The sequence below is a fragment of the Struthio camelus genome, chromosome 3 (genome assembly GCF_040807025.1).
Source record: "Struthio camelus isolate bStrCam1 chromosome 3, bStrCam1.hap1, whole genome shotgun sequence".
NCBI lineage: Eukaryota > Metazoa > Chordata > Aves > Struthioniformes > Struthionidae > Struthio > Struthio camelus.
In genome coordinates, this window is record NC_090944.1 from 127,307,226 (window position 1) to 127,379,314 (window position 72,089).

Sequence of the window (72,089 nt, forward strand, 5' to 3'; positions counted from 1 at the left end):
ATTAACATCAGTGCTGTTCACAGCTGATTAACTTTCCTTTCTGAAGTTTCCCACAATCACAATGGTGGCTTGGAAAGCGAGAGGGTTTGAAAGCGAGAGGCTGATCCACTGCTGATTTCATCAACATTGGAGGAAAGAAATACCCAAATAGCAACTGCTTGGAGAAGCCCTGAATGCAGAGTCTGAAGAGGATGACATCGCCTCTCAGTTGGAAGATTAACATCAGTGCTGTTTACAGCTGATTAGCTTTCCTTTCTGAAGTTTCCCACAATCACATTTGTGGCTTGGAAATCTATAGTTTTAGAAAGCGAGAGGCTGATCCACTGCTGATTTCGTCAACATTGGAGGAAAGAAATACCCAAGTAGCAACTCCTTGGAGAATCCCCGAATGCAGAGTCTGAAGAGGATGACATCGCCTCTCAGTTGGAAGATGAAAATCAGTGCTCTTCATAGCTGATTAACTTTCCTTTCTGAAGTTTCCCACAATCACCTTTGTGGCTTGGATAGTGAGAGGCTTAGCAAGCAAGAGGCTGATCCACTGCTGATTTCGTCAACATTTGAGAAAAAAATATAGCACAGTACCGCTCCTTGGAGACGCCCTGAATGCAGAGTCTGAAGAGGATGACATCGCCTCTCAGTTGGAAGATTAACATCAGTGCTGTTCATAGCTGATTAACTTCACTTTCTAATATTTCCCACAATCACATTTGTGGCTTGGAAATCTATAGTTTTAGAAAGCGAGAGGCTGATCCACTGCTGGTTTTCTAAACACTGGAGGAAAGAAATACCCAATTAGTAACTCCTTGGAGAAGCCCTGAATGCAGAGTCTGAAGAGGAAGATATCGGCTCTCAGTTGGAAGATGAAAATCAGTGCTGTTCCCAGCTGATTAACTTTCCTTTCTGAAGTTTCCCAAAATCACATTTGTGGCTTGGAAATCTATAGTTTTACAAAGCGAGAGCCTGATCCTCTGCTGATTTCATGAACATTGGAGGAAAGAGATACCCAAGTAGCAACTCCTTGGAGAATCCCCGAATGCAGAGTCTGAAGAGGATGACATCGTCTCTCAGTTGGAAAATTAACATCAGTGCTGTTCCCAGCTGATGAACTTCCCTTTCTACAGATTTCCCACAATCACATTTGTGGCTTGGATAGTGAGAGGCTTTGAAAGCGAGAGGCTGTTCCACTGCTGATTTCATCAACATTGGAGGACAAAACTAGGAAAGTAGCATCTCCTTGGAGAAGCCCGAAATGCAGAGTCTGAAGAGGATGATATTGCCTCTCAGTTGGAAGATTAACATCAATGCTCTTCACAGCTGATTAACTTTCCTTTCTGAAGTTTCCCACAATCACAATTGTGGCTTGGAAATCTATAGTTTTAGAAAGTGAGATGCTGATCCTCTGCTGATTTCATCAACATTGGAGGAAAGAAATACCCCAGTAGCAACTCCTTGGAGAAGCCGTGAATGCAGAGTCTGAAGAGGATGACATCGCCTCTCAGTTGGAAGATTAACACCAGTGCTGTTCCCAGCTGATTAACTTTCCTTTCTGAAGTTTGCCACAATCACAATGGTGGCTTGGAAATCTATAGTTTTAGAAAGTGAGATGCTGATCCACTGCTGATTTCCTCAACATTGGAGGAAAGAAATACCCAAATAGGAACTGCTTGGAGAAGCCCCGAATGCAGAGTCTTAAGAGGATGACATGGTCTCTGAGTTGGAAAATTAACATCAGTGCTGTTTACAGCTGATTAACTTTCCTTTTTACAAATTTCCCACAATCACCTTTGTGGCTTGGATAGTGAGAGGCTTTGAAAGCGAGAGGCTGTTCCACTGCTGATTTCATCAACATTGGAGGACAAAAATAGCAAAGTAGCATCTCCTTGGAGAAGCCCCAAATGCAGAGTCTTAAGAGGATGATATCGCGTCTCAGTTGGAAGATGAAAATCAGTGCTGTTCACAGCTGATTAACTTTCCTTTCTGAAGTTTCCCCGAATCACATTTGTGGCTCGGATAGCGAGAGGCTTTGAAAGCGAGAGGCTGATCCACTGCTGATTTCCTCAACATTGGAGGAAAGAAATACCCAAGTAGCAACTCCTTGGAGAAGCCGTGAATGCAGAGTCTGAAGAGGATGATCTCGCCTCTCAGTTGGAAGATTAACATCAGTGCTGTTGACAGCTGATTAACTTTCCTTTCTGAAGTTTCCCACTATCACATTTGTGGCTTGGAAAGCGAGAGTTTTAGAAAGTGAGATGCTGATCCACTGCTGATTTCGTCAACATTGGAGGAAAGAAATACCCAAGTAGCAACTCCTTGGAGAAGCCGCGAATGCAGAGTGTGATGAGAATGACATTTCCTCTCGGTTGGAAGATGAAAAGCAATGCTGTTCACAGCTGATTAACTTTCCTTTCTGAAGTTTCCCACAATCACAATTGTGGCTTGGAAATCTATAGTTTTAGAAAGCGAGAGGCTGATCCACTTCTGATTTCATGAACATTGGAGGAAAGAAATACCCAAGTAGCAACTGCTTGGAGAAGCCCCGAATGCAGAGTCTGAAGAGGATGACATTGCTTCTCAGTTGGAAGATTAACATCAGTGCTGTTCACAGCTGATTAACTTTCCTTTCTGAAGTTTCCCACAATCACAATGGTGGCTTGGAAAGCGAGAGGGTTTGAAAGCGAGAGGCTGATCCACTGCTGATTTCATGAACATTGGAGGAAAGAAATACCCAAGTAGCAACTCCTTGGAGAAGCCCCGAATGCAGAGTCTGAAGAGGATGACATCGCCTCTCAGTTGGAAGATTAACATCAGTGCTGTTTACAGCTGATTAGCTTTCCTTTCTGAAGTTTCCCACAATCACATTTGTGGCTTGGAAATCTATAGTTTTAGAAAGCGAGAGGCTGATCCACTGCTGATTTCGTCAACATTGGAGGAAAGAAATACCCAAGTAGCAACTCCTTGGAGAATCCCCGAATGCAGAGTCTGAAGAGGATGACATCGCCTCTCAGTTGGAAGATGAAAATCAGTGCTCTTCATAGCTGATTAACTTTCCTTTCTGAAGTTTCCCACAATCACATTTGTGGCTTGGATAGTGAGAGGCTTAGCAAGCAAGAGGCTGATCCACTGCTGATTTCGTCAACATTTGAGAAAAAAATATAGCACAGTACCGCTCCTTGGAGACGCCCTGAATGCAGAGTCTGAAGAGGATGACATCGCCTCTCAGTTGGAAGATTAACATCAGTGCTGTTCATAGCTGATTAACTTCACTTTCTAATATTTCCCACAATCACATTTGTGGCTTGGAAATCTATAGTTTTAGAAAGCGAGAGGCTGATCCACTGCTGATTTTCTAAACACTGGAGGAAAGAAATACCCAATTAGTAACTCCTTGGAGAAGCCCTGAATGCAGAGTCTGAAGAGGAAGATATCGGCTCTCAGTTGGAAGATGAAAATCAGTGCTGTTCCCAGCTGATTAACTTTCCTTTCTGAAGTTTCCCACAATCACATTTGTGGCTTGGAAATCTATAGTTTTACAAAGCGAGAGCCTGATCCTCTGCTGATTTCATGAACATTGGAGGAAAGAGATACCCAAGTAGCAACTCCTTGGAGAATCCCCGAATGCAGAGTCTGAAGAGGATGACATCGTCTCTCAGTTGGAAAATTAACATCAGTGCTGTTCCCAGCTGATGAACTTCCCTTTCTACAGATTTCCCACAATCACATTTGTGGCTTGGATAGTGAGAGGCTTTGAAAGCGAGAGGCTGTTCCACTGCTGATTTCATCAACATTGGAGGACAAAACTAGGAAAGTAGCATCTCCTTGGAGAAGCCCGAAATGCAGAGTCTGAAGAGGATGACATCGCCTCTCAGTTGGAAGATTAACATCAATGCTCTTCACAGCTGATTAACTTTCCTTTCTGAAGTTTCCCACAATCACAATTGTGGCTTGGAAATCTATAGTTTTAGAAAGTGAGATGCTGATCCACTGCTGATTTCATCAACATTGGAGGAAAGAAATACCCCAGTAGCAACTCCTTGGAGAAGCCGTGAATGCAGAGTCTGAAGAGGATGACATCGCCTCTCAGTTGGAAGATTAACATCAGTGCTGTTCCCAGCTGATTAACTTTCCTTTCTGAAGTTTCCCACAATCACAATGGTGGCTTGGAAATCTATAGTTTTAGAAAGTGAGATGCTGATCCACTGCTGATTTCCTCAACATTGGAGGAAAGAGATACCCAAATAGGAACTGCTTGGAGAAGCCCTGAATGCAGAGTCTGAAGAGGATGACATGGTCTCTGAGTTGGAAAATTAACATCAGTGCTGTTTACAGCTGATTAACTTTCCTTTTTACAAATTTCCCACAATCACCTTTGTGGCTTGGATAGTGAGAGGCTTTGAAAGCGAGAGGCTGTTCCACTGCTGATTTCATCAACATTGGAGGACAAAAATAGCAAAGTAGCATCTCCTTGGAGAAGCCCCAAATGCAGAGTCTTAAGAGGATGATATCGCGTCTCAGTTGGAAGATGAAAATCAGTGCTGTTCACAGCTGATTAACTTTCCTTTCTGAAGTTTCCCCGAATCACATTTGTGGCTCGGATAGCGAGAGGCTTTGAAAGCGGAAGGCTGATCCACTGCTGATTTCATCAACATTGGAGGAAAGAAATACCCAAGTAGCAACTCCTTGGAGAAGCCCTGAATGCAGAGTCTGAAGAGGATGACATCGCCTCTCAGTTGGAAGATTAACATCAGTGCTGTTCACTGCTGATTAGCTTTCCTTTCTGAAGTTTCCCACTATCACATTTGTGGCTTGGATAGCGAGAGGCTTTGAAAGTGAGAGGCTGATCCACTGCTGATTTCGTCAACATTGGAGAAAAAAATATACCATAGTAGCGCTCCTTGGAGAAGACCCGAATGCAGAGTCTTAAGAGGATGACATCGCCTCTTAGTTGGAAGGTTAACATCAACGCTGTTCACAGCTGATTAACTTTCCTTTCTGAAGTTTCCCACAATCACAATTGTGGCTTGGAAAGCGAGAGTTTTAGAAAGTGAGATGCTGATCCACTGCTGATTTCGTCAACATTGGAGGAAAGAAATACCCAAGTAGCAACTCTTTGGAGAATCCCCGAATGCAGAGTCTGAAGAGGATGATATCGTCCCTCAGTTGGAAGATTAACATCAGTGCTGTTCCCAGCTGATTAACTTTCCTTTCTGAAGTTTCCCACAATCACAATGGTGGCTTGGATAGTGAGAGGCTTAGCAAGCAAGAGGCTGATCCACTGCTGATTTCGTCAACATTTGAGAAAAAAATATAGCACAGTACCGCTCCTTGGAGAAGCCCCAAATGCAGAGTCTTAAGAGGATGATATCGCGTCTCAGTTGGAAGATTAACATCAGTGCTGTTCACAGCTGATTAACTTTCCTTTCTGAAGTTTCCCCGAATCACATTTGTGGCTCGGATAGCGAGAGGCTTTGAAAGCGAGAGGCTGATCCACTGCTGATTTCCTCAACATTGGAGGAAAGAAATACCCAAGTAGCAACTCCTTGGAGAAGCCGTGAATGCAGAGTCTGAAGAGGATGATCTCGCCTCTCAGTTGGAAGATTAACATCAGTGCTGTTGACAGCTGATTAACTTTCCTTTCTGAAGTTTCCCACTATCACATTTGTGGCTTGGAAAGCGAGAGTTTTAGAAAGTGAGATGCTGATCCACTGCTGATTTCGTCAACATTGGAGGAAAGAAATACCCAAGTAGCAACTCCTTGGAGAAGCCGCGAATGCAGAGTGTGATGAGAATGACATTTCCTCTCGGTTGGAAGATGAAAAGCAATGCTGTTCACAGCTGATTAACTTTCCTTTCTGAAGTTTCCCACAATCACAATTGTGGCTTGGAAATCTATAGTTTTAGAAAGCGAGAGGCTGATCCACTTCTGATTTCATGAACATTGGAGGAAAGAAATACCCAAGTAGCAACTGCTTGGAGAAGCCCCGAATGCAGAGTCTGAAGAGGATGACATTGCTTCTCAGTTGGAAGATTAACATCAACGCTGTTCACAGCTGATTAACTTTCCTTTCTGAAGTTTCCCACAATCACATTTGTGGCTTGGAAATCTATAGTTTTAGAAAGCGAGAGGCTGATCCACTGCTGATTTCCTCAACATTGGAGGAAAGAAATACCCAAATAGCAACTCCTTGGAGAAGCCCCGAATGCAGAGTCTGAAGAGGATGACATCGCCTCTCAGTTGGAAGATGAAAATCAGTGCTGTTTACAGCTGATTAGCTTTCCTTTCTGAAGTTTCCCACAATCACATTTGTGGCTTGGAAATCTATAGTTTTAGAAAGCGAGAGGCTGATCCACTGCTGATTTCGTCAACATTGGAGGAAAGAAATACCCAAGTAGCAACTCCTTGGAGAATCCCCGAATGCAGAGTCTGAAGAGGATGACATCGCCTCTCAGTTGGAAGATGAAAATCAGTGCTCTTCATAGCTGATTAACTTTCCTTTCTGAAGTTTCCCACAATCACATTTGTGGCTTGGATAGTGAGAGGCTTAGCAAGCAAGAGGCTGATCCACTGCTGATTTCGTCAACATTTGAGAAAAAAATATAGCACAGTACCGCTCCTTGGAGACGCCCTGAATGCAGAGTCTGAAGAGGATGACATCGCCTCTCAGTTGGAAGATTAACATCAGTGCTGTTCATAGCTGATTAACTTCACTTTCTAATATTTCCCACAATCACATTTGTGGCTTGGAAATCTATAGTTTTAGAAAGCGAGAGGCTGATCCACTGCTGATTTTCTAAACACTGGAGGAAAGAAATACCCAATTAGTAACTCCTTGGAGAAGCCCTGAATGCAGAGTCTGAAGAGGAAGATATCGCCTCTCAGTTGGAAGATGAAAATCAGTGCTGTTCCCAGCTGATTAACTTTCCTTTCTGAAGTTTCCCACAATCACATTTGTGGCTTGGAAATCTATAGTTTTACAAAGCGAGAGCCTGATCCTCTGCTGATTTCATGAACATTGGAGGAAAGAGATACCCAAATAGGAACTGCTTGGAGAAGCCCCGAATGCAGAGTCTGAAGAGGATGACATCGTCTCTCAGTTGGAAAATTAACATCAGTGCTGTTCACAGCTGATGAACTTCCCTTTCTACAGATTTCCCACAATCACATTTGTGGCTTGGATAGCGAGAGGCTTTGAAAGCGAGAGGCTGTTCCACTGCTGATTTCATCAACATTGGAGGACAAAACTAGGAAAGTAGCATCTCCTTGGAGAAGCCCGAAATGCAGAGTCTGAAGAGGATGATATTGCCTCTCAGTTGGAAGATTAACATCAGTGCTGTTCACAGCTGATTAACTTTCCTTTCTGAAGTTTCCCACTATCACATTTGTGGCTTGGAAAGCGAGAGTTTTAGAAAGTGAGATGCTGATCCACTGCTGATTTCGTCAACATTGGAGGAAAGAAATACCCAAGTAGCAACTCCTTGGAGAAGCCGCGAATGCAGAGTGTGATGAGAATGACATTTCCTCTCGGTTGGAAGATGAAAAGCAATGCTGTTCACAGCTGATTAACTTTCCTTTCTGAAGTTTCCCACAATCACATTTGTGGCTTGGAAATCTATAGTTTTAGAAAGCGAGAGGCTGATCCACTGCTGATTTCGTCAACATTGGAGGAAAGAAATACCCAAGTAGCAACTCCTTGGAGAATCTCCGAATGCAGAGTCTGAAGAGGATGACATCGCCTCTCAGTTGGAAGATGAAAATCAGTGCTCTTCATAGCTGATTAACTTTCCTTTCTGAAGTTTCCCACAATCACATTTGTGGCTTGGATAGTGAGAGGCTTAGCAAGCAAGAGGCTGATCCACTGCTGATTTCGTCAACATTTGAGAAAAAAATATAGCACAGTACCGCTCCTTGGAGACGCCCTGAATGCAGAGTCTGAAGAGGATGACATCGCCTCTCAGTTGGAAGATTAACATCAGTGCTGTTCATAGCTGATTAACTTCACTTTCTAATATTTCCCACAATCACATTTGTGGCTTGGAAATCTATAGTTTTAGAAAGCGAGAGGCTGATCCACTGCTGATTTTCTAAACACTGGAGGAAAGAAATACCCAATTAGTAACTCCTTGGAGAAGCCCTGAATGCAGAGTCTGAAGAGGATGACATCGCCTCTCAGTTGGAAGATTAACATCAGTGCTGTTCCCAGCTGATTAACTTTCCTTTCTGAAGTTTCCCACAATCACAGTGGTGGCTTGGAAATCTATAGTTTTACAAAGCGAGAGCCTGATCCTCTGCTGATTTCATCAACATTGGAGGAAAGAGATACCCAAATAGGAACTGCTTGGAGAAGCCCTGAATGCAGAGTCTGAAGAGGATGACATGGTCTCTGAGTTGGAAAATTAACATCAGTGCTGTTTACAGCTGATTAACTTTCCTTTTTACAAATTTCCCACAATCACCTTTGTGGCTTGGATAGTGAGAGGCTTTGAAAGCGAGAGGCTGTTCCACTGCTGATTTCATCAACATTGGAGGACAAAAATAGCAAAGTAGCATCTCCTTGGAGAAGCCCCAAATGCAGAGTCTTAAGAGGATGACATCGCCTCTCAGTTGGAAGATTAACATCAGTGCTGTTCACTGCTGATTAGCTTTCCTTTCTGAAGTTTCCCACAACCACATTTGTGGCTCGGATAGCGAGAGGCTTTGAAAGCGGAAGGCTGATCCACTGCTGATTTCATCAACATTGGAGGAAAGAAATACCCAAGTAGCAACTGCTTGGTGAAGCCCTGAATGCAGAGTCTGAAGAGGATGACATCGCCTCTCAGTTGGAAGATTAACATCAGTGCTGTTCACTGCTGATTAGCTTTCCTTTCTGAAGTTTCCCACTATCACATTTGTGGCTTGGATAGCGAGAGGCTTTGAAAGTGAGAGGCTGATCCACTGCTGATTTCGTCAACATTGGAGAAAAAAATATACCATAGTAGCGCTCCTTGGAGAAGACCCGAATGCAGAGTCTTAAAAGGATGACATCGCCTCTTAGATGGAAGGTTAACATCAACACTGTTCACAGCTGATTAACTTTCCTTTCTGAAGTTTCCCACAATCACAATTGTGGCTTGGAAAGCGAGAGTTTTAGAAAGTGAGATGCTGATCCACTGCTGATTTCGTCAACATTGGAGGAAAGAAATACCCAAGTAGCAAATCTTTGGAGAATCCCCGAATGCAGAGTCTGAAGAGGATGATATCGTCCCTCAGTTGGAAGATTAACATCAGTGCTGTTCACAGCTGATTAACTTTCCTTTCTGAAGTTTCCCACAATCACATTTGTGGCTTGGATAGTGAGAGGCTTAGCAAGCAAGAGGCTGATCCACTGCTGATTTCGTCAACATTTGAGAAAAAAATATAGCACAGTACCGCTCCTTGGAGAAGCCCCGAATGCAGAGTCTGAAGAGGATGACATCGCCTCTCAGTTGGAAGATGAAAATCAGTGCTGTTCCCAGCTGGTTCACTTTCCTTTCTAATATTTCCCACAATCACATTTGTGGCTTGGAAAGAGATAGGCTTTGAAAGCGAGAGGCTGATCCACTGCTGATTTCCTCAACATTGGAGGAAAGAAATACCCAAGTAGCAACTCCTTGGAGAAGCCGTGAATGCAGAGTCTGAAGAGGATGATATCGCCTCTCAGTTGGAAGATTAACATCAGTGCTGTTCACAGCTGATTAACTTTCCTTTCTGAAGTTTCCCACTATCACATTTGTGGCTTGGAAAGCGAGAGTTTTAGAAAGTGAGATGCTGATCCACTGCTGATTTCGTCAACATTGGAGGAAAGAAATACCCAAGTAGCAACTCCTTGGAGAAGCCCCGAATGCAGAGTCTGAAGAGGATGACATCGCCTCTCAGTTGGAAGATTAACATCAGTGCTGTTTACAGCTGATTAGCTTTCCTTTCTGAAGTTTCCCACAATCACATTTGTGGCTTGGAAATCTATAGTTTTAGAAAGCGAGAGGCTGATCCACTGCTGATTTCGTCAACATTGGAGGAAAGAAATACCCAAGTAGCAACTCCTTGGAGAATCCCCGAATGCAGAGTCTGAAGAGGATGACATCGCCTCTCAGTTGGAAGATGAAAATCAGTGCTCTTCATAGCTGATTAACTTTCCTTTCTGAAGTTTCCCACAATCACAATTGTGGCTTGGAAATCTATAGTTTTAGAAAGTGAGATGCTGATCCTCTGCTGATTTCATCAACATTGGAGGAAAGAAATGCCCCAGTAGCAACTCCTTGGAGAAGCCCTGAATGCAGAGTCTGAAGAGGATGACATCGCCTCTCAGTTGGAAGATTAACATCAGTGCTGTTCCCAGCTGATTAACTTTCCTTTCTGAAGTTTCCCACAATCACAATGGTGGCTTGGAAATCTATAGTTTTAGAAAGTGAGATGCTGATCCACTGCTGATTTCCTCAACATTGGAGGAAAGAGATACCCAAATAGGAACTGCTTGGAGAAGCCCTGAATGCAGAGTCTGAAGAGGATGACATGGTCTCTGAGTTGGAAAATTAACATCAGTGCTGTTTACAGCTGATTAACTTTCCTTTTTACAAATTTCCCACAATCACCTTTGTGGCTTGGATAGTGAGAGGCTTTGAAAGCGAGAGGCTGTTCCACTGCTGATTTCATCAACATTGGAGGACAAAAATAGCAAAGTAGCATCTCCTTGGAGAAGCCCCAAATGCAGAGTCTTAAGAGGATGATATCGCGTCTCAGTTGGAAGATGAAAATCAGTGCTGTTCACAGCTGATTAACTTTCCTTTCTGAAGTTTCCCCGAATCACATTTGTGGCTCGGATAGCGAGAGGCTTTGAAAGCGGAAGGCTGATCCACTGCTGATTTCATCAACATTGGAGGAAAGAAATACCCAAGTAGCAACTCCTTGGAGAAGCCCTGAATGCAGAGTCTGAAGAGGATGACATCGCCTCTCAGTTGGAAGATTAACATCAGTGCTGTTCACTGCTGATTAGCTTTCCTTTCTGAAGTTTCCCACTATCACATTTGTGGCTTGGATAGCGAGAGGCTTTGAAAGTGAGAGGCTGATCCACTGCTGATTTCGTCAACATTGGAGAAAAAAATATACCATAGTAGCGCTCCTTGGAGAAGACCCGAATGCAGAGTCTTAAGAGGATGACATCGCCTCTTAGTTGGAAGGTTAACATCAACGCTGTTCACAGCTGATTAACTTTCCTTTCTGAAGTTTCCCACAATCACAATTGTGGCTTGGAAAGCGAGAGTTTTAGAAAGTGAGATGCTGATCCACTGCTGATTTCGTCAACATTGGAGGAAAGAAATACCCAAGTAGCAACTCTTTGGAGAATCCCCGAATGCAGAGTCTGAAGAGGATGATATCGTCCCTCAGTTGGAAGATTAACATCAGTGCTGTTCCCAGCTGATTAACTTTCCTTTCTGAAGTTTCCCACAATCACAATGGTGGCTTGGATAGTGAGAGGCTTAGCAAGCAAGAGGCTGATCCACTGCTGATTTCGTCAACATTTGAGAAAAAAATATAGCACAGTACCGCTCCTTGGAGAAGCCCCGAATGCAGAGTCTGAAGAGGATGACATCGCCTCTCAGTTGGAAGATTAACATCAGTGCTGTTCCCAGCTGATTAACTTTCCTTTCTGAAGTTTCCCACTATCACATTTGTGGCTTGGAAAGAGATAGGCTTTGAAAGCGAGAGGCTGATCCACTGCTGATTTCGTCAACATTGGAGGAAAGAAATACCCAAGTAGCAACTCCTTGGAGAAGCCGCGAATGCAGAGTGTGATGAGAATGACATTTCCTCTCGGTTGGAAGATGAAAAGCAATGCTGTTCACAGCTGATTAACTTTCCTTTCTGAAGTTTCCCACAATCACAATTGTGGCTTGGAAATCTATAGTTTTAGAAAGCGAGAGGCTGATCCTCTGCTGATTTCATCAACATTGGAGGAAAGAAATACCCAAGTAGCAACTGCTTGGAGAAGCCCCGAATGCAGAGTCTGAAGAGGATGACATTGCTTCTCAGTTGGAAGGTTAACATCAACGCTGTTCACAGCTGATTAACTTTCCTTTCTGAAGTTTCCCACAATCACATTTGTGGCTTGGAAATCTATAGTTTTAGAAAGCGAGAGGCTGATCCACTGCTGATTTCATCAACATTGGAGGAAAGAAATACCCAAATAGCAACTGCTTGGAGAAGCCCTGAATGCAGAGTCTGAAGAGGATGACATCGCCTCTCAGTTGGAAGATTAACATCAGTGCTGTTTACAGCTGATTAGCTTTCCTTTCTGAAGTTTCCCACAATCACATTTGTGGCTTGGAAATCTATACTTTTAGAAAGCGAGAGGCTGATCCACTGCTGATTTCGTCAACATTGGAGGAAAGAAATACCCAAGTAGCAACTGCTTGGAGAATCCCCGAATGCAGAGTCTGAAGAGGATGACATCGCCTCTCAGTTGGAAGATGAAAATCAGTGCTCTTCATAGCTGATTAACTTTCCTTTCTGAAGTTTCCCACAATCACATTTGTGGCTTGGATAGTGAGAGGCTTAGCAAGCAAGAGGCTGATCCACTGCTGATTTCGTCAACATTTGAGAAAAAAATATAGCACAGTACCGCTCCTTGGAGACGCCCTGAATGCAGAGTCTGAAGAGGATGACATCGCCTCTCAGTTGGAAGATTAACATCAGTGCTGTTCATAGCTGATTAACTTCACTTTCTAATATTTCCCACAATCACATTTGTGGCTTGGAAATCTATAGTTTTAGAAAGCGAGAGGCTGATCCACTGCTGATTTTCTAAACACTGGAGGAAAGAAATACCCAATTAGTAACTCCTTGGAGAAGCCCTGAATGCAGAGTCTGAAGAGGAAGATATCGCCTCTCAGTTGGAAGATTAACATCAGTGCTGTTCCCAGCTGATTAACTTTCCTTTCTGAAGTTTCCCACAATCACATTTGTGGCTTGGAAATCTATAGTTTTACAAAGCGAGAGCCTGATCCTCTGCTGATTTCATGAACATTGGAGGAAAGAGATACCCAAATAGGAACTGCTTGGAGAAGCCCCGAATGCAGAGTCTGAAGAGGATGACATCGTCTCTCAGTTGGAAAATTAACATCAGTGCTGTTCACAGCTGATGAACTTCCCTTTCTACAGATTTCCCACAATCACATTTGTGGCTTGGATAGCGAGAGGCTTTGAAAGCGAGAGGCTGTTCCACTGCTGATTTCATCAACATTGGAGGACAAAACTAGGAAAGTAGCATCTCCTTGGAGAAGCCCGAAATGCAGAGTCTGAAGAGGATGATATTGCCTCTCAGTTGGAAGATTAACATCAATGCTCTTCACAGCTGATTAACTTTCCTTTCTGAAGTTTCCCACAATCACAATGGTGGCATGGAAATCTATAGTTTTAGAAAGTGAGATGCTGATCCTCTGCTGATTTCATCAACATTGGAGGAAAGAAATACCCCAGTAGCAACTCCTTGGAGAAGCCGTGAATGCAGAGTCTGAAGAGGATGACATCGCCTCTCAGTTGGAAGATTAACATCAGTGCTGTTCCCAGCTGATTAACTTTCCTTTCTGAAGTTTCCCACAATCACAATGGTGGCTTGGAAATCTATAGTTTTACAAAGCGAGAGCCTGATCCTCTGCTGATTTCATGAACATTGGAGGAAAGAGATACCCAAATAGGAACTGCTTGGAGAAGCCCTGAATGCAGAGTCTTAAGAGGATGACATGGTCTCTGAGTTGGAAAATTAACATCAGTGCTGTTTACAGCTGATTAACTTTCCTTTTTACAAATTTCCCACAATCACCTTTGTGGCTTGGATAGTGAGAGGCTTTGAAAGCGGAAGGCTGATCCACTGCTGATTTCATCAACATTGGAGGAAAGAAATACCCAAGTAGCAACTCCTTGGAGAAGCCCTGAATGCAGAGTCTGAAGAGGATGACATCGCCTCTCAGTTGGAAGATTAACATCAGTGCTGTTCACTGCTGATTAGCTTTCCTTTCTGAAGTTTCCCACAACCACATTTGTGGCTTGGATAGCGAGAGGCTTTGAAAGTGAGAGGCTGATCCACTGCTGATTTCGTCAACATGGGAGAAAAAAATATACCATAGTAGCGCTCCTTGGAGAAGACCCGAATGCAGAGTCTTAAGAGGATGACATCGCCTCTTAGTTGGAAGGTTAACATCAACGCTGTTCACAGCTGATTAACTTTCCTTTCTGAAGTTTCCCACAATCACAATTGTGGCTTGGAAAGCGAGAGTTTTAGAAAGTGAGATGCTGATCCACTGCTGATTTCGTCAACATTGGAGGAAAGAAATACCCAAGTAGCAACTCTTTGGAGAATCCCCGAATGCAGAGTCTGAAGAGGATGATATCGTCCCTCAGTTGGAAGATTAACATCAGTGCTGTTCCCAGCTGATTAACTTTCCTTTCTGAAGTTTCCCACAATCACAATGGTGGCTTGGATAGTGAGAGGCTTAGCAAGCAAGAGGCTGATCCACTGCTGATTTCGTCAACATTTGAGAAAAAAATATAGCACAGTACCGCTCCTTGGAGAAGCCCCGAATGCAGAGTCTGAAGAGGATGACATCGCCTCTCAGTTGGAAGATTAACATCAGTGCTGTTCACAGCTGATTAACTTTCCTTTCTGAAGTTTCCCACTATCACATTTGTGGCTTGGAAAGCGAGAGTTTTAGAAAGTGAGATGCTGATCCACTGCTGATTTCGTCAACATTGGAGGAAAGAAATACCCAAGTAGCAACTGCTTGGAGAAGCCGCGAATGCAGAGTGTGATGAGAATGACATTGCCTCTCAGTTGGAAGATGAAAAGCAATGCTGTTCACAGCTGATTAACTTTCCTTTCTGAAGTTTCCCACAATCACAATTGTGGCTTGGAAATCTATAGTTTTAGAAAGCGAGAGGCTGATCCACTGCTGATTTCATGAACATTGGAGGAAAGAAATACCCAAGTAGCAACTGCTTGGAGAATCCCCGAATGCAGAGTCTGAAGAGGATGACATCGCCTCTCAGTTGGAAGATGAAAATCAGTGCTCTTCATAGCTGATTAACTTTCCTTTCTGAAGTTTCCCACAATCACATTTGTGGCTTGGATAGTGAGAGGCTTAGCAAGCAAGAGGCTGATCCACTGCTGATTTCGTCAACATTTGAGAAAAAAATATAGCACAGTACCGCTCCTTGGAGACGCCCTGAATGCAGAGTCTGAAGAGGATGACATCGCCTCTCAGTTGGAAGATTAACATCAGTGCTGTTCATAGCTGATTAACTTCACTTTCTAATATTTCCCACAATCACATTTGTGGCTTGGAAATCTATAGTTTTAGAAAGCGAGAGGCTGATCCACTGCTGATTTCATGAACATTGGAGGAAAGAGATACCCAAATAGGAACTGCTTGGAGAAGCCCCGAATGCAGAGTCTGAAGAGGATGACATCGTCTCTCAGTTGGAAAATTAACATCAGTGCTGTTCCCAGCTGATGAACTTCCCTTTCTACAGATTTCCCACAATCACATTTGTGGCTTGGATAGTGAGAGGCTTTGAAAGCGAGAGGCTGTTCCACTGCTGATTTCATCAACATTGGAGGACAAAACTAGGAAAGTAACATCTCCTTGGAGAAGCCCGAAATGCAGAGTCTGAAGAGGATGATATTGCCTCTCAGTTGGAAGATTAACATCAATGCTCTTCACAGCTGATTAACTTTCCTTTCTGAAGTTTCCCACAATCACAATTGTGGCTTGGAAATCTATAGTTTTAGAAAGTGAGATGCTGATCCTCTGCTGATTTCATCAACATTGGAGGAAAGAAATACCCAAGTAGCAACTCCTTGGAGAAGCCCTGAATGCAGAGTCTGAAGAGGATGACATCGCCTCTCAGTTGGAAGATTAACATCAGTGCTGTTCACAGCTGATTAACTTTCCTTTCTGAAGTTTCCCACTATCACATTTGTGGCTTGGATAGTGAGAGGCTTTGAAAGCGAGAGGCTGTTCCACTGCTGATTTCGTCAACATTGGAGAAAAAAATATACCATAGTAGCGCTCCTTGGAGAAGCCCCGAATGCAGAGTCTTAAGAGGATGACATTGCTTCTCAGTTGGAAGGTTAACATCAGTGCTGTTCACAGCTGATTAACTTTCCTTTCTGAAGTTTCCCACAATCACAATTGTGGCTTGGAAAGCGAGAGTTTTAGAAAGTGAGATGCTGATCCACTGCTGATTTCGTCAACATTGGAGGAAAGAAATACCCAAGTAGAAACTCCTTGGAGAAGCCGCGAAAGCAGAGTCTGAAGAGGATGATATCGTCCCTCAGTTGGAAGATTAACATCAGTGCTGTTCACAGCTTATTAACTTTCCTTTCTGAAGTTTCCCCGAATCACATTTGTGGCTTGGAAAGCGATAGGCTTTGAAAGCAAGAGGCTGATCCACTGCTGATTTCGTCAACATTGGAGGAAAGAAATACCCCAGTAGCAACTCCTTGGAGAAGCCCTGAATGCAGAGTCTGAAGAGGATGATCTCGCCTCTCAGTTGGAAGATTAACATCAGTGCTGTTCCCAGCTGGTTCACTTTGCTTTCTGAAGTTTCCCCGAAATACATTTGTGGCTTGGATAGTGAGAGGCTTTGAGAGGGAGAGGCTGATCCACTGCTGATTTCATCAACATTGGAGGAAAGAGGTACTGAAGTAGCAACTGCTTGGAGAAGCCCCGAATGCAGAGTGTGATGAGAATGACATTGCCTCTCGGTTGGAAGATGAAAAGCAATGCTGTTCACAGCTGATTAACTTTCCTTTCTGAAGTTTCCCACAATCACAATGGTGGCTTGGAAATCTATAGTTTTAGAAAGCGAGAGGCTGATCCACTGCTGATTTCATGAACATTGGAGGAAAGAAATACCCAAGTAGCAACTCCTTGGAGAAGCCCTGAATGCAGAGTCTGAAGAGGATGACATCGCCTCTCTGTTGGAAGATTAACATCAGTGCTGTTCCCAGCTGATTCACTTTCCTTTCTGAAGTTTCCCCGAATCACCTTTGTGGCTTGGATAGCAAGAGTTTTAGAAAGGCAGAGGCTGATCCACCGCTGATTTCCTCAACATTGGAGGAAAGAAATAGTAAAGTAGCAACTGCTTGGAGAATCCCTGAATGCAGAGTCTTTGAGGATGACATCGTCCCTCAGTTGGAAGATGAAAATCAGTGCTGTTCCCAGCTGATTAACTTTCCTTTCTGAAGTTTCCCACAATCACATTTGTGGCTTGGATAGCGAGAGGCTTTGAAAGCGAGAGGCTGATCCACTGCTGATTTCGTCAACATTGGAGGAAAGAAATACCCAAATAGCAACTGCTTGGAGAAGCCCTGAATGCAGAGTCTGAAGAGGATGACATCGCCTCTCAGTTGGAAGATTAACATCAGTGCTGTTCACAGGTGATGAACTTTCCTTTCTGAAGTTTCCCACAATCACAATGGTGGCTTGGAAATCTATAGTTTTAGAAAGTGAGATGCTGATCCACTGCTGATTTCATGAACATTGGAGGAAAGAGATACCCAAGTAGCAACTCCTTGGAGAAGCCCCGAATGCAGAGTCTGAAGAGGATGACATCGCCTCTCAGTTGGAAAATTAACATCAGTGCTGTTCCCAGCTGATGAACTTCCCTTTCTACAAATTTCCCACAATCACATTTGTGGCTTGGATAGTGAGAGGCTTTGAAAGCGAGAGGCTGTTCCACTGCTGATTTCATCAACATTGGAGGACAAAACTAGCAAAGTAGCATCTCCTTGGAGAAGCCCGAAATGCAGAGTCTGAAGAGGATGATATTGCCTCTCAGTTGGAAGATTAACATCAATGCTGTTCACAGCTGATTAACTTTCCTTTCTGAAGTTTCCCACAATCACAATTGTGGCTTGGAAATCTATAGTTTTAGAAAGTGAGATGCTGATCCTCTGCTGATTTCATCAACATTGGAGGAAAGAAATACCCCAGTAGCAACTCCTTGGAGAAGCCCTGAATGCAGAGTCTGAATAGGATGACATCGCCTCTCAGTTGGAAGATTAACATCAGTGCTCTTCACAGCTGATTCACTTTCCTTTCTGAAGTTTCCCACTATCACATTTGTGGCTTGGATAGCGAGAGGCTTAGAAAGCGAGAGGCTGATCCACTGCTGATTTCGTCAACATTGGAGAAAAAAATATACCATAGTAGCGCTCCTTGGAGAAGCCCCGAATGCAGAGTCTTAAGAGGATGACATTGCTTCTCAGTTGGAAGGTTAACATCAGTGCTGTTCACAGCTGATTAACTTTCCTTTCTGAAGTTTCCCACAATCACAATTGTGGCTTGGAAAGCGAGAGTTTTAGAAAGTGAGATGCTGATCCACTGCTGATTTCGTCAACATTGGAGGAAAGAAATACCCAAGTAGAAACTCCTTGGAGAAGCCGCGAAAGCAGAGTCTGAAGAGGATGATATTGTCCCTCAGTTGGAAGATTAACATCAGTGCTGTTCACAGCTGATTAACTTTCCTTTCTGAAGTTTCCCACAATCATATTTGTGGCTTGGAAAGCAATAGGCTTTGAGAGCGAGAGGCTGATCCACTGCTGATTTCGTCAACATTGGAGGAAAAAATATACCATAGTAGCGCTCCTTGGAGAAGCCCCGAATGCAGAGTCTTAAGAGGATGACATTGCTTCTCAGTTGGAAGGTTAACATCAGTGCTGTTCACAGCTGATTAACTTTCCTTTCTGAAGTTTCCCACAATCACAATTGTGGCTTGGAAAGCGAGAGTTTTAGAAAGTGAGATGCTGATCCACTGCTGATTTCGTCAAAATTGGAGGAAAGAAATACCCAAGTAGAAACTCCTTGGAGAATCCGCGAAAGCAGAGTCTGAAGAGGATGATATTGTCCCTCAGTTGGAAGATTAACATCAGTGCTGTTCACAGCTGATGAACTTTCCTTTCTGAAGTTTCCCACAATCATATTTGTGGCTTGGAAAGCGATAGGCTTTGAAAGCGAGAGGCTGATCCACTGCTGATTTCGTCAACATTGGAGGAAAGAAATACCCCAGTAGCAACTCCTTGGAGAAGCCCTGAATGCAGAGTCTGAAGAGGATGATCTCGCCTCTCAGTTGGAAGATTAACATCAGTGCTGTTCCCAGCTGGTTCACTTTGCTTTCTGAAGTTTCCCCGAAATACATTTGTGGCTTGGATAGTGAGAGGCTTTGAGAGGGAGAGGCTGATCCACTGCTGATTTCATCAACATTGGAGGAAAGAGGTACTGAAGTAGCAACTGCTTGGAGAAGCCCCGAATGCAGAGTGTGATGAGAATGACATTGCCTCTCGGTTGGAAGATGAAAAGCAATGCTGTTCACAGCTGATTAACTTTCCTTTCTGAAGTTTCCCACAATCACAATGGTGGCTTGGAAATCTATAGTTTTAGAAAGCGAGAGGCTGATCCACTGCTGATTTCATGAACATTGGAGGAAAGAAATACCCAAGTAGCAACTCCTTGGAGAAGCCCTGAATGCAGAGTCTGAAGAGGATGACATCGCCTCTCTGTTGGAAGATTAACATCAGTGCTGTTCCCAGCTGATTCACTTTCCTTTCTGAAGTTTCCCCGAATCACCTTTGTGGCTTGGATAGCGAGAGTTTTAGAAAGGCAGAGGCTGATCCACCGCTGATTTCCTCAACATTGGAGGAAAGAAATAGTAAAGTAGCAACTGCTTGGAGAATCCCTGAATGCAGAGTCTTTGAGGATGACATCGTCCCTCAGTTGGAAGATGAAAATCAGTGCTGTTCCCAGCTGATTAACTTTCCTTTCTGAAGTTTCCCACAATCACAATGGTGGCTTGGATAGCGAGAGGCTTTGAAAGCGAGAGGCTGATCCACTGCTGATTTCGTCAACATTGGAGGAAAGAAATACCCAAATAGCAACTGCTTGGAGAAGCCCTGAATGCAGAGTCTGAAGAGGATGACATCGCCTCTCAGTTGGAAGATTAACATCAGTGCTGTTCACAGGTGATGAACTTTCCTTTCTGAAGTTTCCCACAATCACAATGGTGGCTTGGAAATCTATAGTTTTAGAAAGTGAGATGCTGATCCACTGCTGATTTCATGAACATTGGAGGAAAGAGATACCCAAGTAGCAACTCCTTGGAGAAGCCCCGAATGCAGAGTCTGAAGAGGATGACATCGCCTCTCAGTTGGAAAATTAACATCAGTGCTGTTCCCAGCTGATGAACTTCCCTTTCTACAAATTTCCCACAATCACATTTGTGGCTTGGATAGTGAGAGGCTTTGAAAGCGAGAGGCTGTTCCACTGCTGATTTCATCAACATTGGAGGACAAAACTAGCAAAGTAGCATCTCCTTGGAGAAGCCCGAAATGCAGAGTCTGAAGAGGATGATATTGCCTCTCAGTTGGAAGATTAACATCAATGCTCTTCACAGCTGATTAACTTTCCTTTCTGAAGTTTCCCACAATCACAATTGTGGCTTGGAAATCTATAGTTTTAGAAAGTGAGATGCTGATCCTCTGCTGATTTCATCAACATTGGAGGAAAGAAATACCCCAGTAGCAACTCCTTGGAGAAGCCCTGAATGCAGAGTCTGAATAGGATGACATCGCCTCTCAGTTGGAAGATTAACATCAGTGCTCTTCACAGCTGATTCACTTTCCTTTCTGAAGTTTCCCACTATCACATTTGTGGCTTGGATAGCGAGAGGCTTAGAAAGCGAGAGGCTGATCCACTGCTGATTTCGTCAACATTGGAGAAAAAAATATACCATAGTAGCGCTCCTTGGAGAAGCCCCGAATGCAGAGTCTTAAGAGGATGACATTGCTTCTCAGTTGGAAGGTTAACATCAGTGCTGTTCACAGCTGATTAACTTTCCTTTCTGAAGTTTCCCACAATCACAATTGTGGCTTGGAAAGCGAGAGTTTTAGAAAGTGAGATGCTGATCCACTGCTGATTTCGTCAACATTGGAGGAAAGAAATACCCAAGTAGAAACTCCTTGGAGAAGCCGCGAAAGCAGAGTCTGAAGAGGATGATATTGTCCCTCAGTTGGAAGATTAACATCAGTGCTGTTCACAGCTGATTAACTTTCCTTTCTGAAGTTTCCCACAATCATATTTGTGGCTTGGAAAGCAATAGGCTTTGAGAGCGAGAGGCTGATCCACTGCTGATTTCGTCAACATTGGAGGAAAAAATATACCATAGTAGCGCTCCTTGGAGAAGCCCCGAATGCAGAGTCTTAAGAGGATGACATTGCTTCTCAGTTGGAAGGTTAACATCAGTGCTGTTCACAGCTGATTAACTTTCCTTTCTGAAGTTTCCCACAATCACAATTGTGGCTTGGAAAGCGAGAGTTTTAGAAAGTGAGATGCTGATCCACTGCTGATTTCGTCAACATTGGAGGAAAGAAATACCCAAGTAGAAACTCCTTGGAGAATCCGCGAAAGCAGAGTCTGAAGAGGATGATATTGTCCCTCAGTTGGAAGATTAACATCAGTGCTGTTCACAGCTGATTAACTTTCCTTTCTGAAGTTTCCCACAATCATATTTGTGGCTTGGAAAGCGATAGGCTTTGAAAGCGAGAGGCTGATCCACTGCTGATTTCGTCAACATTGGAGGAAAGAAATACCCCAGTAGCAACTCCTTGGAGAAGCCCTGAATGCAGAGTCTGAAGAGGATGATCTCGCCTCTCAGTTGGAAGATTAACATCAGTGCTGTTCCCAGCTGGTTCACTTTGCTTTCTGAAGTTTCCCCGAAATACATTTGTGGCTTGGATAGTGAGAGGCTTTGAGAGGGAGAGGCTGATCCACTGCTGATTTCATCAACATTGGAGGAAAGAGGTACTGAAGTAGCAACTGCTTGGAGAAGCCCCGAATTCAGAGTGTGATGAGAATGACATTGCCTCTCGGTTGGAAGATGAAAAGCAATGCTGTTCACAGCTGATTAACTTTCCTTTCTGAAGTTTCCCACAATCACAATGGTGGCTTGGAAATCTATAGTTTTACAAAGCGAGAGGCTGATCCACCGCTGATTTCATGAACATTGGAGGAAAGAAATACCCAAGTAGCAACTCCTTGGAGAATCCCTGAATGCAGAGTCTGAAGAGATGACATCGTCCCTCATTTGGAATATGAAAATCAGTGCTTTCCATAGCTGATTAACTTTCCTTTCTGAAGTTTCCCACAATCACATTTGTGGCTTGGATAGTGAGAGGCTTAGCAAGCAAGAGGCTGATCCACTGCTGATTTCGTCAACATTTGAGAAAAAAATATAGCACAGTACCGCTCCTTGGAGACGCCCTGAATGCAGAGTCTGAAGAGGATGACATCGCCTCTCAGTTGGACGATTAACATCAGTGCTGTTCACAGCTGATTAACTTTCCTTTCTGAAGTTTCCCACTATCACATTTGTGGCTTGGAAAGCGATAGGCTTTGAAAGCGAGAGGCTGATCCACTGCTGATTTCGTCAACACTGGAGGAAAGAAATACCCAAGTAGAAACTCCTTGGAGAAGCCGCGAAAGCAGAGTCTGAAGAGGATGATATTGTCCCTCAGTTGGAAGATTAACATCAGTGCTGTTCACAGCTGATTAACTTTCCTTTCTGAAGTTTCCCACAATCATATTTGTGGCTTGGAAAGCAATAGGCTTTGAGAGCGAGAGGCTGATCCACTGCTGATTTCGTCAACATTGGAGGAAAAAATATACCATAGTAGCGCTCCTTGGAGAAGCCCCGAATGCAGAGTCTTAAGAGGATGACATCGCTTCTCAGTTGGAAGGTTAACATCAGTGCTGTTCACAGCTGATGAACTTTCCTTTCTGAAGTTTCCCCGAATCACCTTTGTGGCTTGGATAGCGAGAGTTTTAGAAAGGCAGAGGCTGATCCACCGCTGATTTCCTCAACATTGGAGGAAAGAAATAGTAAAGTAGCAACTGCTTGGAGAATCCCTGAATGCAGAGTCTTTGAGGATGACATCGTCCCTCAGTTGGAAGATGAAAATCAGTGCTGTTCCCAGCTGATTAACTTTCCTTTCTGAAGTTTCCCACAATCACAATGGTGGCTTGGATAGCGAGAGGCTTTGAAAGCGAGAGGCTGATCCACTGCTGATTTCGTCAACATTGGAGGAAAGAAATACCCAAATAGCAACTGCTTGGAGAAGCCCTGAATGCAGAGTCTGAAGAGGATGACATCGCCTCTCAGTTGGAAGATTAACATCAGTGCTGTTCACAGGTGATGAACTTTCCTTTCTGAAGTTTCCCACAATCACAATGGTGGCTTGGAAATCTATAGTTTTAGAAAGTGAGATGCTGATCCACTGCTGATTTCATGAACATTGGAGGAAAGAGATACCCAAGTAGCAACTCCTTGGAGAAGCCCCGAATGCAGAGTCTGAAGAGGATGACATCGCCTCTCAGTTGGAAAATTAACATCAGTGCTGTTCCCAGCTGATGAACTTCCCTTTCTACAAATTTCCCACAATCACATTTGTGGCTTGGATAGTGAGAGGCTTTGAAAGCGAGAGGCTGTTCCACTGCTGATTTCATCAACATTGGAGGACAAAACTAGCAAAGTAGCATCTCCTTGGAGAAGCCCGAAATGCAGAGTCTGAAGAGGATGATATTGCCTCTCAGTTGGAAGATTAACATCAATGCTCTTCACAGCTGATTAACTTTCCTTTCTGAAGTTTCCCACAATCACAATTGTGGCTTGGAAATCTATAGTTTTAGAAAGTGAGATGCTGATCCTCTGCTGATTTCATCAACATTGGAGGAAAGAAATACCCCAGTAGCAACTCCTTGGAGAAGCCCTGAATGCAGAGTCTGAATAGGATGACATCGCCTCTCAGTTGGAAGATTAACATCAGTGCTCTTCACAGCTGATTAACTTTCCTTTCTGAAGTTTCCCACTATCACATTTGTGGCTTGGATAGCGAGAGGCTTAGAAAGCGAGAGGCTGATCCACTGCTGATTTCGTCAACATTGGAGAAAAAAATATACCATAGTAGCGCTCCTTGGAGAAGCCCCGAATGCAGAGTCTTAAGAGGATGACATTGCTTCTCAGTTGGAAGGTTAACATCAGTGCTGTTCACAGCTGATTAACTTTCCTTTCTGAAGTTTCCCACAATCACAATTGTGGCTTGGAAAGCGAGAGTTTTAGAAAGTGAGATGCTGATCCACTGCTGATTTCGTCAACATTGGAGGAAAGAAATACCCAAGTAGAAACTCCTTGGAGAAGCCGCGAAAGCAGAGTCTGAAGAGGATGATATTGTCCCTCAGTTGGAAGATTAACATCAGTGCTGTTCACAGCTGATTAACTTTCCTTTCTGAAGTTTCCCACAATCATATTTGTGGCTTGGAAAGCAATAGGCTTTGAGAGCGAGAGGCTGATCCACTGCTGATTTCGTCAACATTGGAGGAAAAAATATACCATAGTAGCGCTCCTTGGAGAAGCCCCGAATGCAGAGTCTTAAGAGGATGACATTGCTTCTCAGTTGGAAGGTTAACATCAGTGCTGTTCACAGCTGATTAACTTTCCTTTCTGAAGTTTCCCACAATCACAATTGTGGCTTGGAAAGCGAGAGTTTTAGAAAGTGAGATGCTGATCCACTGCTGATTTCGTCAAAATTGGAGGAAAGAAATACCCAAGTAGAAACTCCTTGGAGAAGCCGCGAAAGCAGAGTCTGAAGAGGATGATATCGTCCCTCAGTTGGAAGATTAACATCAGTGCTGTTCACAGCTGATTAACTTTCCTTTCTGAAGTTTCCCACAATCATATTTGTGGCTTGGAAAGCAATAGGCTTTGAAAGCGAGAGGCTGATCCACTGCTGATTTCGTCAACATTGGAGGAAAGAAATACCCCAGTAGCAACTCCTTGGAGAAGCCCTGAATGCAGAGTCTTAAGAGGATGATCTCGCCTCTCAGTTGGAAGATTAACATCAGTGCTGTTCCCAGCTGGTTCACTTTGCTTTCTGAAGTTTCCCCGAAATACATTTGTGGCTTGGATAGTGAGAGGCTTTGAGAGGGAGAGGCTGATCCACTGCTGATTTCATCAACATTGGAGGAAAGAGGTACTGAAGTAGCAACTGCTTGGAGAAGCCCCGAATGCAGAGTGTGATGAGAATGACATTGCCTCTCGGTTGGAAGATGAAAAGCAATGCTGTTCACAGCTGATTAACTTTCCTTTCTGAAGTTTCCCACAATCACAATGGTGGCTTGGAAATCTATAGTTTTAGAAAGCGAGAGGCTGATCCACTGCTGATTTCATGAACATTGGAGGAAAGAAATACCCAAGTAGCAACTCCTTGGAGAAGCCCTGAATGCAGAGTCTGAAGAGGATGACATCGCCTCTCTGTTGGAAGATTAACATCAGTGCTGTTCCCAGCTGATTCACTTTCCTTTCTGAAGTTTCCCCGAATCACATTTGTGGCTTGGATAGCGAGAGTTTTAGAAAGGCAGAGGCTGATCCACCGCTGATTTCCTCAACACTGGAGGAAAGAAATAGTAAAGTAGCAACTGCTTGGAGAATCCCTGAATGCAGAGTCTTTGAGGATGACATCGTCCCTCAGTTGGAAGATGAAAATCAGTGCTGTTCCCAGCTGATTAACTTTCCTTTCTGAAGTTTCCCACAATCACAATGGTGGCTTGGATAGCGAGAGGCTTTGAAAGCGAGAGGCTGATCCACTGCTGATTTCGTCAACATTGGAGGAAAGAAATACCCAAATAGCAACTGCTTGGAGAAGCCCTGAATGCAGAGTCTGAAGAGGATGACATCGCCTCTCAGTTGGAAGATTAACATCAGTGCTGTTCACAGGTGATGAACTTTCCTTTCTGAAGTTTCCCACAATTACAATGGTGGCTTGGAAATCTATAGTTTTAGAAAGTGAGATGCTGATCCACTGCTGATTTCATGAACATTGGAGGAAAGAGATACCCAAGTAGCAACTCCTTGGAGAAGCCCCGAATGCAGAGTCTGAAGAGGATGACATCGCCTCTCAGTTGGAAAATTAACATCAGTGCTGTTCCCAGCTGATGAACTTCCCTTTCTACAAATTTCCCACAATCACATTTGTGGCTTGGATAGTGAGAGGCTTTGAAAGCGAGAGGCTGTTCCACTGCTGATTTCATCAACATTGGAGGACAAAACTAGCAAAGTAGCATCTCCTTGGAGAAGCCCGAAATGCAGAGTCTGAAGAGGATGATATTGCCTCTCAGTTGGAAGATTAACATCAATGCTGTTCACAGCTGATTAACTTTCCTTTCTGAAGTTTCCCACAATCACAATTGTGGCTTGGAAATCTATAGTTTTAGAAAGTGAGATGCTGATCCTCTGCTGATTTCATCAACATTGGAGGAAAGAAATACCCCAGTAGCAACTCCTTGGAGAAGCCCTGAATGCAGAGTCTGAAGAGGATGACATCGCCTCTCAGTTGGAAGATTAACATCAGTGCTCTTCACAGCTGATTAACTTTCCTTTCTGAAGTTTCCCACTATCACATTTGTGGCTTGGATAGCGAGAGGCTTAGAAAGCGAGAGGCTGATCCACTGCTGATTTCGTCAACATTGGAGAAAAAAATATACCATAGTAGCGCTCCTTGGAGAAGCCCCGAATGCAGAGTCTTAAGAGGATGACATTGCTTCTCAGTTGGAAGGTTAACATCAGTGCTGTTCACAGCTGATTAACTTTCCTTTCTGAAGTTTCCCACAATCACAATTGTGGCTTGGAAAGCGAGAGTTTTAGAAAGTGAGATGCTGATCCACTGCTGATTTCGTCAACATTGGAGGAAAGAAATACCCAAGTAGAAACTCCTTGGAGAAGCCGCGAAAGCAGAGTCTGAAGAGGATGATATTGTCCCTCAGTTGGAAGATTAACATCAGTGCTGTTCACAGCTGATTAACTTTCCTTTCTGAAGTTTCCCACAATCATATTTGTGGCTTGGAAAGCAATAGGCTTTGAGAGCGAGAGGCTGATCCACTGCTGATTTCGTCAACATTGGAGGAAAAAATATACCATAGTAGCGCTCCTTGGAGAAGCCCCGAATGCAGAGTCTTAAGAGGATGACATTGCTTCTCAGTTGGAAGGTTAACATCAGTGCTGTTCACAGCTGATTAACTTTCCTTTCTGAAGTTTCCCACAATCACAATTGTGGCTTGGAAAGCGAGAGTTTTAGAAAGTGAGATGCTGATCCACTGCTGATTTCGTCAACATTGGAGGAAAGAAATACCCAAGTAGAAACTCCTTGGAGAAGCCGCGAAAGCAGAGTCTGAAGAGGATGATATTGTCCCTCAGTTGGAAGATTAACATCAGTGCTGTTCACAGCTGATTAACTTTCCTTTCTGAAGTTTCCCACAATCATATTTGTGGCTTGGAAAGCAATAGGCTTTGAGAGCGAGAGGCTGATCCACTGCTGATTTCGTCAACATTGGAGGAAAAAATATACCATAGTAGCGCTCCTTGGAGAAGCCCCGAATGCAGAGTCTTAAGAGGATGACATTGCTTCTCAGTTGGAAGGTTAACATCAGTGCTGTTCACAGCTGATTAACTTTCCTTTCTGAAGTTTCCCACAATCACAATTGTGGCTTGGAAAGCGAGAGTTTTAGAAAGTGAGATGCTGATCCACTGCTGATTTCGTCAAAATTGGAGGAAAGAAATACCCAAGTAGAAACTCCTTGGAGAATCCGCGAAAGCAGAGTCTGAAGAGGATGATATTGTCCCTCAGTTGGAAGATTAACATCAGTGCTGTTCACAGCTGATGAACTTTCCTTTCTGAAGTTTCCCACAATCATATTTGTGGCTTGGAAAGCGATAGGCTTTGAAAGCGAGAGGCTGATCCACTGCTGATTTCGTCAACATTGGAGGAAAGAAATACCCCAGTAGCAACTCCTTGGAGAAGCCCTGAATGCAGAGTCTTAAGAGGATGATCTCGCCTCTCAGTTGGAAGATTAACATCAGTGCTGTTCCCAGCTGGTTCACTTTGCTTTCTGAAGTTTCCCCGAAATACATTTGTGGCTTGGATAGTGAGAGGCTTTGAGAGGGAGAGGCTGATCCACTGCTGATTTCATCAACATTGGAGGAAAGAGGTACTGAAGTAGCAACTGCTTGGAGAAGCCCCGAATGCAGAGTGTGATGAGAATGACATTGCCTCTCGGTTGGAAGATGAAAAGCAATGCTGTTCACAGCTGATTAACTTTCCTTTCTGAAGTTTCCCACAATCACAATGGTGGCTTGGAAATCTATAGTTTTAGAAAGCGAGAGGCTGATCCACTGCTGATTTCATGAACATTGGAGGAAAGAAATACCCAAGTAGCAACTCCTTGGAGAAGCCCTGAATGCAGAGTCTGAAGAGGATGACATCGCCTCTCTGTTGGAAGATTAACATCAGTGCTGTTCCCAGCTGATTCACTTTCCTTTCTGAAGTTTCCCCGAATCACATTTGTGGCTTGGATAGCGAGAGTTTTAGAAAGGCAGAGGCTGATCCACCGCTGATTTCCTCAACATTGGAGGAAAGAAATAGTAAAGTAGCAACTGCTTGGAGAATCCCTGAATGCAGAGTCTTTGAGGATGACATCGTCCCTCAGTTGGAAGATGAAAATCAGTGCTGTTCCCAGCTGATTAACTTTCCTTTCTGAAGTTTCCCACAATCACAATGGTGGCTTGGATAGCGAGAGGCTTTGAAAGCGAGAGGCTGATCCACTGCTGATTTCATCAACATTGGAGGAAAGAAATACCCAAATAGCAACTGCTTGGAGAAGCCCTGAATGCAGAGTCTGAAGAGGATGACATCGCCTCTCAGTTGGAAGATTAACATCAGTGCTGTTCACAGGTGATGAACTTTCCTTTCTGAAGTTTCCCACAATCACAATGGTGGCTTGGAAATCTATAGTTTTAGAAAGTGAGATGCTGATCCACTGCTGATTTCATGAACATTGGAGGAAAGAGATACCCAAGTAGCAACTCCTTGGAGAAGCCCCGAATGCAGAGTCTGAAGAGGATGACATCGCCTCTCAGTTGGAAAATTAACATCAGTGCTGTTCCCAGCTGATGAACTTCCCTTTCTACAAATTTCCCACAATCACATTTGTGGCTTGGATAGTGAGAGGCTTTGAAAGCGAGAGGCTGTTCCACTGCTGATTTCATCAACATTGGAGGACAAAACTAGCAAAGTAGCATCTCCTTGGAGAAGCCCGAAATGCAGAGTCTGAAGAGGATGATATTGCCTCTCAGTTGGAAGATTAACATCAATGCTGTTCACAGCTGATTAACTTTCCTTTCTGAAGTTTCCCACAATCACAATTGTGGCTTGGAAATCTATAGTTTTAGAAAGTGAGATGCTGATCCTCTGCTGATTTCATCAACATTGGAGGAAAGAAATACCCCAGTAGCAACTCCTTGGAGAAGCCCTGAATGCAGAGTCTGAAGAGGATGACATCGCCTCTCAGTTGGAAGATTAACATCAGTGCTCTTCACAGCTGATTAACTTTCCTTTCTGAAGTTTCCCACTATCACATTTGTGGCTTGGATAGCGAGAGGCTTAGAAAGCGAGAGGCTGATCCACTGCTGATTTCGTCAACATTGGAGAAAAAAATATACCATAGTAGCGCTCCTTGGAGAAGCCCCGAATGCAGAGTCTTAAGAGGATGACATTGCTTCTCAGTTGGAAGGTTAACATCAGTGCTGTTCACAGCTGATTAACTTTCCTTTCTGAAGTTTCCCACAATCACAATGGTGGCTTGGAAAGCGAGAGTTTTAGAAAGTGAGATGCTGATCCACTGCTGATTTCGTCAACATTGGAGGAAAGAAATACCCAAGTAGAAACTCCTTGGAGAAGCCGCGAAAGCAGAGTCTGAAGAGGATGATATTGTCCCTCAGTTGGAAGATTAACATCAGTGCTGTTCACAGCTGATTAACTTTCCTTTCTGAAGTTTCCCACAATCATATTTGTGGCTTGGAAAGCAATAGGCTTTGAGAGCGAGAGGCTGATCCACTGCTGATTTCGTCAACATTGGAGGAAAAAATATACCATAGTAGCGCTCCTTGGAGAAGCCCCGAATGCAGAGTCTTAAGAGGATGACATTGCTTCTCAGTTGGAAGGTTAACATCAGTGCTGTTCACAGCTGATTAACTTTCCTTTCTGAAGTTTCCCACAATCACAATTGTGGCTTGGAAAGCGAGAGTTTTAGAAAGTGAGATGCTGATCCACTGCTGATTTCGTCAACATTGGAGGAAAGAAATACCCAAGTAGAAACTCCTTGGAGAATCCGCGAAAGCAGAGTCTGAAGAGGATGATATTGTCCCTCAGTTGGAAGATTAACATCAGTGCTGTTCACAGCTGATGAACTTTCCTTTCTGAAGTTTCCCACAATCATATTTGTGGCTTGGAAAGCGATAGGCTTTGAAAGCGAGAGGCTGATCCACTGCTGATTTCGTCAACATTGGAGGAAAGAAATACCCCAGTAGCAACTCCTTGGAGAAGCCCTGAATGCAGAGTCTGAAGAGGATGATCTCGCCTCTCAGTTGGAAGATTAACATCAGTGCTGTTCCCAGCTGGTTCACTTTGCTTTCTGAAGTTTCCCCGAAATACATTTGTGGCTTGGATAGTGAGAGGCTTTGAGAGGGAGAGGCTGATCCACTGCTGATTTCATCAACATTGGAGGAAAGAGGTACTGAAGTAGCAACTGCTTGGAGAAGCCCCGAATGCAGAGTGTGATGAGAATGACATTGCCTCTCGGTTGGAAGATGAAAAGCAATGCTGTTCACAGCTGATTAACTTTCCTTTCTGAAGTTTCCCACAATCACAATGGTGGCTTGGAAATCTATAGTTTTAGAAAGCGAGAGGCTGATCCACTGCTGATTTCATGAACATTGGAGGAAAGAAATACCCAAGTAGCAACTCCTTGGAGAAGCCCTGAATGCAGAGTCTGAAGAGGATGACATCGCCTCTCTGTTGGAAGATTAACATCAGTGCTGTTCACAGCTGATTCACTTTCCTTTCTGAAGTTTCCCCGAATCACATTTGTGGCTTGGATAGTGAGAGGCTTAGCAAGCAAGAGGCTGATCCACTGCTGATTTCGTCAACATTTGAGAAAAAAATATAGCACAGTACCGCTCCTTGGAGAAGCCGTGAATGCAGAGTCTGAAGAGGATGACATCGCCTCTCAGTTGGACGATTAACATCAGTGCTGTTCACAGCTGATTAACTTTCCTTTCTGAAGTTTCCCACTATCACATTTGTGGCTTGGAAAGCGATAGGCTTTGAAAGCGAGAGGCTGATCCACTGCTGATTTCATCAACACTGGAGGAAAGAAATACCCAAGTAGAAACTCCTTGGAGAAGCCGCGAAAGCAGAGTCTGAAGAGGATGATATTGTCCCTCAGTTGGAAGATTAACATCAGTGCTGTTCACAGCTGATTAACTTTCCTTTCTGAAGTTTCCCACAATCATATTTGTGGCTTGGAAAGCAATAGGCTTTGAGAGCGAGAGGCTGATCCACTGCTGATTTCGTCAACATTGGAGGAAAAAATATACCATAGTAGCGCTCCTTGGAGAAGCCCCGAATGCAGAGTCTTAAGAGGATGACATTGCTTCTCAGTTGGAAGGTTAACATCAGTGCTGTTCACAGCTGATTAACTTTCCTTTCTGAAGTTTCCCACAATCACAATTGTGGCTTGGAAAGCGAGAGTTTTAGAAAGTGAGATGCTGATCCACTGCTGATTTCGTCAACATTGGAGGAAAGAAATACCCAAGTAGAAACTCCTTGGAGAATCCGCGAAAGCAGAGTCTGAAGAGGATGATATTGTCCCTCAGTTGGAAGATTAACATCAGTGCTGTTCACAGCTGATGAACTTTCCTTTCTGAAGTTTCCCACAATCATATTTGTGGCTTGGAAAGCGATAGGCTTAGAAAGCGAGAGGCTGATCCACTGCTGATTTCGTCAACATTGGAGGAAAGAAATACCCCAGTAGCAACTCCTTGGAGAAGCCCTGAATGCAGAGTCTTAAGAGGATGATCTCGCCTCTCAGTTGGAAGATTAACATCAGTGCTGTTCCCAGCTGGTTCACTTTGCTTTCTGAAGTTTCCCCGAAATACATTTGTGGCTTGGATAGTGAGAGGCTTTGAGAGGGAGAGGCTGATCCACTGCTGATTTCATCAACATTGGAGGAAAGAGGTACTGAAGTAGCAACTGCTTGGAGAAGCCCCGAATGCAGAGTGTGATGAGAATGACATTGCCTCTCGGTTGGAAGATGAAAAGCAATGCTGTTCACAGCTGATTAACTTTCCTTTCTGAAGTTTCCCACAATCACAATGGTGGCTTGGAAATCTATAGTTTTAGAAAGCGAGAGGCTGATCCACTGCTGATTTCATGAACATTGGAGGAAAGAAATACCCAAGTAGCAACTCCTTGGAGAAGCCCTGAATGCAGAGTCTGAAGAGGATGACATCGCCTCTCTGTTGGAAGATTAACATCAGTGCTGTTCCCAGCTGATTCACTTTCCTTTCTGAAGTTTCCCACTATCACATTTGTGGCTTGGATAGCGAGAGTTTTAGAAAGGCAGAGGCTGATCCACCGCTGATTTCCTCAACATTGGAGGAAAGAAATAGTAAAGTAGCAACTGCTTGGAGAATCCCTGAATGCAGAGTCTTTGAGGATGACATCGTCCCTCAGTTGGAAGATGAAAATCAGTGCTGTTCCCAGCTGATTAACTTTCCTTTCTGAAGTTTCCCACAATCACAATGGTGGCTTGGATAGCGAGAGGCTTTGAAAGCGAGAGGCTGATCCACTGCTGATTTCGTCAACATTGGAGGAAAGAAATACCCAAATAGCAACTGCTTGGAGAAGCCCTGAATGCAGAGTCTGAAGAGGATGACATCGCCTCTCAGTTGGAAGATTAACATCAGTGCTGTTCACAGCTGATTAACTTTCCTTTCTGAAGTTTCCCACAATCACAATGGTGGCTTGGAAATCTATAGTTTTAGAAAGTGAGATGCTGATCCACTGCTGATTTCATGAACATTGGAGGAAAGAGATACCCAAGTAGCAACTCCTTGGAGAAGCCCCGAATGCAGAGTCTGAAGAGGATGACATCGCCTCTCAGTTGGAAAATTAACATCAGTGCTGTTCCCAGCTGATGAACTTCCCTTTCTACAAATTTCCCACAATCACCTTTGTGGCTTGGATAGTGAGAGGCTTTGAAAGCGAGAGGCTGTTCCACTGCTGATTTCATCAACATTGGAGGACAAAACTAGCAAAGTAGCATCTCCTTGGAGAAGCCCGAAATGCAGAGTCTGAAGAGGATGATATTGCCTCTCAGTTGGAAGATTAACATGAATGCTCTTCACAGCTGATTAACTTTCCTTTCTGAAGTTTCCCACAATCACAATTGTGGCTTGGAAATCTATAGTTTTAGAAAGTGAGATGCTGATCCTCTGCTGATTTCATCAACATTGGAGGAAAGAAATACCCCAGTAGCAACTCCTTGGAGAAGCCCTGAATGCAGAGTCTGAATAGGATGACATCGCCTCTCAGTTGGAAGATTAACATCAGTGCTGTTCACAGCTGATTCACTTTCCTTTCTGAAGTTTCCCACTATCACATTTGTGGCTTGGATAGCGAGAGGCTTAGAAAGCGAGAGGCTGATCCACTGCTGATTTCGTCAACATTGGAGAAAAAAATATACCATAGTAGCGCTCCTTGGAGAAGCCCCGAATGCAGAGTCTTAAGAGGATGACATTGCTTCTCAGTTGGAAGGTTAACATCAGTGCTGTTCACAGCTGATTAACTTTCCTTTCTGAAGTTTCCCACAATCACAATTGTGGCTTGGAAAGCGAGAGTTTTAGAAAGTGAGATGCTGATCCACTGCTGATTTCGTCAACATTGGAGGAAAGAAATACCCAAGTAGAAACTCCTTGGAGAAGCCGCGAAAGCAGAGTCTGAAGAGGATGATATTGTCCCTCAGTTGGAAGATTAACATCAGTGCTGTTCACAGCTGATTAACTTTCCTTTCTGAAGTTTCCCACAATCATATTTGTGGCTTGGAAAGCAATAGGCTTTGAGAGCGAGAGGCTGATCCACTGCTGATTTCGTCAACATTGGAGGAAAAAATATACCATAGTAGCGCTCCTTGGAGAAGCCCCGAATGCAGAGTCTTAAGAGGATGACATTGCTTCTCAGTTGGAAGGTTAACATCAGTGCTGTTCACAGCTGATTAACTTTCCTTTCTGAAGTTTCCCACAATCACAATTGTGGCTTGGAAAGCGAGAGTTTTAGAAAGTGAGATGCTGATCCACTGCTGATTTCGTCAACATTGGAGGAAAGAAATACCCAAGTAGAAACTCCTTGGAGAATCCGCGAAAGCAGAGTCTGAAGAGGATGATATTGTCCCTCAGTTGGAAGATTAACATCAGTGCTGTTCCCAGCTGATGAACTTTCCTTTCTGAAGTTTCCCACAATCATATTTGTGGCTTGGAAAGCGATAGGCTTTGAAAGCGAGAGGCTGATCCACTGCTGATTTCGTCAACATTGGAGGAAAGAAATACCCCAGTAGCAACTCCTTGGAGAAGCCCTGAATGCAGAGTCTGAAGAGGATGATCTCGCCTCTCAGTTGGAAGATTAACATCAGTGCTGTTCCCAGCTGGTTCACTTTGCTTTCTGAAGTTTCCCCGAAATACATTTGTGGCTTGGATAGTGAGAGGCTTTGAGAGGGAGAGGCTGATCCACTGCTGATTTCATCAACATTGGAGGAAAGAGGTACTGAAGTAGCAACTGCTTGGAGAAGCCCCGAATGCAGAGTGTGATGAGAATGACATTGCCTCTCGGTTGGAAGATGAAAAGCAATGCTGTTCACAGCTGATTAACTTTCCTTTCTGAAGTTTCCCACAATCACAATGGTGGCTTGGAAATCTATAGTTTTACAAAGCGAGAGGCTGATCCACCGCTGATTTCCTCAACATTGGAGGAAAGAAATACCCAAGTAGCAACTCCTTGGAGAATCCCTGAATGCAGAGTCTGAAGAGATGACATCGTCCCTCATTTGGAATATGAAAATCAGTGCTCTTCATAGCTGATTAACTTTCCTTTCTGAAGTTTCCCACAATCACATTTGTGGCTTGGATAGTGAGAGGCTTAGCAAGCAAGAGGCTGATCCACTGCTGATTTCGTCAACATTTGAGAAAAAAATATAGCACAGTACCGCTCCTTGGAGACGCCCTGAATGCAGAGTCTGAAGAGGATGACATCGCCTCTCAGTTGGACGATTAACATCAGTGCTGTTCACAGCTGATTAACTTTCCTTTCTGAAGTTTCCCACTATCACATTTGTGGCTTGGAAAGCGATAGGCTTTGAAAGCGAGAGGCTGATCCACTGCTGATTTCATCAACACTGGAGGAAAGAAATACCCAAGTAGCAACTCCTTGGAGAAGCCCTGAATGCAGAGTCTGAAGAGGATGATATCGCCTCTCAGTTGGAAGATGAAAATCAGTGCTGTTCACTGCTGATTAACTTTCCTTTCCAATATTTCCCACAATCACATTGGCGGCTTAGATAGTGAGAGGCTTAGGAAGCGAGAGGCTGATCCACTGCTGATTTCATCAGCATTGGAGGAAAGAAATACCCCAGTAGCAACTCCTTGGAGAAGCCCTGAATGCAGAGTCTGAAGAGGATGATCTCGCCTCTCAGTTGGAAGATTAACATCAGTGCTGTTCCCAGCTGGTTCACTTTGCTTTCTGAAGTTTCCCCGAAATACATTTGTGGCTTGGATAGTGAGAGGCTTTGAGAGGGAGAGGCTGATCCACTGCTGATTTCATCAACATTGGAGGAAAGAGGTACTGAAGTAGCAACTGCTTGGAGAAGCCCCGAATGCAGAGTGTGATGAGAATGACATTGCTTCTCAGTTGGAAGATGAAAAGCAATGCTGTTCACAGCTGATTAACTTTCCTTTCTGAAGTTTCCCACAATCACAATGGTGGCTTGGAAATCTATAGTTTTAGAAAGCGAGAGGCTGATCCACTGCTGATTTCATGAACATTGGAGGAAAGAAATACCCAAGTAGCAACTCCTTGGAGAAGCCCTGAATGCAGAGTCTGAAGAGGATGACATCGCCTCTCAGTTGGAAGATTAACATCAGTGCTCTTCACAGCTGATTCACTTTCCTTTCTGAAGTTTCCCCGAATCACATTTGTGGCTTGGATAGCGAGAGTTTTAGAAAGGCAGAGGCTGATCCACCGCTGATTTCCTCAACATTGGAGGAAAGAAATAGTAAAGTAGCAACTGCTTGGAGAATCCCTGAATGCAGAGTCTTTGAGGATGACATCGTCCCTCAGTTGGAAGATGAAAATCAGTGCTGTTCCCAGCTGATTAACTTTCCTTTCTGAAGTTTCCCACAATCACAATGGTGGCTTGGATAGCGAGAGGCTTTGAAAGCGAGAGGCTGATCCACTGCTGATTTCGTCAACATTGGAGGAAAGAAATACCCAAATAGCAACTGCTTGGAGAAGCCGTGAATGCAGAGTCTGAAGAGGATGACATCGCCTCTCAGTTGGAAGATTAACATCAGTGCTGTTCACAGGTGATGAACTTTCCTTTCTGAAGTTTCCCACAATCACAATGGTGGCTTGGAAATCTATAGTTTTAGAAAGTGAGATGCTGATCCACTGCTGATTTCATGAACATTGGAGGAAAGAGATACCCAAGTAGCAACTCCTTGGAGAAGCCCCGAATGCAGAGTCTGAAGAGGATGACATCGCCTCTCAGTTGGAAAATTAACATCAGTGCTGTTCCCAGCTGATGAACTTCCCTTTCTACAAATTTCCCACAATCACATTTGTGGCTTGGATAGTGAGAGGCTTTGAAAGCGAGAGGCTGTTCCACTGCTGATTTCATCAACATTGGAGGACAAAACTAGCAAAGTAGCATCTCCTTGGAGAAGCCCGAAATGCAGAGTCTGAAGAGGATGATATTGCCTCTCAGTTGGAAGATTAACATCAATGCTCTTCACAGCTGATTAACTTTCCTTTCTGAAGTTTCCCACAATCACAATTGTGGCTTGGAAATCTATAGTTTTAGAAAGTGAGATGCTGATCCTCTGCTGATTTCATCAACATTGGAGGAAAGAAATACCCAAGTAGCAACTCCTTGGAGAAGCCCTGAATGCAGAGTCTGAAGAGGATGACATCGCCTCTCTGTTGGAAGATTAACATCAGTGCTGTTCACTGCTGATTAGCTTTCCTTTCTGAAGTTTCCCACTATCACATTTGTGGCTTGGATAGCGAGAGGCTTAGAAAGCGAGAGGCTGATCCACTGCTGATTTCGTCAACATGGGAGAAAAAAATATACCATAGTAGCGCTCCTTGGAGAAGCCCCGAATGCAGAGTCTTAAGAGGATGACATTGCTTCTCAGTTGGAAGGTTAACATCAGTGCTGTTCAGAGCTGATTAACTTTCCTTTCTGAAGTTTCCCACAATCACAATTGTGGCTTGGAAATCTATAGTTTTAGAAAGTGAGATGCTGATCCACTGCTGATTTTGTCAACATTGGAGGAAAGAAATACCCAAGTAGAAACTCCTTGGAGAAGCCGCGAAAGCAGAGTCTGAAGAGGATGATATTGTCCCTCAGTTGGAAGATTAACATCAGTGCTGTTCACAGCTGATTAACTTTCCTTTCTGAAGTTTCCCACAATCATATTTGTGGCTTGGAAAGCAATAGGCTTTGAGAGCGAGAGGCTGATCCACTGCTGATTTCGTCAACATTGGAGGAAAGAAATACCCCAGTAGCAACTCCTTGGAGAAGCCCTGAATGCAGAGTCTGAAGAGGATGATCTCGCCTCTCAGTTGGAAGATTAACATCAGTGCTCTTCCCAGCTGGTTCACTTTGCTTTCTGAAGTTTCCCCGAAATACATTTGTGGCTTGGATAGTGAGAGGCTTTGAGAGGGAGAGGCTGATCCACTGCTGATTTCATCAACATTGGAGGAAAGAGGTACTGAAGTAGCAACTGCTTGGAGAAGCCCCGAATGCAGAGTGTGATGAGAATGACATTGCCTCTCGGTTGGAAGATGAAAAGCAATGCTGTTCACAGCTGATTAACTTTCCTTTCTGAAGTTTCCCACAATCACAATGGTGGCTTGGAAATCTATAGTTTTAGAAAGCGAGAGGCTGATCCACTGCTGATTTCATGAACATTGGAGGAAAGAAATACCCAAGTAGCAACTCCTTGGAGAAGCCCTGAATGCAGAGTCTGAAGAGGATGACATCGCCTCTCTGTTGGAAGATTAACATCAGTGCTGTTCCCAGCTGATTCACTTTCCTTTCTGAAGTTTCCCCGAATCACATTTGTGGCTTGGATAGCGAGAGTTTTAGAAAGGCAGAGGCTGATCCACCGCTGATTTCCTCAACATTGGAGGAAAGAAATAGTAAAGTAGCAACTGCTTGGAGAATCCCTGAATGCAGAGTCTTTGAGGATGACATCGTCCCTCAGTTGGAAGATGAAAATCAGTGCTGTTCCCAGCTGATTAACTTTCCTTTCTGAAGTTTCCCACAATCACAATGGTGGCTTGGATAGCGAGAGGCTTTGAAAGCGAGAGGCTGATCCACTGCTGATTTCGTCAACATTGGAGGAAAGAAATACCCAAATAGCAACTGCTTGGAGAAGCCCTGAATGCAGAGTCTGAAGAGGATGACATCGCCTCTCAGTTGGAAGATTAACATCAGTGCTGTTCACAGGTGATGAACTTTCCTTTCTGAAGTTTCCCACAATCACAATGGTGGCTTGGAAATCTATAGTTTTAGAAAGTGAGATGCTGATCCACTTCTGATTTCATGAACATTGGAGGAAAGAGATACCCAAGTAGCAACTCCTTGGAGAAGCCCCGAATGCAGAGTCTGAAGAGGATGACATCGCCTCTCAGTTGGAAAATTAACATCAGTGCTGTTCCCAGCTGATGAACTTCCCTTTCTACAAATTTCCCACAATCACATTTGTGGCTTGGATAGTGAGAGGCTTTGAAAGCGAGAGGCTGTTCCACTGCTGATTTCATCAACATTGGAGGACAAAACTAGCAAAGTAGCATCTCCTTGGAGAAGCCCGAAATGCAGAGTCTGAAGAGGATGACATCGCCTCTCTGTTGGAAGATTAACATCAATGCTCTTCACAGCTGATTAACTTTCCTTTCTGAAGTTTCCCACAATCACAATTGTGGCTTGGAAATCTATAGTTTTAGAAAGTGAGATGCTGATCCTCTGCTGATTTCATCAACATTGGAGGAAAGAAATACCCAAGTAGCAACTCCTTGGAGAAGCCCTGAATGCAGAGTCTGAAGAGGATGACATCGCCTCTCTGTTGGAAGATTAACATCAGTGCTGTTCACAGCTGATTAACTTTCCTTTCTGAAGTTTCCCACTATCACATTTGTGGCTTGGATAGCGAGAGGCTTAGAAAGCGAGAGGCTGATCCACTGCTGATTTCGTCAACATTGGAGAAAAAAATATACCATAGTAGCGCTCCTTGGAGAAGCCCCGAATGCAGAGTCTTAAGAGGATGACATTGCTTCTCAGTTGGAAGGTTAACATCAGTGCTGTTCACAGCTGATTAACTTTCCTTTCTGAAGTTTCCCACAATCACAATTGTGGCTTGGAAAGCGAGAGTTTTAGAAAGTGAGATGCTGATCCACTGCTGATTTCGTCAACATTGGAGGAAAGAAATACCCAAGTAGAAACTCCTTGGAGAAGCCGCGAAAGCAGAGTCTGAAGAGGATGATATTGTCCCTCAGTTGGAAGATTAACATCAGTGCTGTTCACAGCTGATTAACTTTCCTTTCTGAAGTTTCCCACAATCATATTTGTGGCTTGGAAAGCAATAGGCTTTGAGAGCGAGAGGCTGATCCACTGCTGATTTCGTCAACATTGGAGGAAAAAATATACCATAGTAGCGCTCCTTGGAGAAGCCCCGAATGCAGAGTCTTAAGAGGATGACATTGCTTCTCAGTTGGAAGGTTAACATCAGTGCTGTTCACAGCTGATTAACTTTCCTTTCTGAAGTTTCCCACAATCACAATTGTGGCTTGGAAAGCGAGAGTTTTAGAAAGTGAGATGCTGATCCACTGCTGATTTCATCAACATTGGAGGAAAGAGGTACTGAAGTAGCAACTGCTTGGAGAAGCCCCGAATGCAGAGTCTGAAGAGGATGACATCGCCTCTCAGTTGGAAGATGAAAAGCAATGCTGTTCACAGCTGATTAACTTTCCTTTCTGAAGTTTCCCACAATCACAATGGTGGCTTGGAAATCTATAGTTTTACAAAGCGAGAGGCTGATCCACTGCTGATTTCATGAACATTGGAGGAAAGAAATACCCAAGTAGCAACTCCTTGGAGAAGCCCTGAATGCAGAGTCTGAAGAGGATGACATCGCCTCTCTGTTGGAAGATTAACATCAGTGCTGTTCACAGCTGATTAACTTTCCTTTCTGAAGTTTCCCCGAATCACATTTGTGGCTTGGATAGCGAGAGTTTTAGAAAGGCAGAGGCTGATCCACCGCTGATTTCCTCAACATTGGAGGAAAGAAATAGTAAAGTAGCAACTGCTTGGAGAATCCCTGAATGCAGAGTCTTAAGAGGATGACATCGTCCCTCAGTTGGAAGATGAAAATCAGTGCTGTTCACAGCTGATTAACTTTCCTTTCTGAAGTTTCCCACAATCACAATGGTGGCTTGGATAGCGAGAGGCTTTGAAAGCGAGAGGCTGATCCACTGCTGATTTCGTCAACATTGGAGGAAAGAAATACCCAAATAGCAACTGCTTGGAGAAGCCCTGAATGCAGAGTCTGAAGAGGATGACATCGCCTCTCAGTTGGAAGATTAACATCAGTGCTGTTCACAGGTGATGAACTTTCCTTTCTGAAGTTTCCCACAATCACAATGGTGGCTTGGAAATCTATAGTTTTAGAAAGTGAGATGCTGATCCACTGCTGATTTCATGAACATTGGAGGAAAGAGATACCCAAGTAGCAACTCCTTGGAGAAGCCCCGAATGCAGAGTCTGAAGAGGATGACATCGCCTCTCAGTTGGAAAATTAACATCAGTGCTGTTCCCAGCTGATGAACTTCCCTTTCTACAAATTTCCCACAATCACATTTGTGGCTTGGATAGTGAGAGGCTTTGAAAGCGAGAGGCTGTTCCACTGCTGATTTCATCAACATTGGAGGACAAAACTAGCAAAGTAGCATCTCCTTGGAGAAGCCCGAAATGCAGAGTCTGAAGAGGATGATATTGCCTCTCAGTTGGAAGATTAACATCAATGCTCTTCACAGCTGATTAACTTTCCTTTCTGAAGTTTCCCACAATCACAATTGTGGCTTGGAAATCTATAGTTTTAGAAAGTGAGATGCTGATCCTCTGCTGATTTCATCAACATTGGAGGAAAGAAATACCCAAGTAGCAACTCCTTGGAGAAGCCCTGAATGCAGAGTCTGAAGAGGATGATATCGTCCCTCAGTTGGAAGATTAACATCAGTGCTGTTCACAGCTGATTCACTTTCCTTTCTGAAGTTTCCCACTATCACATTTGTGGCTTGGATAGCGAGAGGCTTAGAAAGCGAGAGGCTGATCCACTGCTGATTTCGTCAACATTGGAGAAAAAAATATACCATAGTAGCGCTCCTTGGAGAAGCCCCGAATGCAGAGTCTTAAGAGGATGACATTGCTTCTCAGTTGGAAGGTTAACATCAGTGCTGTTCACAGCTGATTAACTTTCCTTTCTGAAGTTTCCCACAATCACAATTGTGGCTTGGAAATCTATAGTTTTAGAAAGTGAGATGCTGATCCACTGCTGATTTTGTCAACATTGGAGGAAAGAAATACCCAAGTAGAAACTCCTTGGAGAAGCCGCGAAAGCAGAGTCTGAAGAGGATGACATCGCCTCTCAGTTGGAAGATTAACATCAGTGCTGTTCACAGCTGATTAACTTTCCTTTCTGAAGTTTCCCACAATCATATTTGTGGCTTGGAAAGCAATAGGCTTTGAGAGCGAGAGGCTGATCCACTGCTGATTTCGTCAACATTGGAGGAAAGAAATACCCCAGTAGCAACTCCTTGGAGAAGCCCTGAATGCAGAGTCTGAAGAGGATGATCTCGCCTCTCAGTTGGAAGATTAACATCAGTGCTGTTCCCAGCTGGTTCACTTTGCTTTCTGAAGTTTCCCCGAAATACATTTGTGGCTTGGATAGTGAGAGGCTTTGAGAGGGAGAGGCTGATCCACTGCTGATTTCATCAACATTGGAGGAAAGAGGTACTGAAGTAGCAACTGCTTGGAGAAGCCCCGAATGCAGAGTGTGATGAGAATGACATTGCCTCTCGGTTGGAAGATGAAAAGCAATGCTGTTCACAGCTGATTAACTTTCCTTTCTGAAGTTTCCCACAATCACAATGGTGGCTTGGAAATCTATAGTTTTAGAAAGCGAGAGGCTGATCCACTGCTGATTTCATGAACATTGGAGGAAAGAAATACCCAAGTAGCAACTCCTTGGAGAAGCCCTGAATGCAGAGTCTGAAGAGGATGACATCGCCTCTCTGTTGGAAGATTAACATCAGTGCTGTTCACAGCTGATTCACTTTCCTTTCTGAAGTTTCCCCGAATCACATTTGTGGCTTGGATAGCGAGAGTTTTAGAAAGGCAGAGGCTGATCCACCGCTGATTTCCTCAACATTGGAGGAAAGAAATAGTAAAGTAGCAACTGCTTGGAGAATCCCTGAATGCAGAGTCTTTGAGGATGACATCGTCCCTCAGTTGGAAGATGAAAATCAGTGCTGTTCCCAGCTGATTAACTTTCCTTTCTGAAGTTTCCCACAATCACAATGGTGGCTTGGATAGCGAGAGGCTTTGAAAGCGAGAGGCTGATCCACTGCTGATTTCGTCAACATTGGAGGAAAGAAATACCCAAATAGCAACTGCTTGGAGAAGCCCTGAATGCAGAGTCTGAAGAGGATGACATCGCCTCTCAGTTGGAAGATTAACATCAGTGCTGTTCACAGGTGATGAACTTTCCTTTCTGAAGTTTCCCACAATCACAATGGTGGCTTGGAAATCTATAGTTTTAGAAAGTGAGATGCTGATCCACTGCTGATTTCATGAACATTGGAGGAAAGAGATACCCAAGTAGCAACTCCTTGGAGAAGCCCCGAATGCAGAGTCTGAAGAGGATGACATCGCCTCTCAGTTGGAAAATTAACATCAGTGCTGTTCCCAGCTGATGAACTTCCCTTTCTACAAATTTCCCACAATCACATTTGTGGCTTGGATAGTGAGAGGCTTTGAAAGCGAGAGGCTGTTCCACTGCTGATTTCATCAACATTGGAGGACAAAACTAGGAAAGTAGCATCTCCTTGGAGAAGCCCGAAATGCAGAGTCTGAAGAGGATGACATCGCCTCTCAGTTGGAAGATTAACATCAATGCTCTTCACAGCTGATTAACTTTCCTTTCTGAAGTTTCCCAGAATCACAATTGTGGCTTGGAAATCTATAGTTTTAGAAAGTGAGATGCTGATCCTCTGCTGATTTCATCAACATTGGAGGAAAGAAATACCCAAGTAGCAACTCCTTGGAGAAGCCCTGAATGCAGAGTCTGAAGAGGATGACATCGCCTCTCAGTTGGAAGATTAACATCAGTGCTGTTCACAGCTGATTAACTTTCCTTTCTGAAGTTTCCCACAATCACATTTGTGGCTTGGATAGCGAGAGGCTTAGAAAGCGAGAGGCTGATCCACTGCTGATTTCGTCAACATTGGAGAAAAAAATATACCATAGTAGCGCTCCTTGGAGAAGCCCTGAATGCAGAGTCTTAAGAGGATGACATTGCTTCTCAGTTGGAAGGTTAACATCAACGCTGTTCACAGCTGATTAACTTTCCTTTCTGAAGTTTCCCACAATCACAATTGTGGCTTGGAAAGCGAGAGTTTTAGAAAGTGAGATGCTGATCCACTGCTGATTTCGTCAACATTGGAGGAAAGAAATACCCAAGTAGAAACTCCTTGGAGAAGCCGCGAAAGCAGAGTCTGAAGAGGATGATATTGTCCCTCAGTTGGAAGATTAACATCAGTGCTGTTCACAGCTGATTAACTTTCCTTTCTGAAGTTTCCCACAATCATATTTGTGGCTTGGAAAGCAATAGGCTTTGAGAGCGAGAGGCTGATCCACTGCTGATTTCGTCAACATTGGAGGAAAAAATATACCATAGTAGCGCTCCTTGGAGAAGCCCCGAATGCAGAGTCTTAAGAGGATGACATTGCTTCTCAGTTGGAAGGTTAACATCAGTGCTGTTCACAGCTGATTAACTTTCCTTTCTGAAGTTTCCCACAATCACAATTGTGGCTTGGAAAGCGAGAGTTTTAGAAAGTGAGATGCTGATCCACCGCTGATTTCGTCAACATTGGAGGAAAGAAATAGTAAAGTAGCAACTGCTTGGAGAATCCCTGAATGCAGAGTCTGAAGAGGATGACATCGTCCCTCAGTTGGAAGATGAAAATCAGTGCTGTTCCCAGCTGATTAACTTTCCTTTCTGAAGTTTCCCACAATCACAATGGTGGCTTGGATAGCGAGAGGCTTTGAAAGCGAGAGGCTGATCCACTGCTGATTTCGTCAACATTTTAGGAAAGAAATACCCAAATAGCAACTGCTTGGAGAAGCCCTGAATGCAGAGTCTGAAGAGGATGACATCGCCTCTCAGTTGGAAGATTAACATCAGTGCTGTTCCCAGCTGATTAACTTTCCTTTCTGAAGTTTCCCACAATCACAATGGTGGCTTGGAAATCTATAGTTTTAGAAAGTGAGATGCTGATCCACTGCTGATTTCATGAACATTGGAGGAAAGAGATACCCAAGTAGCAACTCCTTGGAGAAGCCCCGAATGCAGAGTCTGAAGAGGATGACATCGCCTCTCAGTTGGAAAATTAACATCAGTGCTGTTCCCAGCTGATGAACTTCCCTTTCTACAAATTTCCCACAATCACATTTGTGGCTTGGATAGTGAGAGGCTTTGAAAGCGAGAGGCTGTTCCACTGCTGATTTCATCAACATTGGAGGACAAAACTAGCAAAGTAGCATCTCCTTGGAGAAGCCCCAAATGCAGAGTCTGAAGAGGATGATATTGCCTCTCAGTTGGAAGATTAACATCAATGCTCTTCACAGCTGATTAACTTTCCTTTCTGAAGTTTCCCACAATCACAATTGTGGCTTGGAAATCTATAGTTTTAGAAAGTGAGATGCTGATCCTCTGCTGATTTCATCAACATTGGAGGAAAGAAATACCCAAGTAGCAACTCCTTGGAGAAGCCCTGAATGCAGAGTCTGAAGAGGATGACATCGCCTCTCTGTTGGAAGAATAACATCAGTGCTGTTCCCAGCTGATTAACTTTCCTTTCTGAAGTTTCCCACTATCACATTTGTGGCTTGGATAGCGAGAGGCTTAGAAAGCGAGAGGCTGATCCACTGCTGATTTCGTCAACATGGGAGAAAAAAATATACCATAGTAGCGCTCCTTGGAGAAGCCCCGAATGCAGAGTCTTAAGAGGATGACATTGCTTCTCAGTTGGAAGGTTAACATCAGTGCTGTTCACAGCTGATTAACTTTCCTTTCTGAAGTTTCCCACAATCACAATTGTGGCTTGGAAAGCGAGAGTTTTAGAAAGTGAGATGCTGATCCACTGCTGATTTCGTCAACATTGGAGGAAAGAAATACCCAAGTAGAAACTCCTTGGAGAAGCCGCGAAAGCAGAGTCTGAAGAGGATGACATCGCCTCTCAGTTGGAAGATTAACATCAGTGCTGTTCACAGCTGATTAACTTTCCTTTCTGAAGTTTCCCACAATCATATTTGTGGCTTGGAAAGCAATAGGCTTTGAGAGCGAGAGGCTGATCCACTGCTGATTTCGTCAACATTGGAGGAAAGAAATACCCCAGTAGCAACTCCTTGGAGAAGCCCTGAATGCAGAGTCTGAAGAGGATGACATTGCTTCTCAGTTGGAAGATTAACATCAGTGCTGTTCCCAGCTGGTTCACTTTGCTTTCTGAAGTTTCCCCGAAATACATTTGTGGCTTGGATAGTGAGAGGCTTTGAGAGGGAGAGGCTGATCCACTGCTGATTTCATCAACATTGGAGGAAAGAGGTACTGAAGTAGCAACTGCTTGGAGAAGCCCCGAATGCAGAGTGTGATGAGAATGACATTGCCTCTCGGTTGGAAGATGAAAAGCAATGCTGTTCACAGCTGATTAACTTTCCTTTCTGAAGTTTCCCACAATCACAATGGTGGCTTGGAAATCTATAGTTTTACAAAGCGAGAGGCTGATCCACTGCTGATTTCATGAACATTGGAGGAAAGAAATACCCAAGTAGCAACTCCTTGGAGAAGCCCTGAATGCAGAGTCTGAAGAGGATGACATCGCCTCTCTGTTGGAAGATTAACATCAGTGCTGTTCACAGCTGATTCACTTTCCTTTCTGAAGTTTCCCCGAATCACATTTGTGGCTTGGATAGCGAGAGTTTTAGAAAGGCAGAGGCTGATCCACCGCTGATTTCCTCAACATTGGAGGAAAGAAATAGTAAAGTAGCAACTGCTTGGAGAATCCCTGAATGCAGAGTCTTTGAGGATGACATCGTCCCTCAGTTGGAAGATGAAAATCAGTGCTGTTCCCAGCTGATTAACTTTCCTTTCTGAAGTTTCCCACAATCACAATGGTGGCTTGGATAGCGAGAGGCTTTGAAAGCGAGAGGCTGATCCACTGCTGATTTCGTCAACATTGGAGGAAAGAAATACCCAAATAGCAACTGCTTGGAGAAGCCCTGAATGCAGAGTCTGAAGAGGATGACATCGCCTCTCAGTTGGAAGATTAACATCAGTGCTGTTCCCAGCTGATTAACTTTCCTTTCTGAAGTTTCCCACAATCACAATGGTGGCTTGGAAATCTATAGTTTTAGAAAGTGAGATGCTGATCCACTGCTGATTTCATGAACATTGGAGGAAAGAGATACCCAAGTAGCAACTCCTTGGAGAAGCCCCGAATGCAGAGTCTGAAGAGGATGACATCGCCTCTCAGTTGGAAAATTAACATCAGTGCTGTTCCCAGCTGATGAACTTCCCTTTCTACAAATTTCCCACAATCACATTTGTGGCTTGGATAGTGAGAGGCTTTGAAAGCGAGAGGCTGTTCCACTGCTGATTTCATCAACATTGGAGGACAAAACTAGCAAAGTAGCATCTCCTTGGAGAAGCCCCAAATGCAGAGTCTGAAGAGGATGATATTGCCTCTCAGTTGGAAGATTAACATCAATGCTCTTCACAGCTGATTAACTTTCCTTTCTGAAGTTTCCCACAATCACAATTGTGGCTTGGAAATCTATAGTTTTAGAAAGTGAGATGCTGATCCTCTGCTGATTTCATCAACATTGGAGGAAAGAAATACCCAAGTAGCAACTCCTTGGAGAAGCCCTGAATGCAGAGTCTGAAGAGGATGACATCGCCTCTCTGTTGGAAGAATAACATCAGTGCTGTTCCCAGCTGATTAACTTTCCTTTCTGAAGTTTCCCACTATCACATTTGTGGCTTGGATAGCGAGAGGCTTAGAAAGCGAGAGGCTGATCCACTGCTGATTTCGTCAACATGGGAGAAAAAAATATACCATAGTAGCGCTCCTTGGAGAAGCCCCGAATGCAGAGTCTTAAGAGGATGACATTGCTTCTCAGTTGGAAGGTTAACATCAGTGCTGTTCACAGCTGATTAACTTTCCTTTCTGAAGTTTCCCACAATCACAATTGTGGCTTGGAAAGCGAGAGTTTTAGAAAGTGAGATGCTGATCCACTGCTGATTTCGTCAACATTGGAGGAAAGAAATACCCAAGTAGAAACTCCTTGGAGAAGCCGCGAAAGCAGAGTCTGAAGAGGATGACATCGCCTCTCAGTTGGAAGATTAACATCAGTGCTGTTCACAGCTGATTAACTTTCCTTTCTGAAGTTTCCCACAATCATATTTGTGGCTTGGAAAGCAATAGGCTTTGAGAGCGAGAGGCTGATCCACTGCTGATTTCGTCAACATTGGAGGAAAGAAATACCCCAGTAGCAACTCCTTGGAGAAGCCCTGAATGCAGAGTCTGAAGAGGATGATCTCGCCTCTCAGTTGGAAGATTAACATCAGTGCTGTTCCCAGCTGGTTCACTTTGCTTTCTGAAGTTTCCCCGAAATACATTTGTGGCTTGGATAGTGAGAGGCTTTGAGAGGGAGAGGCTGATCCACTGCTGATTTCATCAACATTGGAGGAAAGAGGTACTGAAGTAGCAACTGCTTGGAGAAGCCCCGAATGCAGAGTGTGATGAGAATGACATTGCCTCTCGGTTGGAAGATGAAAAGCAATGCTGTTCACAGCTGATTAACTTTCCTTTCTGAAGTTTCCCACAATCACAATGGTGGCTTGGAAATCTATAGTTTTACAAAGCGAGAGGCTGATCCACTGCTGATTTCATGAACATTGGAGGAAAGAAATACCCAAGTAGCAACTCCTTGGAGAAGCCCTGAATGCAGAGTCTGAAGAGGATGACATCGCCTCTCTGTTGGAAGATTAACATCAGTGCTGTTCACAGCTGATTCACTTTCCTTTCTGAAGTTTCCCCGAATCACATTTGTGGCTTGGATAGCGAGAGTTTTAGAAAGGCAGAGGCTGATCCACCGCTGATTTCCTCAACATTGGAGGAAAGAAATAGTAAAGTAGCAACTGCTTGGAGAATCCCTGAATGCAGAGTCTTTGAGGATGACATCGTCCCTCAGTTGGAAGATGAAAATCAGTGCTGTTCCCAGCTGATTAACTTTCCTTTCTGAAGTTTCCCACAATCACAATGGTGGCTTGGATAGCGAGAGGCTTTGAAAGCGAGAGGCTGATCCACTGCTGATTTCGTCAACATTGGAGGAAAGAAATACCCAAATAGCAACTGCTTGGAGAAGCCCTGAATGCAGAGTCTGAAGAGGATGACATCGCCTCTCAGTTGGAAGATTAACATCAGTGCTGTTCACAGGTGATGAACTTTCCTTTCTGAAGTTTCCCCGAATCACAATGGTGGCTTGGAAATCTATAGTTTTAGAAAGTGAGATGCTGATCCACTGCTGATTTCATGAACATTGGAGGAAAGAGATACCCAAGTAGCAACTCCTTGGAGAAGCCCCGAATGCAGAGTCTGAAGAGGATGACATCGCCTCTCAGTTGGAAAATTAACATCAGTGCTGTTCCCAGCTGATGAACTTCCCTTTCTACAAATTTCCCACAATCACATTTGTGGCTTGGATAGTGAGAGGCTTTGAAAGCGAGAGGCTGTTCCACTGCTGATTTCATCAACATTGGAGGACAAAACTAGCAAAGTAGCATCTCCTTGGAGAAGCCCGAAATGCAGAGTCTGAAGAGGATGATATTGCCTGTCAGTTGGAAGATTAACATCAATGCTCTTCACAGCTGATTAACTTTCCTTTCTGAAGTTTCCCACAATCACAATTGTGGCTTGGAAATCTATAGTTTTAGAAAGTGAGATGCTGATCCTCTGCTGATTTCATCAACATTGGAGGAAAGAAATACCCAAGTAGCAACTCCTTGGAGAAGCCCTGAATGCAGAGTCTGAAGAGGATGACATCGCCTCTCAGTTGGAAGATTAACATCAATGCTGTTCACAGCTGATTAACTTTCCTTTCTGAAGTTTCCCACTATCACATTTGTGGCTTGGATAGCGAGAGGCTTAGAAAGCGAGAGGCTGATCCACTGCTGATTTCGTCAACATGGGAGAAAAAAATATACCATAGTAGCGCTCCTTGGAGAAGCCCCGAATGCAGAGTCTTAAGAGGATGACATTGCTTCTCAGTTGGAAGGTTAACATCAGTGCTGTTCACAGCTGATTAACTTTCCTTTCTGAAGTTTCCCACAATCACAATTGTGGCTTGGAAAGCGAGAGTTTTAGAAAGTGAGATGCTGATCCACTGCTGATTTCGTCAACATTGGAGGAAAGAAATACCCAAGTAGAAACTCCTTGGAGAAGCCGCGAAAGCAGAGTCTGAAGAGGATGATATTGTCCCTCAGTTGGAAGATTAACATCAGTGCTGTTCACAGCTGATTAACTTTCCTTTCTGAAGTTTCCCACAATCATATTTGTGGCTTGGAAAGCAATAGGCTTTGAGAGCGAGAGGCTGATCCACTGCTGATTTCGTCAACATTGGAGGAAAAAATATACCATAGTAGCGCTCCTTGGAGAAGCCCCGAATGCAGAGTCTTAAGAGGATGACATTGCTTCTCAGTTGGAAGGTTAACATCAGTGCTGTTCACAGCTGATTAACTTTCCTTTCTGAAGTTTCCCACAATCACAATTGTGGCTTGGAAAGCGAGAGTTTTAGAAAGTGAGATGCTGATCCACTGCTGATTTCGTCAACATTGGAGGAAAGAAATAGTAAAGTAGCAACTGCTTGGAGAATCCCTGAATGCAGAGTCTTTGAGGATGACATCGTCCCTCAGTTGGAAGATGAAAATCAGTGCTGTTCCCAGCTGATTAACTTTCCTTTCTGAAGTTTCCCACAATCACAATGGTGGCTTGGATAGCGAGAGGCTTAGAAAGCGAGAGGCTGATCCACTGCTGATTTCGTCAACATTGGAGAAAAAAATATACCATAGTAGCGCTCCTTGGAGAAGCCCCGAATGCAGAGTCTTAAGAGGATGACATTGCTTCTCAGTTGGAAGGTTAACATCAGTGCTGTTCACAGCTGATTAACTTTCCTTTCTGAAGTTTCCCACAATCACAATTGTGGCTTGGAAAGCGAGAGTTTTAGAAAGTGAGATGCTGATCCACTGCTGATTTCGTCAACATTGGAGGAAAGAAATACCCAAGTAGAAACTCCTTGGAGAAGCCGCGAAAGCAGAGTCTGAAGAGGATGACATCGCCTCTCAGTTGGAAGATTAACATCAGTGCTGTTCACAGCTGATTAACTTTCCTTTCTGAAGTTTCCCACAATCATATTTGTGGCTTGGAAAGCAATAGGCTTTGAGAGCGAGAGGCTGATCCACTGCTGATTTCGTCAACATTGGAGGAAAGAAATACCCCAGTAGCAACTCCTTGGAGAAGCCCTGAATGCAGAGTCTGAAGAGGATGATCTCGCCTCTCAGTTGGAAGATTAACATCAGTGCTGTTCCCAGCTGGTTCACTTTGCTTTCTGAAGTTTCCCCGAAATACATTTGTGGCTTGGATAGTGAGAGGCTTTGAGAGGGAGAGGCTGATCCACTGCTGATTTCATCAACATTGGAGGAAAGAGGTACTGAAGTAGCAACTGCTTGGAGAAGCCCCGAATGCAGAGTGTGATGAGAATGACATTGCCTCTCGGTTGGAAGATGAAAAGCAATGCTGTTCACAGCTGATTAACTTTCCTTTCTGAAGTTTCCCACAATCACAATGGTGGCTTGGAAATCTATAGTTTTACAAAGCGAGAGGCTGATCCACTGCTGATTTCATGAACATTGGAGGAAAGAAATACCCAAGTAGCAACTCCTTGGAGAAGCCCTGAATGCAGAGTCTGAAGAGGATGACATCGCCTCTCTGTTGGAAGATTAACATCAGTGCTGTTCACAGCTGATTCACTTTCCTTTCTGAAGTTTCCCCGAATCACATTTGTGGCTTGGATAGCGAGAGTTTTAGAAAGGCAGAGGCTGATCCACCGCTGATTTCCTCAACATTGGAGGAAAGAAATAGTAAAGTAGCAACTGCTTGGAGAATCCCTGAATGCAGAGTCTTTGAGGATGACATCGTCCCTCAGTTGGAAGATGAAAATCAGTGCTGTTCCCAGCTGATTAACTTTCCTTTCTGAAGTTTCCCACAATCACAATGGTGGCTTGGATAGCGAGAGGCTTTGAAAGCGAGAGGCTGATCCACTGCTGATTTCGTCAACATTGGAGGAAAGAAATACCCAAATAGCAACTGCTTGGAGAAGCCGTGAATGCAGAGTCTGAAGAGGATGACATCGCCTCTCAGTTGGAAGATTAACATCAGTGCTGTTCACAGGTGATGAACTTTCCTTTCTGAAGTTTCCCACAATCACAATGGTGGCTTGGAAATCTATAGTTTTAGAAAGTGAGATGCTGATCCACTGCTGATTTCATGAACATTGGAGGAAAGAGATACCCAAGTAGCAACTCCTTGGAGAAGCCCCGAATGCAGAGTCTGAAGAGGATGACATCGCCTCTCAGTTGGAAAATTAACATCAGTGCTGTTCCCAGCTGATGAACTTCCCTTTCTACAAATTTCCCACAATCACATTTGTGGCTTGGATAGTGAGAGGCTTTGAAAGCGAGAGGCTGTTCCACTGCTGATTTCATCAACATTGGAGGACAAAACTAGCAAAGTAGCATCTCCTTGGAGAAGCCCGAAATGCAGAGTCTGAAGAGGATGATATTGCCTGTCAGTTGGAAGATTAACATCAATGCTCTTCACAGCTGATTAACTTTCCTTTCTGAAGTTTCCCACAATCACAATTGTGGCTTGGAAATCTATAGTTTTAGAAAGTGAGATGCTGATCCTCTGCTGATTTCATCAACATTGGAGGAAAGAAATACCCAAGTAGCAACTCCTTGGAGAAGCCCCGAATGCAGAGTCTGAAGAGGATGACATCGCCTCTCAGTTGGAAGATTAACATCAGTGCTGTTCACAGCTGATTAACTTTCCTTTCTGAAGTTTCCCACAATCACATTTGTGGCTTGGATAGCGAGAGGCTTAGAAAGCGAGAGGCTGATCCACTGCTGATTTCGTCAACATGGGAGAAAAAAATATACCATAGTAGCGCTCCTTGGAGAAGCCCCGAATGCAGAGTCTTAAGAGGATGACATTGCTTCTCAGTTGGAAGGTTAACATCAGTGCTGTTCACAGCTGATTAACTTTCCTTTCTGAAGTTTCCCACAATCACAATTGTGGCTTGGAAAGCGAGAGTTTTAGAAAGTGAGATGCTGATCCACTGCTGATTTCGTCAACATTGGAGGAAAGAAATACCCAAGTAGAAACTCCTTGGAGAAGCCGCGAAAGCAGAGTCTGAAGAGGATGATATTGTCCCTCAGTTGGAAGATTAACATCAGTGCTGTTCACAGCTGATTAACTTTCCTTTCTGAAGTTTCCCACAATCATATTTGTGGCTTGGAAAGCAATCGGCTTTGAGAGCGAGAGGCTGATCCACTGCTGATTTCGTCAACATTGGAGGAAAAAATATACCATAGTAGCGCTCCTTGGAGAAGCCCCGAATGCAGAGTCTTAAGAGGATGACATTGCTTCTCAGTTGGAAGGTTAACATCAGTGCTGTTCACAGCTGATTAACTTTCCTTTCTGAAGTTTCCCACAATCACAATTGTGGCTTGGAAAGCGAGAGTTTTAGAAAGTGAGATGCTGATCCACTGCTGATTTCGTCAACATTGGAGGAAAGAAATACCCAAGTAGCAACTCCTTGGAGAAGCCCTGAATGCAGAGTCTGAAGAGGATGACATCGCCTCTCTGTTGGAGGATTGACATCAGTGCTGTTCACAGCTGATTCACTTTCCTTTCTGAAGTTTCCCACTATCACATTTGTGGCTTGGATAGCGAGAGGCTTAGAAAGCGAGAGGCTGATCCACTGCTGATTTCGTCAACATTGGAGAAAAAAATATACCATAGTAGCGCTCCTTGAAGAAGCCCCGAATGCAGAGTCTTAAGAGGATGACATTGCTTCTCAGTTGGAAGGTTAACATCAGTGCTGTTCACAGCTGATTAACTTTCCTTTCTGAAGTTTCCCACAATCACAATTGTGGCTTGGAAAGCGAGAGTTTTAGAAAGTGAGATGCTGATCCACTGCTGATTTCGTCAACATTGGAGGAAAGAAATACCCAAGTAGAAACTCCTTGGAGAAGCCGCGAAAGCAGAGTCTGAAGAGGATGATATTGTCCCTCAGTTGGAAGATTAACATCAGTGCTGTTCACAGCTGATTAACTTTCCTTTCTGAAGTTTCCCACAATCATATTTGTGGCTTGGAAAGCAATAGGCTTTGAGAGCGAGAGGCTGATCCACTGCTGATTTCGTCAACATTGGAGGAAAGAAATACCCAAGTAGCAACTCCTTGGAGAAGCCCTGAATGCAGAGTCTGAAGAGGATGATCTCGCCTCTCAGTTGGAAGATTAACATCAGTGCTGTTCCCAGCTGGTTCACTTTGCTTTCTGAAGTTTCCCCGAAATACATTTGTGGCTTGGATAGTGAGAGGCTTTGAGAGGGAGAGGCTGATCCACTGCTGATTTCATCAACATTGGAGGAAAGAGGTACTGAAGTAGCAACTGCTTGGAGAAGCCCCGAATGCAGAGTGTGATGAGAATGACATTGCCTCTCGGTTGGAAGATGAAAAGCAATGCTGTTCACAGCTGATTAACTTTCCTTTCTGAAGTTTCCCACAATCACAATGGTGGCTTGGAAATCTATAGTTTTACAAAGCGAGAGGCTGATCCACTGCTGATTTCATGAACATTGGAGGAAAGAAATACCCAAGTAGCAACTCCTTGGAGAAGCCCTGAATGCAGAGTCTGAAGAGGATGACATCGCCTCTCTGTTGGAAGATTAACATCAGTGCTGTTCACAGCTGATTCACTTTCCTTTCTGAAGTTTCCCCGAATCACATTTGTGGCTTGGATAGCGAGAGTTTTAGAAAGGCAGAGGCTGATCCACCGCTGATTTCCTCAACATTGGAGGAAAGAAATAGTAAAGTAGCAACTGCTTGGAGAATCCCTGAATGCAGAGTCTTTGAGGATGACATCGTCCCTCAGTTGGAAGATGAAAATCAGTGCTGTTCCCAGCTGATTAACTTTCCTTTCTGAAGTTTCCCACAATCACAATGGTGGCTTGGATAGCGAGAGGCTTTGAAAGCGAGAGGCTGATCCACTGCTGATTTCGTCAACATTGGAGGAAAGAAATACCCAAATAGCAACTGCTTGGAGAAGCCGTGAATGCAGAGTCTGAAGAGGATGACATCGCCTCTCAGTTGGAAGATTAACATCAGTGCTGTTCACAGGTGATGAACTTTCCTTTCTGAAGTTTCCCACAATCACAATGGTGGCTTGGAAATCTATAGTTTTAGAAAGTGAGATGCTGATCCACTGCTGATTTCATGAACATTGGAGGAAAGAGATACCCAAGTAGCAACTCCTTGGAGAAGCCCCGAATGCAGAGTCTGAAGAGGATGACATCGCCTCTCAGTTGGAAAATTAACATCAGTGCTGTTCCCAGCTGATGAACTTCCCTTTCTACAAATTTCCCACAATCACATTTGTGGCTTGGATAGTGAGAGGCTTTGAAAGCGAGAGGCTGTTCCACTGCTGATTTCATCAACATTGGAGGACAAAACTAGCAAAGTAGCATCTCCTTGGAGAAGCCCGAAATGCAGAGTCTGAAGAGGATGATATTGCCTGTCAGTTGGAAGATTAACATCAATGCTCTTCACAGCTGATTAACTTTCCTTTCTGAAGTTTCCCACAATCACAATTGTGGCTTGGAAATCTATAGTTTTAGAAAGTGAGATGCTGATCCTCTGCTGATTTCATCAACATTGGAGGAAAGAAATACCCAAGTAGCAACTCCTTGGAGAAGCCCTGAATGCAGAGTCTGAATAGGATGACATCGCCTCTCAGTTGGAAGATTAACATCAGTGCTGTTCACAGCTGATTAACTTTCCTTTCTGAAGTTTCCCACTATCACATTTGTGGCTTGGATAGCGAGAGGCTTAGAAAGCGAGAGGCTGATCCACTGCTGATTTCCTCAACATTGGAGAAAAAAATATACCATAGTAGCGCTCCTTGGAGAAGCCCCGAATGCAGAGTCTTAAGAGGATGACATTGCTTCTCAGTTGGAAGGTTAACATCAGTGCTGTTCACAGCTGATTAACTTTCCTTTCTGAAGTTTCCCACAATCACAATTGTGGCTTGGAAAGCGAGAGTTTTAGAAAGTGAGATGCTGATCCACTGCTGATTTCGTCAACATTGGAGGAAAGAAATACCCAAGTAGAAACTCCTTGGAGAAGCCGCGAAAGCAGAGTCTGAAGAGGATGATATTGTCCCTCAGTTGGAAGATTAACATCAGTGCTGTTCACAGCTGATTAACTTTCCTTTCTGAAGTTTCCCACAATCATATTTGTGGCTTGGAAAGCAATAGGCTTTGAGAGCGAGAGGCTGATCCACTGCTGATTTCGTCAACATTGGAGGAAAAAATATACCATAGTAGCGCTCCTTGGAGAAGCCCCGAATGCAGAGTCTTAAGAGGATGACATTGCTTCTCAGTTGGAAGGTTAACATCAGTGCTGTTCACAGCTGATTAACTTTCCTTTCTGAAGTTTCCCACAATCATATTTGTGGCTTGGAAAGCAATAGGCTTTGAGAGCGAGAGGCTGATCCACTGCTGATTTCGTCAACATTGGAGGAAAGAAATACCCAAGTAGCAACTCCTTGGAGAAGCCCTGAATGCAGAGTCTGAAGAGGATGACATCGCCTCTCTGTTGGAGGATTAACATCAGTGCTGTTCCCAGCTGATTCACTTTCCTTTCTGAAGTTTCCCACTATCACATTTGTGGCTTGGATAGCGAGAGGCTTAGAAAGCGAGAGGCTGATCCACTGCTGATTTCCTCAACATTGGAGAAAAAAATATACCATAGTAGCGCTCCTTGGAGAAGCCCCGAATGCAGAGTCTTAAGAGGATGACATTGCTTCTCAGTTGGAAGGTTAACATCAGTGCTGTTCACAGCTGATTAACTTTCCTTTCTGAAGTTTCCCACAATCACAATTGTGGCTTGGAAATCTATAGTTTTAGAAAGTGAGATGCTGATCCACTGCTGATTTTGTCAACATTGGAGGAAAGAAATACCCAAGTAGAAACTCCTTGGAGAAGCCGCGAAAGCAGAGTCTGAAGAGGATGACATCGCCTCTCAGTTGGAAGATTAACATCAGTGCTGTTCACAGCTGATTAACTTTCCTTTCTGAAGTTTCCCACAATCATATTTGTGGCTTGGAAAGCAATAGGCTTTGAGAGCGAGAGGCTGATCCACTGCTGATTTCGTCAACATTGGAGGAAAGAAATACCCCAGTAGCAACTCCTTGGAGAAGCCCTGAATGCAGAGTCTGAAGAGGATGATCTCGCCTCTCAGTTGGAAGATTAACATCAGTGCTGTTCCCAGCTGGTTCACTTTGCTTTCTGAAGTTTCCCCGAAATACATTTGTGGCTTGGATAGTGAGAGGCTTTGAGAGGGAGAGGCTGATCCACTGCTGATTTCATCAACATTGGAGGAAAGAGGTACTGAAGTAGCAACTGCTTGGAGAAGCCCCGAATGCAGAGTGTGATGAGAATGACATTGCCTCTCGGTTGGAAGATGAAAAGCAATGCTGTTCACAGCTGATTAACTTTCCTTTCTGAAGTTTCCCACAATCACAATGGTGGCTTGGAAATCTATAGTTTTAGAAAGCGAGAGGCTGATCCACTGCTGATTTCATGAACATTGGAGGAAAGAAATACCCAAGTAGCAACTCCTTGGAGAAGCCCTGAATGCAGAGTCTGAAGAGGATGACATCGCCTCTCTGTTGGAAGATTAACATCAGTGCTGTTCACAGCTGATTCACTTTCCTTTCTGAAGTTTCCCCGAATCACATTTGTGGCTTGGATAGCGAGAGTTTTAGAAAGGCAGAGGCTGATCCACCGCTGATTTCCTCAACATTGGAGGAAAGAAATAGTAAAGTAGCAACTGCTTGGAGAATCCCTGAATGCAGAGTCTTTGAGGATGACATCGTCCCTCAGTTGGAAGATGAAAATCAGTGCTGTTCCCAGCTGATTAACTTTCCTTTCTGAAGTTTCCCACAATCACAATGGTGGCTTGGATAGCGAGAGGCTTTGAAAGCGAGAGGCTGATCCACTGCTGATTTCGTCAACATTGGAGGAAAGAAATACCCAAATAGCAACTGCTTGGAGAAGCCCTGAATGCAGAGTCTGAAGAGGATGACATCGCCTCTCAGTTGAAAGATTAACATCAGTGCTGTTCACAGGTGATGAACTTTCCTTTCTGAAGTTTCCCACAATCACAATGGTGGCTTGGAAATCTATAGTTTTAGAAAGTGAGATGCTGATCCACTGCTGATTTCATGAACATTGGAGGAAAGAGATACCCAAGTAGCAACTGCTTGGAGAAGCCCCGAATGCAGAGTCTGAAGAGGATGACATCGCCTCTCAGTTGGAAAATTAACATCAGTGCTGTTCCCAGCTGATGAACTTCCCTTTCTACAAATTTCCCACAATCACATTTGTGGCTTGGATAGTGAGAGGCTTTGAAAGCGAGAGGCTGTTCCACTGCTGATTTCATCAACATTGGAGGACACAACTAGCAAAGTAGCATCTCCTTGGAGAAGCCCCAAATGCAGAGTCGGAAGAGGATGATATTGCCTCTCAGTTGGAAGATTAACATCAGTGCTGTTCACAGCTGATTAACTTTCCTTTCTGAAGTTTCCCACAATCACAATTGTGGCTTGGAAATCTATAGTTTTAGAAAGTGAGATGCTGATCCTCTGCTGATTTCATCAACATTGGAGGAAAGAAATACCCAAGTAGCAACTCCTTGGAGAAGCCCTGAATGCAGAGTCTGAAGAGGATGACATCGCCTCTCTGTTGGAAGATTAACATCAGTGCTGTTCACAGCTGATTCACTTTCCTTTCTGAAGTTTCCCACTATCACATTTGTGGCTTGGATAGCGAGAGGCTTAGAAAGCGAGAGGCTGATCCACTGCTGATTTTGTCAACATTTGAGAAAAAAATATAGCACAGTACCGCTCCTTGGAGAAGCCCCGAATGCAGAGTCTTAAGAGGATGACATTGCTTCTCAGTTGGAAGGTTAACATCAGTGCTGTTCACAGCTGATTAACTTTCCTTTCTGAAGTTTCCCACAATCACAATTGTGGCTTGGAAAGCGAGAGTTTTAGAAAGTGAGATGCTGATCCACTGCTGATTTCGTCAACATTGGAGGAAAGAAATACCCAAGTAGAAACTCCTTGGAGAAGCCGCGAAAGCAGAGTCTGAAGAGGATGATATTGTCCCTCAGTTGGAAGATTAACATCAGTGCTGTTCACAGCTGATTAACTTTCCTTTCTGAAGTTTCCCACAATCATATTTGTGGCTTGGAAAGCGATAAGCTTTGAAAGCAAGAGGCTGATCCACTGCTGATTTCGTCAACATTGGAGGAAAGAAATACCCCAGTAGCAACTCCTTGGAGAAGCCCTGAATGCAGAGTCTGAAGAGGATGATCTCGCCTCTCAGTTGGAAGATTAACATCAGTGCTGTTCCCAGCTGGTTCACTTTGCTTTCTGAAGTTTCCCCGAAATACATTTGTGGCTTGGATAGTGAGAGGCTTTGAGAGGGAGAGGCTGATCCACTGCTGATTTCATCAACATTGGAGGAAAGAGGTACTGAAGTAGCAACTGCTTGGAGAAGCCCCGAATGCAGAGTGTGATGAGAATGACATTGCCTCTCGGTTGGAAGATGAAAAGCAATGCTGTTCACAGCTGATTAACTTTCCTTTCTGAAGTTTCCCACAATCACAATGGTGGCTTGGAAATCTATAGTTTTAGAAAGCGAGAGGCTGATCCACTGCTGATTTCATGAACATTGGAGGAAAGAAATACCCAAGTAGCAACTCCTTGGAGAAGCCCTGAATGCAGAGTCTGAAGAGGATGACATCGCCTCTCTGTTGGAAGATTAACATCAGTGCTGTTCCCAGCTGATTCACTTTCCTTTCTGAAGTTTCCCCGAATCACCTTTGTGGCTTGGATAGCGAGAGTTTTAGAAAGGCAGAGGCTGATCCACCGCTGATTTCCTCAACATTGGAGGAAAGAAATAGTAAAGTAGCAACTGCTTGGAGAATCCCTGAATGCAGAGTCTTTGAGGATGACATCGTCCCTCAGTTGGAAGATGAAAATCAGTGCTGTTCCCAGCTGATTAACTTTCCTTTCTGAAGTTTCCCACAATCACAATGGTGGCTTGGATAGCGAGAGGCTTTGAAAGCGAGAGGCTGATCCACTGCTGATTTCGTCAACATTGGAGAAAAAAATATACCATAGTAGCGCTCCTTGGAGAAGCCCCGAATGCAGAGTCTTAAGAGGATGACATTGCTTCTCAGTTGGAAGGTTAACATCAGTGCTGTTCAGAGCTGATTAACTTTCCTTTCTGAAGTTTCCCACTATCACATTTGTGGCTTGGATAGCGAGAGGCTTAGAAAGCGAGAGGCTGATCCACTGCTGATTTCGTCAACATTGGAGAAAAAAATATACCATAGTAGCGCTCCTTGGAGAAGCCCCGAATGCAGAGTCTTAAGAGGATGACATTGCTTCTCAGTTGGAAGGTTAACATCAGTGCTGTTCACAGCTGATTAACTTTCCTTTCTGAAGTTTCCCACAATCATATTTGTGGCTTGGAAAGCGATAGGCTTTGAGAGCGAGAGGCTGATCCACTGCTGATTTCGTCAACATTGGAGGAAAGAAATACCCCAGTAGCAACTCCTTGGAGAAGCCCTGAATGCAGAGTCTGAAGAGGATGATCTCGCCTCTCAGTTGGAAGATTAACATCAGTGCTGTTCCCAGCTGGTTCACTTTGCTTTCTGAAGTTTCCCCGAAATACATTTGTGGCTTGGATAGTGAGAGGCTTTGAGAGGGAGAGGCTGATCCACTGCTGATTTCATCAACATTGGAGGAAAGAGGTACTGAAGTAGCAACTGCTTGGAGAAGCCCCGAATGCAGAGTGTGATGAGAATGACATTGCTTCTCAGTTGGAAGATGAAAAGCAATGCTGTTCACAGCTGATTAACTTTCCTTTCTGAAGTTTCCCACAATCACAATGGTGGCTTGGAAATCTATAGTTTTAGAAAGCGAGAGGCTGATCCACTGCTGATTTCATGAACATTGGAGGAAAGAAATACCCAAGTAGCAACTCCTTGGAGAAGCCCTGAATGCAGAGTCTGAAGAGGATGACATCGCCTCTCAGTTGGAAGATTAACATCAGTGCTCTTCACAGCTGATTCACTTTCCTTTCTGAAGTTTCCCCGAATCACATTTGTGGCTTGGATAGCGAGAGTTTTAGAAAGGCAGAGGCTGATCCACCGCTGATTTCCTCAACATTGGAGGAAAGAAATAGTAAAGTAGCAACTGCTTGGAGAATCCCTGAATGCAGAGTCTTTGAGGATGACATCGTCCCTCAGTTGGAAGATGAAAATCAGTGCTGTTCCCAGCTGATTAACTTTCCTTTCTGAAGTTTCCCACAATCACAATGGTGGCTTGGATAGCGAGAGGCTTTGAAAGCGAGAGGCTGATCCACTGCTGATTTCGTCAACATTGGAGGAAAGAAATACCCAAATAGCAACTGCTTGGAGAAGCCCTGAATGCAGAGTCTGAAGAGGATGACATCGCCTCTCAGTTGGAAGATTAACATCAGTGCTGTTCACAGGTGATGAACTTTCCTTTCTGAAGTTTCCCACAATCACAATGGTGGCTTGGAAATCTATAGTTTTAGAAAGTGAGATGCTGATCCACTGCTGATTTCATGAACATTGGAGGAAAGAGATACCCAAGTAGCAACTCCTTGGAGAAGCCCCGAATGCAGAGTCTGAAGAGGATGACATCGCCTCTCAGTTGGAAAATTAACATCAGTGCTGTTCCCAGCTGATGAACTTCCCTTTCTACAAATTTCCCACAATCACATTTGTGGCTTGGATAGTGAGAGGCTTTGAAAGCGAGAGGCTGTTCCACTGCTGATTTCATCAACATTGGAGGACAAAACTAGCAAAGTAGCATCTCCTTGGAGAAGCCCGAAATGCAGAGTCTGAAGAGGATGATATTGCCTCTCAGTTGGAAGATTAACATCAATGCTCTTCACAGCTGATTAACTTTCCTTTCTGAAGTTTCCCACAATCACAATTGTGGCTTGGAAATCTATAGTTTTAGAAAGTGAGATGCTGATCCTCTGCTGATTTCATCAACATTGGAGGAAAGAAATACCCAAGTAGCAACTCCTTGGAGAAGCCCTGAATGCAGAGTCTGAAGAGGATGACATCGCCTCTCTGTTGGAAGATTAACATCAGTGCTGTTCACTGCTGATTAGCTTTCCTTTCTGAAGTTTCCCACTATCACATTTGTGGCTTGGATAGCGAGAGGCTTAGAAAGCGAGAGGCTGATCCACTGCTGATTTCGTCAACATGGGAGAAAAAAATATACCATAGTAGCGCTCCTTGGAGAAGCCCCGAATGCAGAGTCTTAAGAGGATGACATTGCTTCTCAGTTGGAAGGTTAACATCAGTGCTGTTCAGAGCTGATTAACTTTCCTTTCTGAAGTTTCCCACAATCACAATTGTGGCTTGGAAATCTATAGTTTTAGAAAGTGAGATGCTGATCCACTGCTGATTTTGTCAACATTGGAGGAAAGAAATACCCAAGTAGAAACTCCTTGGAGAAGCCGCGAAAGCAGAGTCTGAAGAGGATGATATTGTCCCTCAGTTGGAAGATTAACATCAGTGCTGTTCACAGCTGATTAACTTTCCTTTCTGAAGTTTCCCACAATCATATTTGTGGCTTGGAAAGCAATAGGCTTTGAGAGCGAGAGGCTGATCCACTGCTGATTTCGTCAACATTGGAGGAAAGAAATACCCCAGTAGCAACTCCTTGGAGAAGCCCTGAATGCAGAGTCTGAAGAGGATGATCTCGCCTCTCAGTTGGAAGATTAACATCAGTGCTCTTCCCAGCTGGTTCACTTTGCTTTCTGAAGTTTCCCCGAAATACATTTGTGGCTTGGATAGTGAGAGGCTTTGAGAGGGAGAGGCTGATCCACTGCTGATTTCATCAACATTGGAGGAAAGAGGTACTGAAGTAGCAACTGCTTGGAGAAGCCCCGAATGCAGAGTGTGATGAGAATGACATTGCCTCTCGGTTGGAAGATGAAAAGCAATGCTGTTCACAGCTGATTAACTTTCCTTTCTGAAGTTTCCCACAATCACAATGGTGGCTTGGAAATCTATAGTTTTAGAAAGCGAGAGGCTGATCCACTGCTGATTTCATGAACATTGGAGGAAAGAAATACCCAAGTAGCAACTCCTTGGAGAAGCCCTGAATGCAGAGTCTGAAGAGGATGACATCGCCTCTCTGTTGGAAGATTAACATCAGTGCTGTTCCCAGCTGATTCACTTTCCTTTCTGAAGTTTCCCCGAATCACATTTGTGGCTTGGATAGCGAGAGTTTTAGAAAGGCAGAGGCTGATCCACCGCTGATTTCCTCAACATTGGAGGAAAGAAATAGTAAAGTAGCAACTGCTTGGAGAATCCCTGAATGCAGAGTCTTTGAGGATGACATCGTCCCTCAGTTGGAAGATGAAAATCAGTGCTGTTCCCAGCTGATTAACTTTCCTTTCTGAAGTTTCCCACAATCACAATGGTGGCTTGGATAGCGAGAGGCTTTGAAAGCGAGAGGCTGATCCACTGCTGATTTCGTCAACATTGGAGGAAAGAAATACCCAAATAGCAACTGCTTGGAGAAGCCCTGAATGCAGAGTCTGAAGAGGATGACATCGCCTCTCAGTTGGAAGATTAACATCAGTGCTGTTCACAGGTGATGAACTTTCCTTTCTGAAGTTTCCCACAATCACAATGGTGGCTTGGAAATCTATAGTTTTAGAAAGTGAGATGCTGATCCACTGCTGATTTCATGAACATTGGAGGAAAGAGATACCCAAGTAGCAACTCCTTGGAGAAGCCCCGAATGCAGAGTCTGAAGAGGATGACATCGCCTCTCAGTTGGAAAATTAACATCAGTGCTGTTCCCAGCTGATGAACTTCCCTTTCTACAAATTTCCCACAATCACATTTGTGGCTTGGATAGTGAGAGGCTTTGAAAGCGAGAGGCTGTTCCACTGCTGATTTCATCAACATTGGAGGACAAAACTAGCAAAGTAGCATCTCCTTGGAGAAGCCCGAAATGCAGAGTCTGAAGAGGATGACATCGCCTCTCTGTTGGAAGATTAACATCAATGCTCTTCACAGCTGATTAACTTTCCTTTCTGAAGTTTCCCACAATCACAATTGTGGCTTGGAAATCTATAGTTTTAGAAAGTGAGATGCTGATCCTCTGCTGATTTCATCAACATTGGAGGAAAGAAATACCCAAGTAGCAACTCCTTGGAGAAGCCCTGAATGCAGAGTCTGAAGAGGATGACATCGCCTCTCTGTTGGAAGATTAACATCAGTGCTGTTCACAGCTGATTAACTTTCCTTTCTGAAGTTTCCCACTATCACATTTGTGGCTTGGATAGCGAGAGGCTTAGAAAGCGAGAGGCTGATCCACTGCTGATTTCGTCAACATTGGAGAAAAAAATATACCATAGTAGCGCTCCTTGGAGAAGCCCCGAATGCAGAGTCTTAAGAGGATGACATTGCTTCTCAGTTGGAAGGTTAACATCAGTGCTGTTCACAGCTGATTAACTTTCCTTTCTGAAGTTTCCCACAATCACAATTGTGGCTTGGAAAGCGAGAGTTTTAGAAAGTGAGATGCTGATCCACTGCTGATTTCGTCAACATTGGAGGAAAGAAATACCCAAGTAGAAACTCCTTGGAGAAGCCGCGAAAGCAGAGTCTGAAGAGGATGATATTGTCCCTCAGTTGGAAGATTAACATCAGTGCTGTTCACAGCTGATTAACTTTCCTTTCTGAAGTTTCCCACAATCATATTTGTGGCTTGGAAAGCAATAGGCTTTGAGAGCGAGAGGCTGATCCACTGCTGATTTCGTCAACATTGGAGGAAAAAATATACCATAGTAGCGCTCCTTGGAGAAGCCCCGAATGCAGAGTCTTAAGAGGATGACATTGCTTCTCAGTTGGAAGGTTAACATCAGTGCTGTTCACAGCTGATTAACTTTCCTTTCTGAAGTTTCCCACAATCACAATTGTGGCTTGGAAAGCGAGAGTTTTAGAAAGTGAGATGCTGATCCACTGCTGATTTCATCAACATTGGAGGAAAGAGGTACTGAAGTAGCAACTGCTTGGAGAAGCCCCGAATGCAGAGTCTGAAGAGGATGACATCGCCTCTCAGTTGGAAGATGAAAAGCAATGCTGTTCACAGCTGATTAACTTTCCTTTCTGAAGTTTCCCACAATCACAATGGTGGCTTGGAAATCTATAGTTTTACAAAGCGAGAGGCTGATCCACTGCTGATTTCATGAACATTGGAGGAAAGAAATACCCAAGTAGCAACTCCTTGGAGAAGCCCTGAATGCAGAGTCTGAAGAGGATGACATCGCCTCTCTGTTGGAAGATTAACATCAGTGCTGTTCACAGCTGATTAACTTTCCTTTCTGAAGTTTCCCCGAATCACATTTGTGGCTTGGATAGCGAGAGTTTTAGAAAGGCAGAGGCTGATCCACCGCTGATTTCCTCAACATTGGAGGAAAGAAATAGTAAAGTAGCAACTGCTTGGAGAATCCCTGAATGCAGAGTCTTAAGAGGATGACATCGTCCCTCAGTTGGAAGATGAAAATCAGTGCTGTTCACAGCTGATTAACTTTCCTTTCTGAAGTTTCCCACAATCACAATGGTGGCTTGGATAGCGAGAGGCTTTGAAAGCGAGAGGCTGATCCACTGCTGATTTCGTCAACATTGGAGGAAAGAAATACCCAAATAGCAACTGCTTGGAGAAGCCCTGAATGCAGAGTCTGAAGAGGATGACATCGCCTCTCAGTTGGAAGATTAACATCAGTGCTGTTCACAGGTGATGAACTTTCCTTTCTGAAGTTTCCCACAATCACAATGGTGGCTTGGAAATCTATAGTTTTAGAAAGTGAGATGCTGATCCACTGCTGATTTCATGAACATTGGAGGAAAGAGATACCCAAGTAGCAACTCCTTGGAGAAGCCCCGAATGCAGAGTCTGAAGAGGATGACATCGCCTCTCAGTTGGAAAATTAACATCAGTGCTGTTCCCAGCTGATGAACTTCCCTTTCTACAAATTTCCCACAATCACATTTGTGGCTTGGATAGTGAGAGGCTTTGAAAGCGAGAGGCTGTTCCACTGCTGATTTCATCAACATTGGAGGACAAAACTAGCAAAGTAGCATCTCCTTGGAGAAGCCCGAAATGCAGAGTCTGAAGAGGATGATATTGCCTCTCAGTTGGAAGATTAACATCAATGCTCTTCACAGCTGATTAACTTTCCTTTCTGAAGTTTCCCACAATCACAATTGTGGCTTGGAAATCTATAGTTTTAGAAAGTGAGATGCTGATCCTCTGCTGATTTCATCAACATTGGAGGAAAGAAATACCCAAGTAGCAACTCCTTGGAGAAGCCCTGAATGCAGAGTCTGAAGAGGATGACATCGCCTCTCAGTTGGAAGATTAACATCAGTGCTGTTCACAGCTGATTCACTTTCCTTTCTGAAGTTTCCCACTATCACATTTGTGGCTTGGATAGCGAGAGGCTTAGAAAGCGAGAGGCTGATCCACTGCTGATTTCGTCAACATTGGAGAAAAAAATATACCATAGTAGCGCTCCTTGGAGAAGCCCCGAATGCAGAGTCTTAAGAGGATGACATTGCTTCTCAGTTGGAAGGTTAACATCAGTGCTGTTCACAGCTGATTAACTTTCCTTTCTGAAGTTTCCCACAATCACAATTGTGGCTTGGAAATCTATAGTTTTAGAAAGTGAGATGCTGATCCACTGCTGATTTTGTCAACATTGGAGGAAAGAAATACCCAAGTAGAAACTCCTTGGAGAAGCCGCGAAAGCAGAGTCTGAAGAGGATGACATCGCCTCTCAGTTGGAAGATTAACATCAGTGCTGTTCACAGCTGATTAACTTTCCTTTCTGAAGTTTCCCACAATCATATTTGTGGCTTGGAAAGCAATAGGCTTTGAGAGCGAGAGGCTGATCCACTGCTGATTTCGTCAACATTGGAGGAAAGAAATACCCCAGTAGCAACTCCTTGGAGAAGCCCTGAATGCAGAGTCTGAAGAGGATGATCTCGCCTCTCAGTTGGAAGATTAACATCAGTGCTGTTCCCAGCTGGTTCACTTTGCTTTCTGAAGTTTCCCCGAAATACATTTGTGGCTTGGATAGTGAGAGGCTTTGAGAGGGAGAGGCTGATCCACTGCTGATTTCATCAACATTGGAGGAAAGAGGTACTGAAGTAGCAACTGCTTGGAGAAGCCCCGAATGCAGAGTGTGATGAGAATGACATTGCCTCTCGGTTGGAAGATGAAAAGCAATGCTGTTCACAGCTGATTAACTTTCCTTTCTGAAGTTTCCCACAATCACAATGGTGGCTTGGAAATCTATAGTTTTAGAAAGCGAGAGGCTGATCCACTGCTGATTTCATGAACATTGGAGGAAAGAAATACCCAAGTAGCAACTCCTTGGAGAAGCCCTGAATGCAGAGTCTGAAGAGGATGACATCGCCTCTCTGTTGGAAGATTAACATCAGTGCTGTTCCCAGCTGATTCACTTTCCTTTCTGAAGTTTCCCCGAATCACATTTGTGGCTTGGATAGCGAGAGTTTTAGAAAGGCAGAGGCTGATCCACCGCTGATTTCCTCAACATTGGAGGAAAGAAATAGTAAAGTAGCAACTGCTTGGAGAATCCCTGAATGCAGAGTCTTTGAGGATGACATCGTCCCTCAGTTGGAAGATGAAAATCAGTGCTGTTCCCAGCTGATTAACTTTCCTTTCTGAAGTTTCCCACAATCACAATGGTGGCTTGGATAGCGAGAGGCTTTGAAAGCGAGAGGCTGATCCACTGCTGATTTCGTCAACATTGGAGGAAAGAAATACCCAAATAGCAACTGCTTGGAGAAGCCCTGAATGCAGAGTCTGAAGAGGATGACATCGCCTCTCAGTTGGAAGATTAACATCAGTGCTGTTCACAGGTGATGAACTTTCCTTTCTGAAGTTTCCCACAATCACAATGGTGGCTTGGAAATCTATAGTTTTAGAAAGTGAGATGCTGATCCACTGCTGATTTCATGAACATTGGAGGAAAGAGATACCCAAGTAGCAACTCCTTGGAGAAGCCCCGAATGCAGAGTCTGAAGAGGATGACATCGCCTCTCAGTTGGAAAATTAACATCAGTGCTGTTCCCAGCTGATGAACTTCCCTTTCTACAAATTTCCCACAATCACATTTGTGGCTTGGATAGTGAGAGGCTTTGAAAGCGAGAGGCTGTTCCACTGCTGATTTCATCAACATTGGAGGACAAAACTAGGAAAGTAGCATCTCCTTGGAGAAGCCCGAAATGCAGAGTCTGAAGAGGATGACATCGCCTCTCAGTTGGAAGATTAACATCAATGCTCTTCACAGCTGATTAACTTTCCTTTCTGAAGTTTCCCAGAATCACAATTGTGGCTTGGAAATCTATAGTTTTAGAAAGTGAGATGCTGATCCTCTGCTGATTTCATCAACATTGGAGGAAAGAAATACCCAAGTAGCAACTCCTTGGAGAAGCCCTGAATGCAGAGTCTGAAGAGGATGACATCGCCTCTCAGTTGGAAGATTAACATCAGTGCTGTTCACAGCTGATTAACTTTCCTTTCTGAAGTTTCCCACAATCACATTTGTGGCTTGGATAGCGAGAGGCTTAGAAAGCGAGAGGCTGATCCACTGCTGATTTCGTCAACATTGGAGAAAAAAATATACCATAGTAGCGCTCCTTGGAGAAGCCCTGAATGCAGAGTCTTAAGAGGATGACATTGCTTCTCAGTTGGAAGGTTAACATCAACGCTGTTCACAGCTGATTAACTTTCCTTTCTGAAGTTTCCCACAATCACAATTGTGGCTTGGAAAGCGAGAGTTTTAGAAAGTGAGATGCTGATCCACTGCTGATTTCGTCAACATTGGAGGAAAGAAATACCCAAGTAGAAACTCCTTGGAGAAGCCGCGAAAGCAGAGTCTGAAGAGGATGATATTGTCCCTCAGTTGGAAGATTAACATCAGTGCTGTTCACAGCTGATTAACTTTCCTTTCTGAAGTTTCCCACAATCATATTTGTGGCTTGGAAAGCAATAGGCTTTGAGAGCGAGAGGCTGATCCACTGCTGATTTCGTCAACATTGGAGGAAAAAATATACCATAGTAGCGCTCCTTGGAGAAGCCCCGAATGCAGAGTCTTAAGAGGATGACATTGCTTCTCAGTTGGAAGGTTAACATCAGTGCTGTTCACAGCTGATTAACTTTCCTTTCTGAAGTTTCCCACAATCACAATTGTGGCTTGGAAAGCGAGAGTTTTAGAAAGTGAGATGCTGATCCACCGCTGATTTCGTCAACATTGGAGGAAAGAAATAGTAAAGTAGCAACTGCTTGGAGAATCCCTGAATGCAGAGTCTGAAGAGGATGACATCGTCCCTCAGTTGGAAGATGAAAATCAGTGCTGTTCCCAGCTGATTAACTTTCCTTTCTGAAGTTTCCCACAATCACAATGGTGGCTTGGATAGCGAGAGGCTTTGAAAGCGAGAGGCTGATCCACTGCTGATTTCGTCAACATTGGAGGAAAGAAATACCCAAATAGCAACTGCTTGGAGAAGCCCTGAATGCAGAGTCTGAAGAGGATGACATCGCCTCTCAGTTGGAAGATTAACATCAGTGCTGTTCCCAGCTGATTAACTTTCCTTTCTGAAGTTTCCCACAATCACAATGGTGGCTTGGAAATCTATAGTTTTAGAAAGTGAGATGCTGATCCTCTGCTAATTTCATCAACATTGGAGGAAAGAAATACCCAAGTAGCAACTCCTTGGAGAAGCCCTGAATGCAGAGTCTGAAGAGGATGACATCGCCTCTCTGTTGGAAGAATAACATCAGTGCTGTTCCCAGCTGATTAACTTTCCTTTCTGAAGTTTCCCACTATCACATTTGTGGCTTGGATAGCGAGAGGCTTAGAAAGCGAGAGGCTGATCCACTGCTGATTTCGTCAACATGGGAGAAAAAAATATACCATAGTAGCGCTCCTTGGAGAAGCCCCGAATGCAGAGTCTTAAGAGGATGACATTGCTTCTCAGTTGGAAGGTTAACATCAGTGCTGTTCACAGCTGATTAACTTTCCTTTCTGAAGTTTCCCACAATCACAATTGTGGCTTGGAAAGCGAGAGTTTTAGAAAGTGAGATGCTGATCCACTGCTGATTTCGTCAACATTGGAGGAAAGAAATACCCAAGTAGAAACTCCTTGGAGAAGCCGCGAAAGCAGAGTCTGAAGAGGATGACATCGCCTCTCAGTTGGAAGATTAACATCAGTGCTGTTCACAGCTGATTAACTTTCCTTTCTGAAGTTTCCCACAATCATATTTGTGGCTTGGAAAGCAATAGGCTTTGAGAGCGAGAGGCTGATCCACTGCTGATTTCGTCAACATTGGAGGAAAGAAATACCCCAGTAGCAACTCCTTGGAGAAGCCCTGAATGCAGAGTCTGAAGAGGATGATCTCGCCTCTCAGTTGGAAGATTAACATCAGTGCTGTTCCCAGCTGGTTCACTTTGCTTTCTGAAGTTTCCCCGAAATACATTTGTGGCTTGGATAGTGAGAGGCTTTGAGAGGGAGAGGCTGATCCACTGCTGATTTCATCAACATTGGAGGAAAGAGGTACTGAAGTAGCAACTGCTTGGAGAAGCCCCGAATGCAGAGTGTGATGAGAATGACATTGCCTCTCGGTTGGAAGATGAAAAGCAATGCTGTTCACAGCTGATTAACTTTCCTTTCTGAAGTTTCCCACAATCACAATGGTGGCTTGGAAATCTATAGTTTTAGAAAGCGAGAGGCTGATCCACTGCTGATTTCATGAACATTGGAGGAAAGAAATACCCAAGTAGCAACTCCTTGGAGAAGCCCTGAATGCAGAGTCTGAAGAGGATGACATCGCCTCTCTGTTGGAAGATTAACATCAGTGCTGTTCCCAGCTGATTCACTTTCCTTTCTGAAGTTTCCCCGAATCACATTTGTGGCTTGGATAGCGAGAGTTTTAGAAAGGCAGAGGCTGATCCACCGCTGATTTCCTCAACATTGGAGGAAAGAAATAGTAAAGTAGCAACTGCTTGGAGAATCCCTGAATGCAGAGTCTTTGAGGATGACATCGTCCCTCAGTTGGAAGATGAAAATCAGTGCTGTTCCCAGCTGATTAACTTTCCTTTCTGAAGTTTCCCACAATCACAATGGTGGCTTGGATAGCGAGAGGCTTTGAAAGCGAGAGGCTGATCCACTGCTGATTTCGTCAACATTGGAGGAAAGAAATACCCAAATAGCAACTGCTTGGAGAAGCCGTGAATGCAGAGTCTGAAGAGGATGACATCGCCTCTCAGTTGGAAGATTAACATCAGTGCTGTTCACAGGTGATGAACTTTCCTTTCTGAAGTTTCCCACAATCACAATGGTGGCTTGGAAATCTATAGTTTTAGAAAGTGAGATGCTGATCCACTGCTGATTTCATGAACATTGGAGGAAAGAGATACCCAAGTAGCAACTCCTTGGAGAAGCCCCGAATGCAGAGTCTGAAGAGGATGACATCGCCTCTCAGTTGGAAAATTAACATCAGTGCTGTTCCCAGCTGATGAACTTCCCTTTCTACAAATTTCCCACAATCACATTTGTGGCTTGGATAGTGAGAGGCTTTGAAAGCGAGAGGCTGTTCCACTGCTGATTTCATCAACATTGGAGGACAAAACTAGGAAAGTAGCATCTCCTTGGAGAAGCCCGAAATGCAGAGTCTGAAGAGGATGACATCGCCTGTCAGTTGGAAGATTAACATCAATGCTCTTCACAGCTGATTAACTTTCCTTTCTGAAGTTTCCCAGAATCACAATTGTGGCTTGGAAATCTATAGTTTTAGAAAGTGAGATGCTGATCCTCTGCTGATTTCATCAACATTGGAGGAAAGAAATACCCAAGTAGCAACTCCTTGGAGAAGCCCTGAATGCAGAGTCTGAAGAGGATGACATCGCCTCTCAGTTGGAAGATTAACATCAGTGCTGTTCACAGCTGATTAACTTTCCTTTCTGAAGTTTCCCACA